Here is a 72089-nt window from a genome sequence, read left to right as displayed (position 1 = left end):
CAGGAAAGACTAGATTGATCTGTTTCATTTTGAGGCAAAATATACATTAAAATGAAAGTTATACCAACTAGTAATACAATTCTGATGTTAAGCTCACTAAAGGAAAATCCTGCTCTATAGACCTAATTATGTGAATGCTCAGTTTTGAATTAAAATTTAAAAGCAATTTACAACCAGCATTTTTTTTTCTTTGGGGAATACATAACAGATTGTTTAATCAATTTCAATTTTGAAAAAAAAAAGGGTCAGACATTTTCAAAATAGGATGTAATATGTACCCTAAAACATTTCATCAAATTTATTCTATCTGCATACTTAAAACCTGTGACACCTTTAATGTATGCTTTATATGATTTTCAGAGTGGAGTATCTCAAGCACCAAATTTATTTTCACTTTTAAGCATAATTTTTATGTTGCTCCAGTGTTTAGTCTTACTTGTATTTCCATTGAATTTATATATATGTATTTATATGTAATGTTATCTTTTGTCTAATTTGCTTCTCCCATATATGGCAGGTAAAGATTATGTTAGACCGCTAGTGCCTTTAGAACAGCACATTACACAGGTTCTTCGGGGCAAACTCTCTTTTGTTTTAGTTTTTTATTCAGTTTATGATCATGATGATTATTTTTATGATTGTTATTGTTAATTTTGATAGCTCTTATTTCCAGTCAAATGTAATTCTGTTATTCGCTAACACTCAGTGTTATCAGAGGTCTATATAAAACTTTTCTATTTCTGTGTTTATCTTTCTAACTAGCTACACATATGCACAGATAAATATATGTATATATATATGTGCATGTATACATATGTACATGCACATATATATGTATATATGTTATAGTGACATATTTAAAATTTTCAATATTTAAAATTTTTAAAATCAAAGGAATAAACATATCAAGAAGATTTAAGTGCAATAAAAAACAATGATTCTTAAAATGTAATATGAGCTACTCAAGATTATTGAAAAATATATCCACAATTTGAAAACTTCAGATATATTGTTAGCTCAGACTTATTAGTATATGAACTGTAAATCCTTACTCTGTCTTCCTTGCTGGGTTGGGAACCTGTGATCTACATTATAACAACAGATGGACCTCTTTAAGGCTTATTTTCTGATATGTGAAATATGATGTCATTAAGGGAAAATGATATTCTGGAAATCACGGTAGCAGAGGTGTTGTGCTCTTTAGAAGTAGTCATGGTAATTTTCTGTTATTCAATATCTAGATGACAAACATGAGGACAATGCTTTCTGTATATTGATTGTTGCACTAAATAGCTTCAGTATTTGATTCTCTGGCTATCTGGAAGATTCCGTAAGACACCTAAGTTCTATTAAAAAAAAAATTCCTCTTTAACTATCAAGAATGAATTTTAATACTTGCCAATATTTATTCTAGAAAAAGATAATGATTAAGGGAACTATTGAAATTAATTAATGCTAAAGAATGTGCTGATCTTTCATTGTTTATCTGATCTAGTGCAAATCCCAAACTACAGAACAGGACATTGGAAGTCAAGAGCATCCAGTGCTGAATATGATTCAAATTCGCACATTTGTTCATGTGGATCATAGTGCCTATGCAAGGCAGAATTTTGACAAACTAAAGTTTACTGCATATTGCAGCAAAGTTTTAAATGATAAAATATAGCACACTATTTTTAAATTCTTAACTCAAGACAGCCACAGTGCTGGTAATATAATAATCAAATGCATAGTCTGATTCTCAAAATTCTTGAATTATAAAATTGATTGAAGTTTTTAGATTTTCATGTCTCTTGTGTGAAATTTTGGATTAATTGGAAATAAAGGTGGCCAGAGAATTTAGGAAAAAGTTGAAAATGTGAAAGCCACAGAAAATTTCTCACTAAGAGAAGCAACTTCTCTTCTGCTTATTGAGCTTAAAGACTTTGTAGCTATTTTAGCTGAGAAAGTTGCCTAATAATGGTATGGGTGATCTCTTCATACCCTACCCCAAATACCAGTCATTATCCATAAATCCAAACTGACTTACATCCCACAAAATTAATTGAAAAAGAAAATTTGAGACAAGGAGGCTTACAAGCCAAAAGAATGAAAGTTTTTGCAATTACACCTATGAAAAAACTTAGATGTAGGTGTAAAAAATACTTTTGTGGTGCTAGAGGAATCAAAGAGAAATATATATTTTGTATATTAAATTTATAAATAAGCATTTACTTACAGAGATTTTTGAATTTCATGTTATCCCATGTATATGATAGTAACTGATTACTCAGTAAAGGTTGACAGTAACCTGACTCAATGGGGTTCCACACAAAATAAAATGGAGATGTCAGAAATTTCTTGCCAAAATGGAGAGGTAAGATTCCATGTCATTTAAAGATAGAAATGTTAGACAAGATTTATATTGCCTGCTGTGCTTATTTACCATTTATGTGTATTCTGGATAAGACCAGAACTCAATCATTTTAACAGGCTTGAGAATTTTTTTACTGAGAAGAGAGCAAGCATCTTATAAAAATATTCTTTTGAATATTTTCTAAAGATCAGAGTTAGGTGATATATGCTGTGAATAAAATGTGTTGTTGATTTCAGAATGGATGATAAGATATTGGTGTTGCAGGATTCTAGTGCTGGTACTAAACCACCAGAAGTAACCTTCATAATACCTAGGTCTTGTCTCTAATCAAAGTAGAATGATCTGCAAGATGAACTGGTAGTAATTAATTAACCATTGGTTCCTATGACAATATAATTTGGTATAAGATTTATAATTATGCAGGTAGGACTGTATAATTAAAAATATATATTCTAGGCCCTGGACAGTTTGCTCAGTGAGAGAGCATCAGCCCAGCGTGTGGAAATCTTGGGTTCAATTCTTGGCCAGGGCACACAAAAGAAGTGGCCATCTGCTTCTCCACCCTTTTCCTTCTCCTTTTTCTCTATCTCTTTCTTCCCTTTCCGCAGCCAAGGCTCCATTGGAGCAACGTTGGCCCAGGCGTTGAAGATGGTTCCATGGCCTCCGCCTAAGACGTGAGAATGGCTTCGATTGCAATGGCAGAGCATTGCCCCCTAGTGGGAATGCCAGGTGGATCTCGGTAAGGCACATGCAAGAGTTTGTCTCTCTGCCTCCCCACTTCTCACTTCAGAAAAAAAAAATTTTTTTTCTATAGGCCTTGCAAACTATGCCTTGATTTGAGTCATTATAAATTTACTACCCTTGACTCAACTTCTACCTTAAATTAATTCATACCTTATGATTGTCCATTGAATATCCTTGAATGACGAAAGGAGATTTGACTTTGAGTAATGAACACACAATGTGATATAGAGGTGATGTATCATAGAATTATACACTTGAAGCCAATATATATTTTTGTTTACCAGTGTCACCTCATTAAATTTAATTTTAAAAATAGTTTTATGGTCTGATCTCTGGCAGCACAGTTGATAAAGCCTCAACCTGGAACATTGAAGTCACCATTTTGAAAACCCAGGCTTGCCCAGTCAAGGCAAATATAAAAGTTGATGCTTCCTTCCCCCCTTCTCTCTCAATCTCTCTCTCTCTCTTTTCTCCTTCTCTAAAATAAGTAGGTAAAATCTTTGAAAAAATAGTTTTATTGTAAAAAAGAGTTAACACGAGATCTATTATCTTAATGTAGTACATATTTTAATTGTCTAAGACAATTTTGTACAGTACAATGTACAATTAATTTCACAACTTATTCATATTTCATAACTAAAATTTTATAGCCATTGATTAACAACTTTTTTATCTTTCCTCCCACCATGGATACCACAGCTCTATTCTTGGCTTTCATGAGTTTTACTTCTTTAGATAATTCATATAAGTAGAATCATGCTTCTGTGACTGGTATACTTCGCTTAGCATATTTTCTTTTAAGTTCATTCATTTATTTGCATATTTAGGATTTCCTTATTTTTTAAGGCTGAATTAATATCCCACTGAATGAATATACTTTTAATTTTTTATTTATTCACCAGTATACATTTAAGTAGTTTCTACATATTGGTCATTGTGAATTATGTGGCAAGGAACATGAGAAGGCTAACATCTCTTCCAAATCCCAATTTCAATTATACCACATTACAATGTACAAATGATGTTTTGTTGAGTTTATCTCAGATGATAATTGAAATGAGTGAATATTTATTGCTAGCTCATAAAGATCAAGGTGTGGCATATTTAAGAAAGCTAAGCCTAATTTTCTAAAAATCTTAACTGCCTTAATAATCTTTAGAAAATCTCAATTACTAATTGAGGATAATAGCCTCTTAGATATACAGGTAGGTCAAATCTGAACACAGGGCTCTTAAAAGTATAGAAACCTTCTAGGGTGTGGTCAGAAGAAAATATGACAATGAAAGAAGTTAAATTAGATAAAAATGGAAGATCAGTTAAACATATGTATGGATTTTCTTCTGGCCTCTCTAATCTTTTTTATTGGTTTGTATAGCTGTGTTCACACAGTATTATAATGTTTTATTTATTTATTTATTTATTTATTTATTTATTTATTTATTTATTTTTCTTAAGTGAGGAGGGAGGAGGAGAGAGACAGATTCCCACATGTACCCCAACCAGGATGCACCCAGCAAGCACCCTATGGGGCAATGTTGTGCCCACCTGGGGCCGTTAGTTTATTGTTCTGCAACCAAGTCATTTTAGTGCCTGAGATGAGGCCATGGAGATAGAGATAGAGAAAGAAGATGGGGAAGGGTGGAGAAGCAGACAGTCACTTTTCCTGTGTGCCCAAACTGGGAATTGAACCCGGGACATCCACACATCGGGCCAAAGCTCTACCGCCAAGCCAACTGGCTAGGACTGGCTCATAATATTTTAATAACTGTAGCATTGGAATATATTAATATATTAGGAATGTGATTTTACAGCTTTGTTTTTTCTTCATTGAATTAAAATTGGTAACTGCTTTGGCAGAAGAAAAATCTGTAACAAAATATTGAAAGTGCAACTTGAATATATTTTATAAATAAATCAAACTAATTTTCCAAGGAAAGAAAAGTGAAGTAATCAATTAAATAAAGTTTAAAATAATATAATTAAGTTTTATGGAACTATGGAAGTGAATGAAGATAGGCATGATAAATGATTTAGTGACTGACTTTGATACAATGTTTAAATATTAATAGGTCAGGAAACAGTTAAGGAAAATTGGGGAAATTAATAATGCAACAATTCTGGACTTGGAATCAAGTGAAGAATATGTTTGAAGGAGGAGTTGAACAGACCATTTCAAATGCTACTCACAGCCCATGAATTTGTCATATGGTTGTCATCCCTAACCTTAACTACAAATAATTTTGGGGTGAGGTGCAAACAAAATTCTGATTGGAGTGGTAACAAGAAAAAAATATGAGAAATACTGAAATACTGGTTCAAATGTAGATGGTGCAAACGAGTTATTTTCATTTTTTGTATATAATGATGTCTTAACCAAGTTTTTAGTCACTGACTAAAGACCCATCAATTACCCTTCTTAGTAGCTGAATAAATTCATACCCCAGAACTTCCCTTATCTCTCCCCTCTCATATTCTGGGATAACCATGCACTTACATTAATCAGCCTAAAGCTAGATGCTAGACAACAAGGGGCAACCTTTGTCCCCCAGAACTCTCAAAATTATTCAAATTAGCCAATTCACTAACCTCATCTCTTATATATATATAAGCTGTGCCTACAGCTCAGCTTACAGGGGACCTTCTCTCTGTCCTGATATGCAAACTCTTTTGTTGCCCTGAGTAACAACCTTCTCTTCCTTAAAACTGAAAGTAACAGAAAGTTTGGCTTTTTATCTATTTGATTAAAGTTAGTGTTGCTGTGCTGTCTTACCATCAATAGAATCTTCAAATTATAAAACAAGTATCTTGTTGGGGTTATAGGAAGATTTGAGAGAAAGGTATGTATTTTTTTCTTTCTCTTTACTTGGCAGACTAACATATTTGAATGCTGATTAGAATAATTTAATAAGGAGGAAAGCACTATTGGTTTTAAGAAAAGATGAGATAAGACAATTAAAGAACCAATAATTTTTTAGCAAACCATTCATACTGGTTGATTGATGTGATGATAAGAGCAAAGAAAATTTACAATAAATATGTTACTTCTAAAATAGAAACAAAAATATAAATACTTGGTGAAAGTAATATTAAGCTTAGGCCTTGATACCAATGTATACAGGCTCCTAAGAGAATACATTTCAGCAAAACACAGTTAAAACTTCAAAACATTGATGTCTTGTGTTATGGATCAAGGAGTTTCCTCTAGAGTGTGCAAATCTGGCTTCTCATTACATTAAAAAATCATGCTGCAAGAATTGCTGAGCTCTGCATTTCTCGATGGAAATTAACCAATTTAAACAAACAAAAAGCACTGAAATGTGATTCACTCACAATTAAGAATAACTCAGTATATTCAGCATCAACATACAATTTTTCTTTGGATTACCATTGTCCCCAGAGTCTTCAGTAAGGATATAAAGAGTCAAGCTTATTAAATTATTAAATTTCCTACTGGAAAGCTGCTGCTTAACCAATATCTTTTCTCAGTGATATTGCAGCAATGACAAAAGTGTGGGTGTTTGGTTTTATGCATATGTATATTCTCAGCATATCCAATTTAAAAAGCTGAATCAAAAATCTGTGCTTGACATTTATTTATAGTAAATTTTTCTTTAGTTCAATAAATGCATTATATTTCCAACCTTAGATATTGGTCTTGCACACTTTACACATCTTTATTTTAATATTATCTTTTGTTGTGAAGGTGATAAATAGGCTTTGAATTCTCTCTAATCAAATTCATTTTATTTTCTTATTTATTGTTTGTATAACAAGTACTCTAATAATAATTCTTACTGTAAAATAGAGTTAATAAATGAAGATTTGCAAAAATAAAAGAGTTTCAGGGTAAAATATTAAACTATCATTTTGTTGAGTTTATTAACAAGTGACTGAAGGAAACAAATATTTCCCCTTAAGAAGCAAATTTTAAAACATTCAGTGTATTCTCAAATATTGTGATAATCCAATTAGTTGTCTTTAATATTTATTTACATTTTGGATGTATCATTAAATGTTAATGAACTGGCTCATTATTTAATCTTTCTAACAATGTATTACAAACAAATCAAATGGATTGATCAGAATTCTTAAAACTGAGATTTTCTTTAGTTGATTATCTGTTGATTATGAAAATATCCAATATACAGTGAAAATTATGTTACTTACCTATGTGAAAATAACTTTTGTGCTAACAGTGTTAATGGTTTAATTATAATGTTACTAGAAAAAAATAGTAAAATTATGTAAAATTTTGTTTATTTTATAAGGATTCCATTTCAGATATTATTACTGAAATAATTTTCATTATAAAGTCTACTAAGTTCACTAAATAATATATACTGCTCACAAAAATTAGAGGATATTTCAAAATGAATAGGAAGTGATAAAATATCCCCTAATTTTTGTGAGCAATGTATATCAAAGTATTAGTTTTACATAATACATAAAATTCATGTAAATAGAATATATTTTATCTTTTATAACATAAGCTCTTAAAAATTTTAGCCTCTCAAATTAGACATTTATTGTAGAGTACGAGACATTTATTGTAGAGCGGCTCGATTGGTTTGAGAATCAGACCCCAGGCATTGAGGATAGCTTGGTTGTTCCAGGTGTCAGCCTAAAGAAGTGAGATATAGCTTGATTCATTCCAGCGTCAGCCCCAGACAGGGTTTGCTGGGTGGATGCTGGTTGGGTATATGTGGGAGTCTGTCTCTCCATTATGCTTCCTCTCACTTAAAATAAATAAATAAATAAATAAATAAATAAATAAATAAATAAATAATAAATAAGCAAGCGAATAAATAAATAAAGATAAAGAAACCATGGTGTGTTGTATTGCAAAACTTTTAAACTGACTCTTTTAGAGTTTAAATTAGATTACCAAACTATGTTGAAAAATGAGCTAGTGACTCATTTATATACTGCATATGTAAAGATTGTTATATGCCAATACATATTTTCTTTAAAATAATTTAATTTGGTCCCATTAATAAAACACTAAAGATATTATTATATTTCTGTTTCAATCAGGTTGAATGGTAGATAAACACAAACTTAGTAAAAAACAGATGAGAAAGCCAGATTGTTTAAATACAAGACTCAACTTGATTTACTGGCAATAAGAACCTAGATTTTCACTACAAAGATGCAACAACCTACATGTTACAGGCTTTGATTAGTTGGCATAAATGTATGTAATGTAAGTAACATATGCTTTCTTAAAGAAATTTTTTTTGTTTGTTTTTTGTTTGTTTGTTTGTTTTTATTTTTCCGAAGCTGGAAACGGGGAGAGACAGTCAGACAGATTCCCGCATGCGCCCGACCGGGATCCACCCGGCACGCCCACCAGGGGCGGACGCTCTGCCCACCAGGGGGCGATGCTCTGCCCCTCCAGGGCGTCGCTCTGCCGCAACCAGAGCTACTCTAGCGCCTGGGGCAGAGGCCAAAGAGCCATCCCCAGCGCCCGGGCCATCCTTGCTCCAATGGAGCCTTGGCTGCGGGAGGGGAAGAGAGAGACAGAGAGGAAGGAGGGTGGGGGTGGAGAAGCAAATGGGCGCTTCTCCTATGTGCCCTGGCCGGGAATCGAACCCGGGTCCCCCGCACGCCAGGCCGACGCTCTACCGCTGAGCCAACCAGCCACGGCCTTAAAGAAATGTTTTTTAATTAAACATATTCTTGCTAGAAAACTTGGGTTACTTAACAATGACACTGACTGTTGAGTGAGAATTTAGAATAATATTTCATGGGGACTTTGTGTTTGTTTGTTTCCATTGTTTCTTTAAAAGATAAAGAGCCTGACCAGGTGGTGGAGCAGTAGATAGTGCATCAGATTGGGATGAGGAGGGCCCAGGTTCGAGACCCTCGAGGTCGCCAGCTTGAGCACGGGCTCATCTGGTTTGAGCAAAGCTCACAAGCTTGGACCCAAGGTTGCTGGCTTGAGCAAAGGGTTCCTCGGTCTGCTGAAGGCCCATGGTCAAGGCATATATGAGAACGTAATCAATGAACAACTAAGGCAGCGGTTCTCAACCTGTGGGTCACATTTAAAGTTATAAATGCAAGTTCTCTTTTACAGAGACCGAGAGAGAGTCAGAGAGAGGGATAGATAGGTACAGACAGACAGGAACGGAGAGATGAAAAGCATCAATCATTAGTTTTTCATTGCACATTGCAACACCTTAATTGTTGATTGATTGCTTTCTCATACGTGCCTTGACTGTGGGCCTTCAGCAGACCGAGTAACCCCTTGCTTGAGCCAGCAAGCTTGGGCTCAAGCTGGTGAGCTTTTTGCTCAAACCAGATGAGCCATCACTCAAGCTGGCGACCTCGTGGTCTAGAACCTGGGTTTTCCACATCCCAGTCTGATGCTCTATCCCCTGCGCCATCACCTGGTCAGGCTATATACTTGTTTTATTTCTCTTTTTTTGTATTAGTCATTGTGTTGATTATATGTCTTAATACTAGTAACATTTTATAACTCTAATATTTCTATACTTTTATTTCTTGATATTAAAAGACAAAAAATTAAAATCTGCACAGAAAAATGCTGCTTAAATTTATACAAAAATGAAAGAAATTGAATTTCTATAGATGAATAAACGAATACATTTCCTAGAATATGATTTGAGATAATAATGTTAAAAAAATGTTAAAAATATTTTGTTTTATATAATCATGGGTACCGAATGGATGAAAGTTATCTTTGACCCAGATAGAAAACATTTTTGTGAAAACTTACATCTATCTATGAAATAGCATTTGAGATATTGTTTATAAGCAACAAGATTTCTAAATGCCAGACACTTACAAACAAAATTGATAAATGCAAATACAGATGGCTTAGAATGTTTTACCTAAGTGCAGAAAGAAAGGACTAGAAAAAGCCCTAGAAGTTCAGCTCCACTGTGATATTATTCTGATTTTTGTTTCTTTGGCATACTTTTATTATGAATTGAGCACATCCTACTTTTTTCTAACAAGCTTAAAATGCATTCTGCTTTACAATCTATTTACTAAATACAGAAATATGTAGAGATAGAAAGAGATCAGATTTTATACTTTTTCCTGGTAGGTGCTAAAAATTCTCTTCTGAAAATGTTCTTGATATTTTAACTCCTGATTTATGACTTTGATTTATTCTTTGAATGTAACATCATTTTTTCTGTCCCAGTGGTCTTATAAAAACATGGTTGTATTCAATGCAATGGTTATTCACAAAGTCTCAAATCAAAGAGTTATTATGCCAAGGAACAAATGGAAACAAGAAAAGCTTGCCTGTCGGATACCATAGATTATTGAGGGAAAGGTTTGTTTTCAGGAGAAGATGACAGGCTGTTCAACTAAGCTTTGGGTCAGGCTCTTCAGTGATTTAGGTCTAGAGCAGTAAGCTACAGCAGGGAAGGTCAAGCAAATCCTGTAAATCTTGACATGCAGAATGCCAAATGCTGTAGAACTCAGGTTATATACATTTCAGGACATGTAAAGTAAGTCAGAAGTAGTAGGACTGTGATATACCCATGATTCTGAACTGTGGGTATAGCAAGATGGGCCAGATCACAAAAATCAAGTTGGGATAAAAACTTGATGAGAATGATGGCTCAATTTAAGGCTTTGCAAACAAGCAATACAGTGAGTATGTCTGAGAATTTATAACAGACACCCAAAAGGATAGAAGCAAATCTGAAAATCTTGTATTGGTTCACACAAAAATACACCAGAATTTTAGTGCTTCAGTGCAACTCACATGAAATAAAAAATGTATTCAGGTCATTGAAGCTCAGGGCTGGATTTTGACATGAAGATGCATGAGGGACCTCAGCCTCAGCAGTCTAGCCATTCTGATGAGGAAATTATTTACATTGCTGTACTTACATACTATGTTGTATTCTCACTAAACATACAAATATATATTAATAAACATATAAATATTATGTATAAATATTTACAAATATAGGTATATATATATATATATATATATATATATATATATATGATAGATACAAGATCTTTGCTTGCTTTGCAGCTTTGATTCCGATCATATGTTTGCTAGGAACTAATTCAGCAATCTGTTACCACAAAGAGGTCCTTAAAAAAAAACACCTAAAACTTTAAGAATTCAAAATTATTCAGATTTCTATAAATATGTACTTAGTATCAACCAATGTAATCCATAGAAAACAATTCTTATTTCTTTATTCATTAAACTAACAAAATGTGTGCCTGTAATTGAAAAAAGTGAGCATGGAGGAAGGACAGGGAAGATATAACTTCTTTAATAGATCTTATTTTAATTCCCAAGTATGTAAATGTTTCACAGAGGATAAAAACCAAATTTTATTTAAAACATTTTACAAATCTGCTGGTGCATATTAAGTGTTCAAAGTTCTGCCACTGATGATGATAATAACGAAGATGGTTATGTATGCTAAATATTTTAACAAGCCTGGATATATCATCAAGAAAACACAAGTGATTTCTTTCTCATAAAGTGCAAGACACTAGAATACAATAAAGATGATATAGATATCAAGATTAGAAGACTGGGAAAATACATTTTAATTCTGATGATATCTCCATATGACTTTTGGTCAAACTTAGCATTTTAAACATAAACATTTAGTACACTCCTTTAAGATAAAAGACAAAATTGTATGCAGCTATTGGTATAAATGAAAAGGGACATGAGACAGAAACATTGAAGAGTGTTTAACATATTTAGAAAATATACATGTCTATGGAGGTGTTTTAGCTGATATAACAGGGTAATAAGCTTAGATGTAAGTGCTTATAGTAAGTGGTTACTTTTTGTCATAACATAACCATACAGGCTAAGATGGGTTAGGCAATAAACATAACGAAACAAAGAAAAGTAATGAATCATGCTGTAAACAAGCTAGAATATTTCACTGTAATTTAAAAAAATTTATACACATACACACATATATATACATATATATACAGAATCATAAATAGAAGAAAATAATAGATCATAAATAAAATATCAAGAATAAAAGATAAACTGCAATTCTTTATGGAAGTAAGTGTGATAACAATGCAAAACATTCTCATTCTTAGAGAAAATGTTTCTCAACATGGTATTTTAATCTAGAGATAAGTTATTCATATGTGAAAATATTTTCTAATATGTAAAATGTATCCCTTTTTTTCCCTCATACAGAAAATTATTAAAAGATGCATTTCAACAAAATGTGAGAACAAGTTAAAATTTCTGAGGACATGATAGTGTTGTACAGAGTTTACACAGTGATGATGAAATACCACTGAAGCCCTGGCCGGTTGGCTCAGTGGCAGAGCGTTGGCCTGGCGTGCAGGAGTCCCGGATTCGATTTCCAGCCAGGGTTCATAGGAGAAGCACCCATCTGCTTCTCCACCCCTCCCCCTCTCCTTCCTCTCTGTCTCTCTCTTCCCCTCCCGCAGCCAAGGCTCCATTGGAGCAAAGTTGGCCCGGGTGCTGAGGATGGCTCTATGGCCTCTGCCTCAGGTGCTAGAATGGCACTGGTCACAACAGAGCATCACCCCCTGGTGGGCATGCCGGGTAGATCCCGGTCGGGCGCATGTGGGAGTCTGTCTGACTGCCTCCCCGTTTCCAGCTTCAGAAAAATACAAAAAAAAAAAAAAAGAAATACCACTGAAGGTCAGTTGTGTACCTGGAAAAAATGAAATGATATAAAAATAAATCAATTATTATTTATTTTTTAAAAAATAAGTAAGAAAAATATAATTTTACTTTATGTTTATTGGTGATAAATATTTACATAATTATATGAATCTAAACCCTGAATGGTGATTTGATGCAAAAGCATTATTGCTTTATAGCAATAATAGTTTAGAAGATGGAACACTGAAGAGTTTGTGTGGGAAAGAAATACTCCCTGAAAGATAAATACTTATTCTACTCATTAGAAAATTCTTAAGTTATATCTAGAATTGTGAATTGAGATAGGAATATGAACATAAATATTTCTAAAATATTTATATAAAGGTTAATGCAAGAAAAAAAATGAAAATAGTTAACTCTGGGAAATGAGATTAGAGCAGTACAAAAGAACTTAAATGTTGAGTTTTTAAGCTTTTATTTTGAAATATTTAAACTGAAATTTAAACCTTTTTTCTAACTATATAGCTGTATTATTTTGGTAAATATATAAGTTTATTTTAAAATGGCTGTTGGAGAGAAAGGGAGCAAGGGGACTGAATGAAAGAAGGTGAAGGAATTAGCTAAAAAGCTTACATATGTAACATATCATGTAACACAGAAGTTCAAGACCAGTTATATCTACCCGTCTCACAGATATTCCAAAAAAAACCACAGGGAGGACCTGATGGAGCAGACATAGGTTTGATCACTCAAGTTTCAGAGGAAGCCAATGGCAGCCTGTCGGGCAAGCATGATTTAAACTGGCCACATAGGTAGTCTTGCTTGTAAAACAATAGACAATAGTGGCACAAAGCCAAAGGCAGGCAGTGTACATGCTGAGACTCTCGGAATGAAAGTCTTCTTCAAGGCCTGTTTGTTCCTTGGCAGAATATGATGCGCATTCAAGAACTGATGAGCTTGGGCCCTGGTCCATCTGCGAGGAGGTGTGAAAGGGTCATGTCCAGCATTAACCTTATACATAGATACAGACAACAGGGTGGCAATACCCAAAGGGAAGGAGAGAGCGGAGGCAGAGAGAGGAGGGCTTAGGAAGGGAATAGGTAGGGACAAAGAAAAACTTTGCTTGGGGCACAGGGAGCACAGTGTGGTATGTAGATGGTGTTATATTGAGTTGTACACGTGAAAACTATATGGTTTGGTGAACCATGTCATCCCAATGAATTAAAAAATGAATTAAAAATAAAATAAAATGAAATAAGAAAGAAAAGGAGATATATTTTTAAGATAAACATACTTAGAGTTAGTGAAAGAATAAAAGAATGCATTTAGGAAATAAAATATATCAAGGAAAATTTAGCTTTCATTGTCCTTATTACCTATTCCTCTAAAGTTATTTTAGAAATAGTAATCATAAATATAAATACAAGTTATATTTATGTTTAAAAAGGAATAAATAAAAGTCAAATCAATAAAAATGTTTAACATTTTTATAAGTGGAGTTGCCTGATCCTGACTTTGTTTCTCAGCATTGTACCAGAGTCAAGGATGGGGAATGTTCCAGGCAAAGATAAAAGAAGAAGAAATACAATGACCTACAGAAAACTAAGATTTCAGAAATAACCCTATTTCAAATTCAAATGGGATACTTAGACCCTTAATCCAAGGCAAAAATGTGGCATCTGGGTAAATGTGATCTTTTAGAAATTTTGAACTAAGAAAATTCTCAGAATGCAAATCTAGCCATGTATTTATGATCTGATGTATCTGGGAGCTTATTCCAAACAGCTTTAGAAGCAAGAACTGAATTTTATCCTTTTCCAATCACCTCCAGTCCACATTTTCAAATGCATTTGATTTAAAATTTTCCTAGATAATTTACAGTGGGTATTATGCCATAGACACTTGGTTCTTATATTTTCAAGGCCTTATTTTTCAAATATCTCTTGAATTCTGTGATGTATACAGTAACCTACATTAATGTCCATTTTACTTACATCAGTCATGGTCATTTCTGTGGTTAAAAAAAGAATACACAATGGTTATACACAAATGGCAGTAGTTACTGATATATGGAATTGGGGTAATAATGATTGATAGCCACTGGTGATTAAATAGATGAAGGAAGTGGGTAAGTACACTGAAGTTCATTCATTCACAAGCAAACATTGTTAGTTCATAACAAAGCAGATGGTCAGGCCTGTTATATTCTTCCCTATTTCTTTCAGTTTTAAGAAGTTTCAATTAAGGTGCCCTCAAACTCCAACACAGATTTGAGATTTTGATACAGATTTACAAGAAAAGTACCCAATTTCCTGAAAAAAAAAAAAATATATATATATATATATATATTTTTTTTTTTTGTGACAGAGACAGATAGGGACAGAAAGATAGGAAGGGAGAGAGATGAGAAGCATCAATTCTTTGTTGCAACACATTAGTTGTTCGTTAATTAATTTCTTATATGTGCCTTGACCAGGGAGGCTACAGCAGACCAGACTGAGTGATGCCTTGCTCAAGCCAGTGATTTTGGGCTCAAGCTGGTGAGCCTTGCTCAAACCAGATGAGTCTGTGCTCAAGCTGGTAACCTCAGGGTTTCGAACCTTTCTTCTTTGCATCCTGGTCCAATTGTCTATCTACTGCACCCCCTCCTGGTGAGGCCTGAACATATATTTTTTTATTCAAGTAATGAAATGTTATTCATGTAAACACATAAGTATTTTTAGAGTATTAATTTTAATACTGGGAGAGACCATTAGGAATTCTTTGGGATACAGTGAGCAGTTTAAGGCATCTACATATGAAGTTTCTGCCATAAATATTTTGTATCACATAAAGAGAGATTTCTGGAGACTAAAGAGCATTTAAGCAATATGAAATAATAGTAGGGAGATAGAATCAGAATGTTACTTAAACATCTGCATCTACCTTTGTCTAAGGGCAGAATACTTTATTGCTTTCATTTACATAAATCAACACATTTTTCTTTCTTTTTTTCCTTTATTCCTCACCACCCTCATTTTTGTTTGTTTGTTTGTTTTAAAATAATTTAAAGTGTGTTTGGCCACTTACAATCAAAAGATAATTGCTAAAAATCCTTATTAATACATTTCTAAAAAGGATAGAGCTGGAAAATAGAATTTAATAACCAAGCTGAGAACCTTATTATTATAGCCCTCTCAGCAGTGGAGGGATTCAAATAGTTTAACAACTGGTTCTCTTCCCTAACGACTATTTTAAATATTTTAAATATATATATATATATATATATATATATATATATATATAAATTATTCTGAAAGATAGTTTACTATTCTATGTATTTAATACTTCAACAGAACAATAAAAGAGGTACACAAAACTAGATTATATGAAAGTTTTAAAATATTAATGAAAAAATGTTAAATAATACCTGACAAAAACAATAAAACTGTTATTTAAGATATTTCCATGTTGCTTCTTGATTAGTGTCCTCACTTGCAATTTTCTTTGCTTTTATCTGAGCATCACTGGCTGTGTGATTTATCCTTAACCAGTGTAAGGCTGGTGGTTGAGGCTAGGCAGATTCACATTGAATCATTGAATTCAGGCAGACAGTAGAGAAACTGTGGAGCAGGAAAGTGTTGGGCGATAACTATTGTATTTATTGGAAACAAAGAAAGACCTGCTTTTCACAGTGGAGGGCAAGGGATCAGGAAAACCGCCAGTGAGGAAGACAGCTGTGTTAGGCTTGCGAGCACTTTGTACAATTAGTGCATGAGCACATGGCAGCACCATGCATGTATGGTCTGTAATAAGACTAAGGGTGGTGCTCTCTCAGTGGCAATTCTCCCAGATCACTCTCCTGCCACTGCAAAGTGCAATTTTCCTGCTCCTTTGCCCTTCACTGGAAAAGCAGGTTATCCCTTGTTTATTACCACTTTTCCATTTATTTATTTATTTATTTATTTATTTATTTATTTATTTATTTATTTTTGCTCACTTGTCTTTGTGAGCCTCCAAATAAATGGATCTGGCCAGATGTTTTCTGACTCCACGGTTCCTATACCTTCTGCCCAAATTCAATAAGAACGTACCTGTCCTCAACTACCAGCATTACACCACCCCTCACAGTGATGGCTAAGGGTACCAGGGAACTGCACCTTGCAGTGGCAGGAGAGTAATCTGGAAGAATTGCCCTTGAGGCAAACTACCTATGGCTTTTCTTAGAGACACACACGTGGCTTTCTGCCATGTGCTCACATATTGATTGTGCAAAGTACTTGCAGCCAGTAAGCCAGAGAGCAAGCCTAACACAGCTGTTTTCCTTACAACCATCTTAGAGTAGAATCCCATTCCTTCACCTATGCATGGAATGAACATTATTAAGGGTGCTTAAAATATGCTGTTGCACAGATGAAGAGGAAGGAATGTAAATTTGTGATTTTCACATTGGGTGGCTGCTCAAATGCCCACCTTAGAGAGTACCCAGATTACAAGTGTCATTTTAACAACCAGTTCGCTGAACTCAACAAAAAATTAAGTATTAATTTTAAGAAACCAGTGTGAATTGGCTGAATCCCTCTACTGCCTCTCAGATATTTAAGCATTTATCTCCTGTAATGAGAGAAGTAAATTTACAGCATTGACTATGTTACTATAGCACAGAAACTCATTCTTATTATGAAAAAAGCAAATGGCTGATTTATTTAGAACTTCAATCAGAAATCTGAGTTTGGAGGTATTGTACTAGCCTCTCTGGTGTTATCTTTTAGGAAGATATCTTTACAAATAACTCTTGTGAATTAATCAAAAATGGTAAGGCCTAACTCTTCTTTCCCAAGGATAATCTTCCACTCTCATTTCAGTCATCCTTGTCAAAATGCTTCATTATTTATACCTGATTTTAAGTGTTTTCAATCACTGTCTCTCCACGGGCTTTCCTCTTAAACATAAACATGCTCAGGTTTTTACATCTTAAATTATGTAGTTATCACTCAGACTGTCACTTCTGTTAGACTACTTTCTATACATTTGAGCAAAACATAGGGCTGAATTTAAATAAACATACCGTAAAACATACATGTAAATATGTCTTTTTAGTGTTAAAGTTCTGACAAGACACAGTGGACATAGTGGGACAATGTGTGATAAGAGGTTTTTTTATATAAAAAAAGTTCGTTTTATTTCAACAGTGTTGCCGTTTGTGTTCCTCATGAGTTGTAAAGAACAGAAGATGAAGTTCAGAGTCCAATAATATTAAAACCCAATAGGATCAGCAAAAATGATAAAGAACTTCAGAAAATATTGTCTAATACAAATCAACAAAAACAAAAGAGGTTGGCGAAAAATATCAGAATTAACTTTTTCAGAATTTTCAGAATTAACCAAAGATTTTTGATAATTCTGGAGAAGCTTATTCAAGAAAAGTTAAATCAATCTTCATAGAAAAAATATATTGTAAGGGTGTTTTAACTTATTTCCATCCACCACTCTGTGTATCATTAGTTGCCTTCAATCCAACAGTTGTAATTACAGTAACACTCAGCACCCTGGCAGCCACTGAGGTGACAAACAAGGCTGGAATTTTATGTTTACTCATTTCCAGAGAATATCATTATTTCATCAGCTTGATTTTTCCCACTTTCACTAGGAATATTGCCATTTTTTTACTCAAAGCTCATCCAGGGTGAAGAGTCTTTTTCCTGGGAATGTTGATCAAAACTAATGAAAAAAATTAAAATTGCAGCTGCTTAAGATAATAGATAATAGTTGTAGCTATAAATAAAAATATAGAGAATAACAAGTATTGGCAAAAATATGAAAAAATTGGAACACGAATCCATTGCTAGTAGAAGTTTTAAATGATAAAAATTTAAGCCTGACCAGGTGATGGCACAGTGGAGAGAGCATTGGACTGCGATGAGGAGGACCCAGGTTCTAAACCCTGAGGTTGTCAGTTTAAGCTTGGGCTCATCTGGTTTGAGTAAGGCTCACCAGCTTGAGACAAAGGTTGGTAGCTTGAGCAAGGAGTCACTTGGTCTGCTGTAGCCCCTGAGTTAAGGCACATATGAGAAAGCAATCAATGAACAACTAAGGTGCTTCAACAAAGAATTGATGCTTCTTATCTCTTTCCCTTCCTGTATATCTGTACCTATCTATCCATCTCTCTGTCTCTGTCTCAAAAAAAAAAAAGAAAAAAAAATGCCCTGGCCGGTTGGCTCAGCAGTAAAGCATTGGAGTCCCAGGTTCAATTCCCAGCCAGGGCACACAGGAGAAGCAGCCATCTGCTTCTCCACCCCTACCCCTCTCCTTCCTCACTATCTCTCTCTTCCTCTCCTACAGCCAAGGCTCCATTGGAGCAAAGTTTGCCTTGGAACTGAGGATGGCTCCATGGCCTCGACCTCAGACACTAGAACGCCTCCAGTTGCAACAGAGCAATGACCCAGAAGGGCAGAGCATTGCCCCCTAGTGGGCATGCCAGGTACATCCGGGTCAGGTAAATATGGCAGCCTGTCTCTCTGCCTCCCCTCATCTCACTTCAGAAAATTACAAAAAAAAAAATAATAATAATTTTAAATGCAGCCACTTGTCAATACCTCAGAAGTAGAACATACCAAATTCTACAGGAGTATAAAGTAGTATATGACTCAAAAAACAATTTTACATTGTCTGATAGTGCTAACAATGTTTGTATTTAAATTCATAACCTATTATATTAGTTTATTATATTTGCTCACATATCTACTCAGCTTTGCAAATTGTAAATACACAGCTATTTTAACACTAATGTCTTAACATTTCAAAACAACCATACTTAGTTTTAAAAAATAATTTTTTTCTTATTTATACATATTAAAATTTTATAATAAAATTATTGAAGGCTGTTGAGATTTTTTTTTTGCCTTTGAATTATGACTTAATTACATCACTGTGACTACTACGTGGAATAACTAAACCATATGGAGTATTGTAAAGTCTCTATCATATTATGTCACCATTGTTTAACAATAGAAATGTCCTTAATTTAAATTACTTCTAATAAGTGATTTTTTAAAGATAGTGTATGTATAGATACAGCGTTCTTAAAAAAATAGGTGATGGAGTGACTTTGAAATGGATTTCATGTACATTGAAAAGGAAATGTAAAAGGAAATTACAGTAAAACATTTGCTGATAATGTAGTCATTTTAAACTATTCTATAATGGTGTCATTATCTGTGAATTTTATTTAAAAAGTAAAGGTTTTTCATTGTTACATATGAACAATTTGTAGTGTCCATATTGCTACTGACAAACACGGTGTGGAACAGGTCTGTCTCTCACATACTTTTAAAAGGAAATCTTACATTTCACAAGACTGTACTATTTAATTTTCATTCAGGTATAGCATTGATCTAAAAGACCTTGCACTGAGTAGCTTCAGAGCAATTAATTTTCTGATGAATTAAAAGACTCTGTAACTGAGAATAAACATGCTATATTACTAAAGTTCTGATATTAGTCTTATTAGTAATAAAACAAAGCTAAATAAGAATGTACTAACAAAGTAAGCTCATTAAATAATTTTTGTAGCCTTACCTGTGGTGGCACAGTGGATAAAGTGTCAACCTGGAACACTGAGGTCTCCGGTTTAAAATCCTGGGCTTGCCTGGTCAAGGCACATATGGGAGTTGATGCTTCCTGCTCCTCCCCCTTCTCTCTCGTTCTCTATTCCTCTTTCCCTCTCTCTCTCTCTCCTCTCTGAAAAATTAATAAAGTCCTTAAACAAAAGTTATAAAAAATAATTTTGTAAAATTAAAATGTTAAGCTTAGTTTGTTGCTCTTATAACCAAGATTCAATTTTATTAGTAATCAGAGTCATGTTTTGTAACAAATCAATAGTTCATAATCAACCCCAGACTTTTATCTCTCTATTAGTTCTTGTTACAGTTGAAACTATTCTTCTCTGGCTGCCCCACATCAATGGTTAACATCCAAGGACAAAGAATAACTTCTCCTTACCTGCTCCACACTGAGGCTTGAAATTATGATTTTGGGTCAAGACCAAGAGGACAGCCTGACTGTGGGAATCTGTGGACATTTGTTATATGAAACAAAAAATCTTCATTTATAAGTTACTTGCTAACTTCAGTTCCTGTGTAAACAGAATGAACTCCGACCTTCAGATGTGCCGACTCTGAGAGATACTGGTACTTCATCCACTTATCTGAACAAATTGTGCTGACTCCCCTCAGCAAAAACCCTCGACCCCCTCCCTTTGATTCCTTGAATATATTTCCCATGCATATAATCTGACAAAGGATTTGTAATCAGTGTGTATAAAGAAACTTTATAACTTGATAAGACAATCAATTTAAAAAATAGCAAAAATATAAGAAAGTAAGATAATCAGAATATATATCAAAAGAAAATATAGAAATGACCAGTAAGCGCATGAAATAATGGTCATTATTATTCATGAGCAAAGAATGCAAGTTAAAAACACAGTGAAATACTGCCACACAGTCACTATAATGGACAAAATTAAAAAGATATACACCACCAAATATAGATGAGGGTGTGAAATGTGACATTGGAATAAAAGCTATAAAATATATCAATAGGCTTTAGAAATAACTTCAAAGGAACTAGTCCAGTAAACAGGTGAGCCCAGACTCCCAGGATGGCTAGGAACTGAAGAGTCCTTGAGATAGAGAAGTCGTTAGACTCCCAGAATGGTTAGGAGCTGAGGAGTCCTTGAGATAAGGAAGTCACAAGAACTCCTAAGACAGTAAATGTAACCACATCCTAGGGGATAGATAGGGATATTTCCAGCTGGGGCTTTCAACTGTATGACTGGTTACTAAGGCACGTGACTAGAATTTAATTTGGGGGAGCCAATTGCTAAATGCCAAATTTGCTTCTGTATGAACTGCTTGCTTGCTACGCTATAAAAACCCCTAGACTGTAGGCGCTCGGTGTGGCTCTTATTACTACCACTAGAGTCCACCCCTGCGCAGGTTTGTTTTGTTTTGCTTTGTTTTCTTTTTCTCTTGGCCATAAAGGTTTGTCTTAAACTCTCCAAGCGTCTCCAGTGTCTGTTTTACCCGGCGAGTGCTACATTTTATGGGGGCGCGCCCGGGATTGCCCATTACGGGTATCTTGACTGGAGACAGGCGGAACAGCTGTTTAAGCTGGTGAGTATTTTGTTGTAGAATTTCTTGGTTTTGTATTCTGGCTCCGGAGCTCTTACAGTCTGTGGTGGCAGACAGGACGCTGTCAGTGACCCGCCCAGACACTCGGGCCAAAGGGCAGGACGCTGCCGGCCGAAGTTTCTGTTTCTGTCTGAAATCGATCGATCGTTTCAAAGTAGTGAGCTCACTCGCGCTGCGCCGCGCTGCTGTCTGGTTGTCTGTTTAGCCTGAATGACTGTGTGGGAAATTTTGTGTATTGCCCTCCTGGGATTTGCTGCATTGTTGTGTTTAGTGTTAATTTGTTTGCCAGTACAGTGTGATCAGCGCTCATCTATTTGGATCACCCTGCTTATAGGGTGGGGAATCCTGTGTGTTGTCTTTGTAGGACTAGAAGCATACCTGGCTGAGAAGAACAAGCACCGCGAGATGGGACAGCAAGAATCTACTCTTAAGTCCCTTCTTGATTGCATTTTAAGTAACTTCTCTGATTTTCAGAAGAGGGCTCAGGGTTATGGGGGACCTCCACCCGATCGAGAAACTCTCCGGACCTTAAGCCAAGTAGAGTGGCCATCTCTTAAGGTTGGATGGCCATCTGAAGGAACTTTTGATCTGCCCATAGTTTTTGCAGTAAGAGCTATTATATATCAGGTACCTCACCCAGACCAATATGTGTATATAGATGTTTGGATAGATATAGCTACAGATAAACCTGGGTACATTAAGAGGTGCATAAAAGCAAATCAAAAGGTTAAGAGAGCTATTTGTGTGAGCGCTGTGGACATTAAGCCTCGCCCTCCCTCCGCTCCACCTGCACCTGAAAAAGAGCATCCCAAATCATATCCGGTCCTTTCTGATGTTACTAAGGATATAGCAGACCCTGTAAATTATCCTCCTCCTTATCAGAAGCCCAGGGAGCCAGATTCAACTGTGCCCGAGAATGTCCAGAGTCCTCCCCACACCCGGGGGGGAACTCCTTATGCTCAACCTTCCTTTGCCGGAGGTGCCCCAATGTTACCTCTTAGGGAGGTGTTGCCCCCACTAGATGAAGGATTACATGCACCGTCCCGAATGATTTATATTCCTTTTTCTACTAGTGACATTTATAATTGGAAACATCAGACCCCGCCATTTTCAGAGAAACCTCAGGGGTTAATTTCTTTGCTTGAGACTGTTTTCAGGACCCATCAACCAACTTGGGATGATTGTCAGCAGCTTTTGCACACTTTGTTTACAACGGAAGAAAGAACCCGTATCAGCCAAGAAGCTGAAAAAGTATTTAGGGAAGAAGGGGGCACTGAAAAGGACCTAGAGAGGACTCTCCCCAGGAGCCCCCCCAGTTGGGATCCAAACAATGACAGGGATAGGGAATCGCTTACCCAATATCGCCAGGCTCTATTATGGGGAATAAGGGCAGCTGCTAAGAAACCAACCAACTTTAGTAAGGTAGGTGAGGTAACTCAGGGGAGGGATGAGTCCCCTGCTGCATATTTAGAGCGGCTAATGGAGGCCTACCGGGTTTATACCCCTATTGATCCTGAGGCAGAGGAAAATCGCAAGCTAATAAACATAACCTTCATCACTCAGGCAGCCCCAGACATTAGAAAGAAGCTCCAGAAATTAGAAAAATTTAAGGAAAAGAATAGGAGTAAATTATTAAAAATAGCACAGAGAGTCTATGTCAATCGTGATGACCCTGAGTTAGGGAGAGCAGCCGTAAAACTACTTTTGGCACAGCAATCAAAAGGGAAACAGCAGCCCTTTAAGGGAAAGAAGGGAACTTTCCCACAGAAGCAACTAGATAAAGCAGGAAATGTTTGCCTTTGAGTGGAATGATCCCGAGAATGGACTTTCAGGCCAATACACTTGGACCAGTCTCCCCCAGGGTTTTAAGAATTCACTAACCATATTTAATGAGGCTTTGTGCAAAGACTTACAGGAGTTTCAAGCCAGCCACTCTTCAATTGTACTACTGCAGTATGTGGACAATCTCCTTATCGCAGCCCCAAACCAGGAGAGTTGCCAGGAAGCTACGTTAGAACTACTCCAAGAATTGCAACGGATGGGCTACCAAGTATCTGCTAAGAAGGCCCAAATTGTCACCCAAACCGTGAGTTACTTGGGGTATGACTTGAGGGGAGGACAACGTAGTTTGTCTAGCCAAAGAATTCAGACCATATTACAGATTCCTGAGCCTGTCAGTAAAAGACAAGTGCGAGAATTTTTAGGTGCTGTGGGATATTGCAGACTTTGGATACTGGGATTTGCAGAACTGGCCAAACCTTTGCATGAGTTAACACGGGGAAAAGAGGAACAATTTGTATGGACAGAGGAGGCACAAGAGTCTTTTCAAAAACTTAAGGAAGCCCTAGTTGCAGCCCCGGCATTAACTCTGCCAGACTTGTCTAAGTCCTTTCAACTATTTGTGACTGAGAAAAAGGGCATTACTCTAGGGGTCCTCTGTCAAGAACTGGGACCTTAGAAGAGACCAATAGCCTATCTGTCCAGAGGACTAGATCCCGTGTCATCAGGATGGCCCAATTGTTTGAGAGCACTTTGCTGATCGAGCGGCACGGAATGCAGCAGAAGAGGAGGAACACGTTAACCAACTGCTACTCATCCCACCCCCTACTTTGCAAATAGAACCGAGGTATGAGCCTAAAGAAGAAGAGAAAGGTGAGCAACTAGGGGGTAAGAAAAGTAAACAGGAATGAATAGAATCACCAGACAACAGAATATACCTACCACAAGGAGTGTTAAGACAAATAATTCAAGAAATACATAGCAGCTCCCACTTAGGACAACAAAAACTAGAACATCTAGTAAGAAAATATTATAAGGGAGCAGAAATCAGAGATATCATACACTCTGTTGTGTCTAGGTGTCAAGCCTGTGCCAAAGTAAATGCTGTCAATAAGAAATTACCTCCTTTCATCAGGCACCGAGGAAAAGCTCCTGGAGAGCTGTAGGAAGTAGACTTTACCGAAATGACTCCAGGGAAATTAGGCTACAAATATTTGCTTGTTCTAATAGACACCTTTACTGGATGGACTGAGGCTTTTCCTACAAAAGGAGAGACTGCTTCAACAGTTTGTAAAATACTTTTAAGAGAAATCATTTCACGATATGGCATTCCCATTGCTGTAGGGTCAGATAATAGACCTGCCTTTGTGTCCAAAGTATCACAAGAATTGGCAAAAAGATTAGGGATCAATTAGAAATTACACTGCATTTATCAGCCTCAAAGTTCAGGGCAAGTCGAGAGAATGAATAGGACCCTTAAAGAGACTATAATTAAGTTAAGAGAGAAGACTGGCGAAAACTGGGTAGAGCTACTCCCTTTTGCATTATATAGGGTTTGAAACACACCTTATACAGGAAAATAGACTCCTTATGAGTTAATGTATGGGCAACCAACTCCTTTGGTTCCACAAATAACAAGAGAAGAAATTGAGGGTTCTAATCAAAGTTTTCTAAAGTCCTTACAGGCATTACAACTGATACGTGCAGAAGTACGGGCGCTTAGAGACCAGCAGAAGGACCAACTCAAAGGACTTCCACTGCCAACTCCACCGGAGCCAGGACAATGGGTATGGATTCTTAACCACCGTCGCGGGAACCTTGACGCTCGGTGGCAAGGACCGTTCCAGGTACTGTTCAGCACGCCCACGGCTGTGAGAATAGCTGAAAAACCTTACTGGATTCATCTATCACATGTAAAGTTAGCTCAAGAACCGAGCTTGAAGGAAGCAAAATGGAAAGTCGAAGCGGATCCCCACAATCCCTTAAAAGTGCGGTTCTTACCCGAATTGTAGCAATAGTTTTCTTTTGTATGTTGTTCAGTATTAAACCAGTGCCTGCTTTCCAGGAAAACCCTGAATCATCCAGAGAATTTATGGGTGGCTTTAGCACGCACCCTAAATGTCTCATCATTTTGCCTTGAACAGGATAGTCATACTCATTTCATGCTAGGAAAATGTCTACGCCCGGTATGTAAACCGGCAGCTGATAGTTAAGGATTTAACTAGGACAAAGAAGAGGAGGAAATGTGACATTGGAATAAAATCTATAAAATATATCAATAGGCTTTAGAAATAACTTCAAAGGAACTAGTCCAGTAAACAGGTGAGCCCAGACTCCCAGGATGGCTAGGAACTGAAGAGTCCTTGAGATAGAGAAGTCGTTAGACTCCCAGAATGGTTAGGAGCTGAGGAGTCCTTGAGATAAGGAAGTCACAAGAACTCCTAAGACAGTAAATGTAACCACATCCTAGGGGATAGATAGGGATATTTCCAGCTGGGGCTTTCAACTGTATGACTGGTTACTAAGGCACGTGACTAGAATTTAATTTGGGGGAGCCAATTGCTAAATGCCAAATTTGCTTCTGTATGAACTGCTTGCTTGCTACGCTATAAAAACCCCTAGACTGTAGGCGCTCGGTGTGGCTCTTATTACTACCACTAGAGTCCACCCCTGCGCAGGTTTGTTTTGTTTTGCTTTGTTTTCTTTTTCTCTTGGCCATAAAGGTTTGTCTTAAACTCTCCAAGCGTCTCCAGTGTCTGTTTTACCCGGCGAGTGCTACATGAAACATATTTTTAGTGGGAGTATAAAAGGTTACAATTGCTTTGGAAAAAGTTAAGACTATTTTTTAAAATTTCAGTATGCACTTACCCTACAAGCTAAAAATTCAACAAGTAGGTATTTATGCATCAGTAAAGTTTACTTATTTATTTATTTTTAGTTACAAGAAAGACTGGCAATACCAAGTGCTGCCAGATGTGGAGCAACCAGAACTGTAAAATACACAACCACTTTTTGTGATTTCTTACAAAGTTATCACCCCACAATCAATTCATAAGGATTTACTCCAAGATTATTGAAAGTAGATATTTATACAAACACTTGGACACAAATGCTCTTGATGGCTTTATTTTTTTTAATTTTATTTTTCAATTACAGTTGACATTCAGTATTGTTTTGTATTAGTTTCAGGTGTACTGCATATTGGTTAGACAGTCACATATTTACCTGGTAGGGAAAACAAGATAATGATATTGGTTTATTTTTTATTCTTTGTGTGTGTGTATGTGTGTGTGTGTGTGTGTGTGTGTGTGTGTGTGATGGTTTATTCCTAATAGTCTTTAAATGAAATCCAAATTTTCAACAATAGACAAATGGATAGTGGTGTATCCTAATACTCTGCTAATACTCAGCAATTAAAAGTGACAAACTATGATGCCTACAACATAAAAAACTCAAAAATTTTTTGCTGAGCAAAGCAAGCCAGATGCAAAAGAGTATGTACTGTGTAACTTTGTAATTTGAAACTACAGTAAAAACAAAACTAAATTATGGTGATAGAAAGCAGAACACGTTATTTGGGGTTAGAAACAGGAGTTAGACATTGCGAAGAAGCACAAGGAAATTTTTTCTGGTGATATGAATGTTCTATTTCTGGATTGTTGTGGTAGGTACATAAATGTATAAATTCATTAAAACTCATTAAAATGTACATGATTTTATTGTGCATAACTTGCCTCCATAAATCTATTTTAAAAGCAAAATAAGTAAATAAATAATAAAAGAATGATTGTACTAAAGCAGGTAACAAATCCTCTGAAGTCTAGTATTTTTTTAGTCAATGGCAGAGGACAAAAAGCTCTTATAAAAAATGAGAACAAATCGACAGGGGAAATCACATGCTAAAAAACATATATTTCTATTAGGACAAATATTGTAATACCTTATTTACATTTAAATTGTTTTAATTAGTTTTAGAAGCACAATGTTGACATTATCATTAATATATACTTACCTTTATAATTAAGTTAAAACTAATGAAAAATTGCTGATAAGTAGGTCTACAACTTTAAGCACTGTAATATAAATCACAAAGTTAATGATGCCATTTATTTCTTAAATTCTGTTGTGGACCATAAATGGCTAAAAGCTTTTGTAAATTCAAGGCTTAGCAAAAGGCTAAGTTCTCCCCCCTCCACCTCCATATTGGCTATGATGCTAAGTATTTGCACCCACTTCACTTGCTTAGTTAAGTTGTTGAAAGCAATTTACATGCCCTTCCTCTTACTCTTTTGTTCAGATGTTGGTTGATTTCACTTATGCATGGTATGGGGATTCCTGTTTACGCCTGGGGAGAGTTCCTGTTTTAACCTCAGATGTGTAACTTTGTATCAAGGTCTTCCTTGATTTGCATATGGCTATATAATAAAGCAAACTGGGGCTATGGGGCACTCGGATATTAACATCAGCATTGAAGAGTCCTCCCAATCCCATCCATTTTTCTTAGTAAATCTGTTTTCTTAATTCCACACCATTCTCACTGAAAACCCAGAATTAGGAGCCGCACTGGTCCACGGCAAAATTTAATAATATTATTATTTCAATTATTTTTTTCTAACTAGTTTTAACTAACAACAAAAATACACCTTTCTTTCCTCAAACTACAATAGTCATCCATCTATAAAAAATTATAGAGTAATAATATACTAGAATGTTTTATACTTACAAGAACTTGAAAAATAATGTATGTTTCTGTGTGTATTTTATATGTATATTGCTCCAGAGAAATTTTAGCACTCCTAAAATTTACAGACATTCTTGTCAGTGGCAGCTGTTTAAAATAAACAGTCTTGCTTCAATGATGTTAAAATCGCTCTCCTCCTCATCCAGTGATAATTCTCTCATTTAAAAAATATTTTGTTTCTTTTAACCCCCAGAGAATATATATTTATGCACTACTTTCACATTTTATATTTCTGAATAAAATACAAAATAAAAAAGGCACACCTATGGCATTTACTCGTGCCCCGCTCAGAGTTATGTTTATAAAAATACCAGTAACACTTAAAATAAAAATAAAAATTTAAAGATGGTGTTTCACAGAGGTCATTTGCTCAGCTAAATTTAAATTATCTAAATTTAAGCAATATAATTAATCCTTAACACAATGCAGATTATTTTAGTTAGTTATTGATATACCAGAATTACTTTCTAAAAGTTATTGAGGCATAGCATACATATCATAAAATTAAACTATTTAAAGTGAACAGTTTAAAGGTTTTGAGAAAAGTTGTTATTTTATAAAACAAAACTCAATTTTATCACATTTTTATCACTTTACTCAAATCTCTCATACCAATTTACTCTTTGTTGCCACAACTACCTCAAACAACCAATAATTTATTTTCTATTTCTATAGATTAGCCTTTTTCAGGACATTTTACACACAAAAAAATTATATATTATGTTGTATATTGAGCTTCTTTTATTTTAACCACCCTCAAGCTAGCACATAACCTACTGACTGTCTTGTAATCCAATCACAATTTAACTTTCTCCAGCCTCCATGTAATCATTCTTATCTTCCTTTCTTAATTCCAAATGCATAATGGAAACTGTCAAACTGCCATTCTTGAAAGCATTTGAGATCTTGCTTCCTGGCATTGTTATCAGTTTGACTAAAATAAGATTTTATAAAAATTCTTTACAGGTTTGGATGTCCTTATGTTGGCACAAAGTAATGAAAATATTTTTAGTAACAATGAAAACATATATTAAAAAGGCTAAATTATAAAAATTTATTAAAATTATGTTATGGAAGTATCTTAAGTAGTGTATTTTGTCTTCATCATGTTGCTTATATATAAACATCTTAACAAATGATTTCATGGATAACAAGTTATCAGGGTATCAACTGGAATAGAATTTGTGCTTTGAGATACCTCTTGGATTATATAAAGCACAAAGACTCTGATCAAACTATTAGTATATATCAGGGGTCCCCAAACTACGGCCCGTGGGCCACATGCGGCCCCCTGAGGCCATTTATCCGGCCCCCGCCGCACTTCTGGAAGGGCACCTCTTTCATTGGTGGTCAGTGAGAGGAGCATAGTTCCCATTGAAATATTGGTCAGTTTGTTGATTTAAATTTATTTGTTCTTTATTTTAAATATTGTATTTGTTCCCATTTTGTTTTTTTACTTTAAAATAAGATATGTGCAATGTGCATAGGTGTAGAGCCAGGAGCCAAGGCCAGGGCCACTATCAGAGCAGCCCGGCTCATGCAGGTTCTCATTGGATTTGGACAGTCGGTAAAGAAACAACAGAGCCACAAACTGGTGGGCCATAGTCTTTAATCCTAGCTTGCACCTGGCGGGCAAGTAAAAATACACACTGGGCTCCAAAACCCACTCACATTCAGTGCTCACAAAGCCACTGACTTATCCGAGTTTCCTAGAATCAAAGGTTTCTAGCTCACCAGCCTTATTCACCTCTGTTCCCCATCTCCTTCCTTCTCCAGCGTCAAACTGCACAAACTGGCTTCTCACTCAGCACTCCGCCATCTTGGCTGCTTCTCCTGGCCACAGGGCCTCTTTCTGCTCTCTGCTCTGCTCCCTCTGCTCTCTCATGCTAATCATCCCAGGAACCAAGAGCTCAAACTCTCCTTCTGCCCCCATTTTATATTGTAGCTTCACAACCTCTAATCCAATATACAAAACAGGGAAGTCTCCAATACAAAGTCACTTCTCTGAGGCATGACTGGATTGTACCACCCCACATCAAAAAGGGTGGGAAAGGTTTAATCCCAAAACCAAGCCCCAGGCTACAAGGATTCTCAATACACATTAATATCACCTGGGCGACGGCCTCATGTGGGCAGCGCCATTTTTAACAAAGTGAGCATAATACATTTTATCTGCCCAACAATAGGGATTTGTTCATAGTTTTTTTTTTTATAGTCTGGCCCTCCAACGGTCTGAGGGACAGTGAACTGGCCCCTTGTGTAAAAATGTTTGGGGACCCCTGGTATATATAAAGCTAAGCTTATATTTGTTAGGGCTAAATGTATCCTCAGGGATCAAAACTGGCTCCTCCCAACCCTTCCTCAGTCAGTATGTGATTGACTATATGTACTTAACCTTTAAGATGATCAAACAGGAGCCTATTACAAAGGAGCCTGTTACCAACAAAGGCAGGAGAGGAAATAGCAGAAGCAGCCTATAACCAATGCAGGCAGAAACTGAAAGCACAGAAGAATACCACAAACCCAGGCTGAATACCTGGTAACCAAACCATAATCAACAGAAACTACCAGAAGGAGGCAGCAGAGTATAAACTAACCTTCTCACTCCTGCTACTGGCTGACTCCCTTATTGGACTCAGTCTGCTTGCATACAGGTGCTTACAATAAATTATCTTTTCTACACTTTGGGTTCTGCATTATTGATGTGATTCCTGCCAGGTCTGAGACCTTTCAATATTAATATTAATGGTAAGTACTACCAGAATTACAGAGTAAGAAATTCCATGTCCCCATCAAAATAAGAACAATGGCAAAAATTTCCAAAAATAAAAAGAACTTGGGATATCAACCAAAATTTTGAAACAATTTGAAAAGGGTTAAAAAAAATGGATTGTTGGGCAGATAAAATATATTATTCACACTATGTTAAAGATGGTGCTGCCCACATGGAAGCCCGTCGCCCAGGTGATAATATTAGTTGCCCTTCATGCTTGGGATGGGTTTGATTATGTTAATATGTGTTGGAAGAGGGCTTTTGCACCAAATGGATTTAAAAGGAAAAGAGAACACATTATTCCGAAGGAAGAGTGATTACGTTCTAGGAGGAGCCCATGCTGTAGGAAAGCAGAGTAAGGCCACATGGAGGAGGACAGGAGAAGCAGCCAAGATGGTGGAGTGCTGAGAGGGAAGCCAGTTTGTGCAGAGTTTGCAGAGAGAAAGAGATGGGGAACAGAGGTAAATAAAGCTGATGAGCTAGAAACTTTTGATTCTAGGAAACTTGGATAAGTCAGTGGCTTTGGGAGCCCTGAATGGAAAGAGAAGTGTTTTCCCACTGTGTGTATTTCTTGCCTGCTGAGTGTGAGCTAGGATTAAAGCTAATGGCCCACCAGTTCTTGGCTCCATTGTTTCATTATTGTCTGTCCGAATCCTATGCCAACCTGCATGGGCCAGGCTGCTGTGATGCTGGCCGTGGCTACTGGCTTTACATAGATGAATCTCAGTAAGAACAGCATGTTTTGTAGCATTTTGATATGCTTGATCTCCATACCTTCTTACTTTAGTCTCATAATACAGTAGCTGTACTAGAAGCAACTTGAGCAGAACGCAGAACTAGTTTGGGGTTACCCAAATATGCCATCCTAGAGAATTATCATTATTTCAAATATCCCATCGATAAAGCCAGTTCCCATTTGATTCATACAGATGGTAAAGAAACAACGGAGACAAGAACTGGTGAGTCATTACCTTTAATACTAGCTCACACCCGGCAGGCAAGAAATACACACAGTGGGAAAACACTGCTCTTTCTGTTCAGGGCTCCCAAGCCACTGACTCATCCGAGTATTCCTAGAATCAAAGGTCTCTAGCTCACTAGCCTTATTCATATCTGTTCCCCATCTCCTTCTCTCTGCACAAACTAGGTTCTCCTTTAGCAGTCCGCTTTCTTAGCTGCCTCTCCTCTGCAATGCTGATGGCAGGATCTGAGCAAGAGAGCCGCAGGTCTGCCCCATTTTATAGTGTAGAAATTAAAGTCTTTAAGCCAATATACAAATAAGGAAGTCTCTAATACAAAGCCACTTATCTGAGGCATAAATGTGATTCCTCATAAGAGTGCACCACCCCACATCATGCAAGAGTCAAGGATGTGGAGAAAAGCTTAGTGTTGAAAATGTCTTAGTATTTAAAGAGTGGGAAAGGCTTAGTCATAAAACTAAGCCTTAGGCCAGTGGTTCTCAAACTTTTTGAAGTCGGGGCACATTTAAAATCTTACAAATAATTGTAGGTGCACTATATACAAATTTCTTAGAAATATGTCATAATAATTAAGTCAAATATTAAAGAAAAAAATATAAAGTCTAAGCATGCTTTTATGGTAAACAAAATAAATATGACAATTAAATATACTCTGACATTAAAAAACATTTTTATGTTACATTTCTTGAGTTATGCTTTTTAGAATTTGTAAAAAGGAGGGGTTAAAAAATAAAAAAAAACAACAAAAATTATTATATATATATATATATATATATATATATATATATATATAGATAGATACATTCTTAGTAAATTTAGTAAATTCTAAATTTAGTAGATTCAGCAGGTCTTGGCACAAATGTGTTAAGTTTTTTCATACTTGTTTTTATGAGAAACATGAGCCTGATGTGTCCTAGCAATTTCTTCAATGTTTGGGCATATATTTGAAAGGCAAACTCTCATTCCCTCATCAATACATTGAAGAATTCCTCTCTTTTTTCTCTTAATTGTGTTGAGGGTAGAAAATCCTAACTCATGTAAATAGGATGTTGAAAATTGTAGTAAAATGTTCAAAGCTTTTTTAGATATTGCCACATATTCTTCTTTTATAGAAATCCAAAAGGCTCACCTGACCAGGTGGTGGTTCAGTGGATAGAGCATCAGACTGGGATGCAGAGGACCCAGGTTCAAGACCCTGAGGTCGCCAGCTTGAGCACAGGCTCATCTGGTTTGAGCAAAGCTCACCAGCTTGAGCTTTAGGTCACTGGCTCGAGCAAGGGATTACTCGGTCTGCTGAAGGCCCACGGTCAATGCACATATGAGAAAGCAATCAATGAACAACTAAGGTGTTGCAATGAAAAACTGATGAATGATCCTTCTCATCTCTCTCCGTTCTTGCCTGTCTGTACCTATCTATCCCTCTCTCTGTCTCTGTAAAAAAAACAAAAAACAAAAAAAAAAAACACAAAAAAACCCAAAAGGTTTCAAGAGACAATTTTTTTATGTTTAATCACCAATCCACAATCAGTGGATTTAGCTGCCAGTTCCTCTTTTGTTAATGTTAAACCGAAATTACTTGAAGCTTCCATGAATGGTTTTTTAATCCAATCGTATTGTTCATTGTTAAGTGATGGAAAATGGTATAAATTAAATTCTACCTGTCAGCCTTCAAGTACTATTTTATTAACACTTAACTTCTGCTCACTTCCAGAATCAGATTCTTCAATATCACGCTTCTTTTCGAGAAATCTATCCATTTTATTTGGGTGCATTTATCGAAAAATCATATAATAATGTGTTAATAACAAATATAATGATGTGTGAACAAAAAGAGCAGTATTTCTGTAATGAAATGGTATAATAGAGTAACTATATTTATTTTTATATCTGTGCACATGCCATAAATCAGTGCAGCTAGTAATTCCACGTCTCAAGTGGGAATGGTGCAGATTTAAGAAAATACACAGAATTAAGGGAATACGGGGTCAGGAGGGCCCTGTAATTGCTGCTGGCAAGAACAAAGCACAGCCAAATACCACATTTTGCTTTATTTATAGGGCAAAGTGAGGCCATTAGCAAACCTTAACTATACACCAAAAAAAGAATAGAAAAAACTTGCCTCCAGTCTTTCTGGGGAACATGGGGGGTAGTGTAAACAATCCAGCACCACAGCTTAACAGCCTTTTGCAACCTAATCAGTTAAGTGAGGTGGGAGGTTGGGCAGACTGTCAGTTTACAGCCAATTCCCAACACCTCTGACCCCCAAAAATTTAAACTCCAAAAATGCTGTTGGATTTTTGGTCCCCAACAGGCACATATTTCTCTGTAATACCATAGGGTGCACCTGGAGATCTTCTAGGACACACCATGCTCCCTGGCAAACACTTTGAGAACCACTGCCTCAGGCTATAAGGACCTTGCCAACTTAAAGCCTGTCTCCCACACCCAATGCAAACTATAAATGAGCCAACATATATATCATATTTGCAAACATATTTGACCTATACCATCCTAGAAAATTATCATTATTTTACCTGTTCAGAAGCTCCCTGTGAAGTTTATTCTCAGGGTTTATGTTTAACCTGATACAAATGATTGTCTGTGTAAACATACCTACCTCTAGGGCAATAGTCATAAACTATCAGTGGTAAGAATTTAAGAAATGAGATGAATGGGATAATAAAACCTATTAAGTGTAGCAAGAGGTTGTTAAAAATATAAATAAAGGAAAAACAGGGTTATACAATATTTATAGCAGAATTTAAATCTCGTTGTAGGAGTTTGGAATGAGTCACCTTAAAATATGCCTTTGAGGTTTGTAGATTTTTTGAGCTATAGGCAATGAAGAACTGCAGACTCAAAATAAACTTCTGATACCCTTAACTACCCAGAATAATTTTTTTAAGTAAGGGGAGGGAAGACAGTAAGGCAGACACCTGCATGCACCCCAATGAGATCCACCTGGCAACACCATCTGGGCTGATGCTCAAATACCAAGCTATTTTTAGCACCTGAAGTTGACAGGCTTGCCTCAACCAAGCTATCCTCAGCACCCAGGGCCACACTTGAAACAAATGAGCCACTGGCTATGGGAGAAACAGATGGAAAGAAGGGGATGAGGGTGGTGGGAAGAAGCAGATGGTTGCTTCTCCACTGAGCCCTGATAGGGAATCAAATTCAGGACGTCCATATGCCAGCTCAGTGCTCTATCCACTGATCCACTGGCCAGGGCCAAGAATTTAAGAATTATTCAGGGCCTTGTCCATAATAAGAATAATAAAAATTACCAAATAAACTTATTTATTCGTATTTTTTTATTGATTTCAGTGAGAGGAAGAGAGCGAGAAAGAGGCAGAAACATCGAGTTGTTCCTGTATTTGCCTTGATTGGGGATTGAATTGGGAACCTCTGAACTTTTTTACAATGCTCTAACCAACCAAGCTATCTGACCAGGGCCAAAATAACATTTTTTAAAACCTATTTATAGGGCAGGGCAAACTTCTAATGACTAAACATCTGTTCTTTTTGTTCTGAAATAACCTTCTTCTCCTCTGAAGCCCCAAGGTAATTCTTAGCATAGAATGTCATATATACCTCATTTTTCCTTTCTGTCTCTGAACCTCATATGTGTGTATGGTTTCTGACTCTCATGTATGCATGGTACTTATTATACATATGTATGTAATTAAATTTGGTCATTTTCTCTTGTTAATCTATATCATATATATTTGCTTATTAGAATAGCTTGAAGAACTGTGAGTGTAGAGATAAATTTCTTTCTCACCCACATCTTTAACTTATTCTGGAGAATCTATAAAGACACCCTGATGATCAAAGATGTTCATATACCAAGAAAAAAAAAAAACAGAGAAGACCATAATCTCTAACTTCTGGCTGACTTTGCAACCTCCCTTAGCAGAAAATGAAGTCTAAAATAAAAATTAACAAAATCAGGAATGAAACAGGACATAAATCTGAACTTAAAAAATAAAAAATAATATTTACTGAGTAATATAAAGAAATTACACCAAAACATTTAGTAAACCTAGATAAAATGGACATATTTTTTTAAAGATACAAACTATCAATACTGATTCAGAAAGACATAAAAATATGACTAGCACTATAAAAAAGGAAGAAGGTGAAGAAAAAAAAAAATGAAACAAAAACTGAAGCCTGGATGACATAACTCATAAACTCTACCAAACATTTAAAAAATTAACACCAATTTTTTCTGAACATCAAACTATAAAAAAGGAAATCACATTTTTCTACTCATTCTATAATTACAGTCTAAGAAGTTCCAACAGGAATTAAAACATATGAGAAAAAAAAACAAACTACAGAGCAATAGCCCATATAAAAGATGGAAAAATCCTCAACAAAATGGTAGCAACTGGATTTAGCAACCTTTGTATAAAAAAAAAATCATATACAAATTTCAATTGAGATGTATCTGAGGGATGCAATGTTGGTTTAATATGCAAAAAAAAATTAATGTAACTTGCCATGTTAGTAAAGAGAATGGACACCACATGATTTCCTGAATAAATGCAAAAATAATATTTAAAATAATCAAACATCCTTTTATAATCAAAATATTCATACTCTTCAGAATATAAATAAACTTTCTCAACCTAATAATGGGCATCTATGAAGAACCAAATGTGAATCATATCTCAAAATAATGTTGCCCTGGCCAGTTGGCTCAGTGGTAGAGCGTCAGCCTGGCGTGCAGAAGTCCCAGGTTCAATTCCCGGCCAGGGCACACAGGAGAAGCGCCCATCTGCTTCTCCACCCCTCCCCCTCTCCTTCCCGTCTGTCTCTCTCTTCCCCTCCCGCAGCGAGGCTCCATTGGAGCAAAAGATGGCCCGGGCACTGGGGATGGCTCTTTGGCCTCTGCCCCAGGCACTAGAGTGGCTCTGGTCGCAACAGAGCGATGCCCCAGGGGGGCAGAGCATCGCCCCCTGGTGGGCAGAGCGTCGCCCCATAGTGGGCGTGCCGGGTGGATCCCGGTCGGGCGCATGCGGGAGTCTGTCTGTCTCTCCCCATTTCCAGCTTCAGAAAAAAAAATAATAATAATGTTATAAGAAGAAAGCAAAGCCCTGCCTCAATAGCTCGGCTGGTTAAAGCATCACCCCAAAGCTCAGGTTGTTGCTAGTTAATCCCTGGTCAGGGCACAGACAGGAAGAGATTGATGTTCCTGTCTCTCTCTCTTTCCCCTCTATTCTCTCTAAAATCAGTAAAATAAATATTAAAAAAATAAGAAAGTAAAATTTCTCAAAAATAAAGAGCAAGGTGTAAAGTATTCTCTGTGCAATTTGTATTTATATATCATTTGATTTGCTTATCTATGGAGAAGAATAAAAATAATAAACATCCAGCATGTTTGTATTTACTCTGTGTAATCAGGCATATCTATAAAATATAAAATGAAGCATTCATTATAGACATCTGAATATTCTGGTATACCTGTGCACTAGCACAGAGGTTTAATGTCACAAGAATTTTTATTTATATATTTTTTATTTTATTATTTTATTTTTTACTAATTGAGAGGAGGGAAGGCAAAGACATACTCCCACATGTGCCCCAACCAGGCTCCACCCAGGAAGTCCACTATAGGATGATGCTTTGCCTATATGGGGCATCAGTTCATTGCTCAGCAACTGAGCTCTTCTCAGCACCTGAGGCAGAGGCCATGGAACCATTCTCAGTGCCCAGGGCCAGCTTGTTCCAATCAAGCCATAGCTGCAGGAGGATAAGAGAGAGAAAGAGAAAAGTGAGAGCAGGAAGGATAGAGAAGCAGATGGGCACTTCCCCTGTGCCTTCCTGGGAATCAAACCCAGGATATCCATCCGTATGCCGGGCCGACACGCTACCACTGAGCCAACGGCCAGGGCCTGAAGTAACTATGAATGAAGAAAATATAGATATGGTATCAGAAAAACAACACCATATGTTATTTCTTATTATTGGATTAGTGTATATCATTAATTTTAGGAACCAAGGAATCTCAAAATATCCAAAACTTTGGTGATTTCACTTCTTATCCCAATAGTATAAATTATTTTGTAATCTTGCACATGACATAATTTGGACAGCATAATTGTACAGTGAGAAAATTATGGGAGCATGAGTATGTTTGTATACTCCTAGCTACGTTTGGTAAGAGATGTAAAATTAGAGAAAGAAAAAATAGGTAATGTTATTTTTGACATGGTAATGGTAATATATGACTATTTATTATGATAAAAATATGTAAGTCAGATATTTATTATAATAAAAATGATCACTTCCACCCTATATCAATTAGATTCCTTAATTTTTTTTTCAGGGACAGAGAGAGAGTCAAAGAGAGGGATAGATAGGGACAGACAGACAGGAACGGAGAGAGAGATGAGAAGCATCAATCATCAGTTTTTCGTTGCGACACCTTAGTTGTTCATTGATTGCTTTCTCATATGTGCCTTGACCATGGGCCTTCAGTAGACTGAGTAACCCCTTGCTTGAGCCAGTGACCTTGGGTCCAAGCTGGTGAGCTTCTTTGCTCAAGCCAGATGAGCCCGCTCTCAAGCTGGCAACCTCGGGGGTCTCAAACCTGGGTCCTCCGCATCTCAGTCTGACGCTCTATCCACTGCGCCACCACCTGGTCAGGCATTCCCTTAAAGGGGTCACTTAACAAAAACAAAAACAGAACCAAAAACAACAAAAACAAAAACAAAAAATGACCAGCATGATGTCCTTTTACTTTACCTGCCATGTTTTCTTTTAATTATAAAAATTATTATTCTCTTGGTATATTCTAGTATAAATAAAAAAATGAGAAAACATTAAATAAGAAATTGAGACTGCTTTAAAAGTATAGACTCTTTTTAATAGACTACATTATATAAAAGAACTGTATTTCTAAAAGAACACATGAAAAACGGGAATACTAAGAAAAAATATTGATGAGACAAATCTGATTATAGAAGAAAGATAAAGAAAGTGATTTTAGTTATAGAAATCAAAGCAGCTGACAAAAAATTTAAAATAAATTTTATTTTAATCTGTTCTTTTCAAGAAAGGAGACAAATCGAAAGACATTATGCAAGCAGAATTAGTATGTTATATATTTTAAACAATTGTGGTGCCAGCAAAAGAAGAATAGCAAAAAATTGAATATCTTGATTATGTAGCTTTTCTTCATATACTCTTCTTCCAAACATACTGATAACAAGATTATCACTTTAAGGTAATTTGTATTTTTTTTTCATAAAACCCACCTGACCATAAGACACACCTAGGATTTTAAGGAGGAAAATAAGAAAAAAAATATTGGTGTGTTAAAATATTTAATAAGGCCCTGGCCGGGTTGGCTCAGCGGTAGAGCGTCGGCCTAGCGTGCAGAGGACCCGGGTTCGATTCCCGGCCAGGGCACACAGGAGAAGCGCCCATTTGCTTCTCCACCCCTCCGCTGCGCTTTCCTCTCTGTCTCTCTCTTCCCCTCCCGCAGCCAAGGCTCCATTGGAGCAAAGATGGCCCGGGTGCTGGGGATGGCTCTGTGGCCTCTGCCCCAGGGGCTACAGTGGCTCTGGTCGCAACATGGCGACGCCCAGGGTGGGCAGAGCATCGCCCCCTGGTGGGCAGAGCGTCGCCCCTGGTGGGCGTGCCGGGTGGATCTCGGTCGGGCGCATGCGGGAGTCTGTCTGACTGTCTCTCCCTGTTTCCAGCTTCAGAAAAATGAAAAGAAAAAAAATATATATTTAATAAAATATGGCATTTTTAATCCATAAGACACATGGACAAAATTTCCCCTCCTCTTTTTTGGAGAAAAAAGTGTGTATTATGGAGTGAAAAATACAGTAACTCATGCAAAAGTGGTAATAGTAATTAGGAATTAGTATCAATTTTCAGAGGACAGTTGAAACTGTTTTTATACAATTTAAATTTTACCTCTGAAAGGGTTGACTCACAATTTAAGGCAGTGGTTTTCAAAGTGTGCACCAGGGCACATTGGTGCACCCTAAAAGATTTCCAGGTGCACTCAAAGAAATATGTGCCTGTTGGGGACCAAAAAACCAACAGGGATTTTGGAGTTTAGATTTTTGGGGAACAGAGGTGTGGGGAATTGGCTGTAAGCTGACAGTCTACCTAACTCCCCACCTCAGTTGCTTGATTAGTTTGCAAAAGGCTGTTAAGCTGTGGTGCTTGATTGTTTCCACTACCCACCACGTTTCCTGGAAACACTAGAGGCAAGTTTCTTCTATTCTTTGTTTGGTGTAAAGTTAGATGATATATATGCTGGGGGTTTTCTGCACTCAACACAATTAAGAGTAAAAAGAGAAAAAATCTTTAATGTATTGATGAGGAAATGAGAGCTTGCTTTTCAAATATTGCCCAAACATTGAAGAATTCACTAGAATACATCAGGCTCATGTTTCGCATAAACACAAGAATGAATAAACTTAACACATTTGCAACAGGACCTGCCGAATTTACTAAATCTTACTAAGAATGTATCTATATATATAAAAGATAAATTTTTGTCTTTTTTATTTTTTAATTCCTCTTTTTTATAAATTCTAAAAAGCATAACTCAAAAAATGTAACATAACAATGTTTTTAAAGTCAGAATAAGTTTAATTTTGTCATATTTTATTTGTTTAATTACCATAGAAGCACGCTTGGACTTTATATTTTTTTCTTTAATATTTGACTTAATTATTATAACACATTTCTCAGAAATTTGTATATAGTGCACCTACAATTATTTGTAGGATTTTAAATGTACCCTGACTTCAAAAAGTTTGAGAAACACTGGTCTAAGGAGAAGCTGAGGACTGGTTTGTTTCACAAATGCAATGTCGTAAAGGGTAAATCTATAATGCATTAGAAAGGATTAACTTGAGCTGGCCTGCTGAAAACGTAGCTCCCAGGAAGAGAAAAATGTTCCCTCCCCTTTTGGCATTAGTTGTAAGTAATAAATCCATTAGTTATTTACCCAAGTTGGCTTGGCTATTCTAGTTCAGTGTAACTCCATACAATGAAAGGAAACTATACATTACAGTATTGCTAAATCATCATTCTCCTTATGCTGTATGTTGAGATGCAGAGCCATCTAGCAGCCTTTTGTTTCGATAGCTATGCTTGCAAATCCATTATTTACACAGATGCAGTAGTAAGAATGTGATCAACATTTTTATTGATATAAATAAGATAAATATTTATACATAGCTATAATTTATATATATGACTATGAAGATATTCTTACTCTCTAGTTTTATATTCGTTATTTTTACAAATAAAAAATGATATGAAATGTTTTTAATAAATTGTTAGCATTGTTTAAATGAGATGACATTGAAAGGAACATATTTATTTTTATGTCTCATGTTATTAAAGTAAACATTTTTATTTAAGAACTTTTGCTGAATCAATTGTAATTAATAGACTTACTTTATTTTTATGTCTCATTTTAAAGCTAAACATTTTTATTTAATAATTTTGTTGAGTCAATTGTAGGTAATAGAAATTAGCTTTTTCCTTTCTTCCACTTGTTGGGTTATGTGTCACTGAGAGAATAATTAGTTAATGAAGAAAACTAATGGCTGATACGGTTTTCTAAAACAGGAATACTGCATAAAAATGTAACAGAAAAATCAAATAAGCGATGTGGTGATGAATAATCCCAGTTTAAACAAGCATTACCTTCGATGCTTACTTTGGTGCCTAAACTGTTCGAAAGTTTAAAAAATACAAATAACTTCATATGCTTACATTTTCCAAGGGAGTAATATACTTATTTACAATGTATTTATTTAATAAAATTTTATGGTATAAAATAATTTATCTGTAAATTCATATGTCTTATGATCACACAATAGCAGAGGCTTTATATGCCTCTCTGCTTCTCACTTCAGAAAAATTTAAAAATAAATAAATAAAATTTTCAGGAATCAAATGTACAAATTGGTGTTATTTTAAACACCTGAAAAAAATATTAAACTTTATGCCATACTTTTTATTACTCTTCTTTCCCTATTGCTCTGACCAAGAAAGATTGGTAGGTAAAATCGGATTGGTAATTTTTTAAATTGATAGTATATCACATTAATTAATAAGTCCTGAATCTTCTGTTTTTCTATTTCCTGTATTAAAATTGTCACAAGAATTTGTTAGAAATGTTTCTTGAAAAGGTAAAAGTTGTCTTGTGAATGCCTAGCTTTTTATTTTTTTATTAAATATAATAAAACATTTTTATTATATTAACTAACATATTTTATATATTATGCATTTTAATTGTTAGTTATTTTATTCAAAACTATATACCATTTTTATCTTACAGTACTATGCAAAAATATTTTGTTTTCGATTTTAATAGTTCATTACAAAACAAATACAAGCTCACAAACCAAGTAAAACGATTAAACTTCATAACTTCACTATGCAATTATTGTTCACTATTGCTTCAGAATTAGAATGCTTTTGTGTTTAATACACTGTCTAGATACTCAATAACCAGTGTCTGTTCTGTTTTCAAATTGACTTAGTCACTCCTCCAATTATATACATATATATATTTTTTCAAAAGCAAAATATTTTTAAATGCTTAATGTATTCTTACATAGAATTTGTTGAGAGGTTATTTTAAGTAATCCTGTGGTAGCTGATAAATTTTCTATAAAATTTAGCTAATTACACTTAGTGTCTTCTATCTTCTTTTATAATTTTAGTCATGTAACTATAGTAACAGCATTTCCTTGTGCTGTGTTCAGCTTGTTTTTAAACTACTCACAATTCATTTAAAAAAAATGCCTTCCCCATTCCTTTATATGACATTATGCCTTGTTGCCTAAATTCCCGAGGGGTTCATAGCAAAGACTATAAGAATAAACACTACAACTTCAGTAACTGTAACATTTTATAGCCTTTTATTTATCCTTAAGGCTCAACATAGTTATTACCTATCAATTTAATATTTTGAATTTCTATTAGTTAAACAATCCAATGTAATAAGTCAGCTTATCATTTAGGATTATTTAAAAAAATAGTTTGTCTCTCTTTTTTTCTATAGCTAGCAGATAAACCAAGGCAGTTAATGACTTGGATGTTTTCCAGCTGGTGTTAGCCTTTAGGGTACCATGCAGGGTTTAGGTCTGCAGAGCAACAACAACAACAACAACAACAAAACACCCAGAAAGTTTTTTATAAATCAAAACTTGATAAAAAGAAATGATTTTGTGACATATATACTGACCTAGTATGCTCAGATTTGTTAAGTAACTTTTCTGATATCTTATTTTAAATTATTAACCAAATGAAATTAAAATCTTGAACTGATTTCAAAATTCACAACATACTAATTGAATATCTTTTTGCTAGACACAGAAACTATGTCTTTAATTGACCTATTCTTTTTAAGGCTTATTTTATTTTATTTTTTTTTGCATTTTTCTGAAGCTGGAAACAGGGAGAGACAAGTCAGACAGACTCCCGCATGTGCCTGACCGGGATCCACCTGACACGCCCACCAGGGGGCGACGCTCTGCCCACCAGGGGGCGATGCTCTGCCCATCCTGGGCGTCGCCATGTTGCGACCCTCCTGGGTGTCGCCATGTTGCGACCAGAGCCACTCTAGCGCCTGGGGCAGAGGCCACAGAGCCATCCCCAGCGCCCGGGCCATCTTTGCTCCAATGGAGCCTTGGCTGCGGGAGGGGAAGAGAGAGACAGAGAGGAAGGCGCGGCGGAGGGGTGGAGAAGCAAATGGGCGCTTCTCCTGTGTGCCCTGGCCGGGAATCGAACCCGGGTCCTCCACACGCTAGGCCGACGCTCTACCGCTGAGCCAACCGGCCAGGGCCTAAGGCTTATTTTTAAAGACTCAGAATGCTTTAAAATTCACCCTCAACTAACTTTTTTGCATGGCCTTTAGGGAATAATTATTCATTGGTCCTGAAACGTCCATTACTAATTATGTCGGTATGAATTTCATTGGCAATAGTTTGGTCTGGCAATTATCTACAAAGCATAATATAGAGAACAGACTAACAACTGTCCTGGGAGATAAAGGTTGGGGTTGGATGAAAAAGGTGAAGGGATTAAGCAAAGAAAAACCTTATAGTTACAGATACCAAAATTATGATTATAAAAGAGAAGGGGGGGAAGTAGAAGAGGAGAAAGGGGGATTAAATGGTGATAGAAAGAGACTTCACTTGGAGTAGTGAACACACAGTGTAATGTACAGATGAAGTATTACAGAATTATATAACTAAATCCTATATAAGTTTATTAACCAATGTCACCCCAATAAATCCAATTATAAATTATTTTTTAAAGAAATCATAATCTAGTCAGATTTTTATTAGAAACATTCAACATAATCCATATCTTACAATCTTCAAATAAATCAGTCATTCAATTACCAATCATATTTTTGGAAAAGTTATGAATCAGGCCTATGGTAGCTGGTAAGTCTTTTCTAAAGTAAATTTTACTTAATGCCTGATATCTTCTTTATTTTAGGAATGTTTCTTCTGCTTTTATATATTTTTTTCTTTGCGCTTGTTTTGTTCGGCCATTAACTAGTGTCCCATTTTACGTTAGCACAGGGAGCCAGAGAGACAGACTCTGCACACGCCCCAATCGGTATCCACCTGATGAACCCCCTATGGGCCAGTGCTCTACCCATTTGGGGCCATCACTCTGTTGGTCAGCAACCAAGCTATTTTAGAGCCTGAGTTGAGGCCATGAAGCCATTCTCAGCTCCCAGGGCCAACTTGCTCCTATTTAGCCATGGTTGCGGGAAGGGAAGAGAGATAGTGAGAGAGAAGGGAGTGGTGGAGAGATGGAGAAGCAGATGACTGTTTATCCTGTGTTCTCTGACTGGGAATTGAACCCAGGACATCCACACACTGGGCCAACACTCTACCACTGAACCAAACAGCCAGGGCCCTGCTTTTACATTTTAAAGGCATACAGCATTAATAATTCCACGTGTTTTTTATTCACATAGTTTGAAAGCTACTTTTAATACTTTCATATAAAATACCTTCCACATTCTTCACAAAACACAAATATAGAACATTTTAAAAATTAAAATATTATATAAGAATTTACATTATCATCAAAACAGAAAAAATTAAATTGTATTAAACATTCTGAATTTTCAAGACTAATCTCTTTATCTTCATGTGTTCTATTTAAATATTAGACATTTTAAAAAGTAAATATAAAATATGAATTTTACACACAAGATGTAACCCATCCTGTTCCCAAAGCCAATGTCCCATATAAGTTAAGTAATAGATTGTACTTCCCCAGACAAGTCTTAACAATTTTATTTTACTTTTACATTTAATCAAACTGAAATTCTTTCTTGGACTAACATATCCCACCATGTTACCAAATGAGCCCACACTCTACTGCTTTCATGAAGAGGTTTCAAATCATTATAGTACTTAGCATTATTATTTGATATTTGCTTACATAAATTGTATATTAAAAGTAAAACTACTTTTTATTCTTTCTCATGTTTACATATATTAATTTGATAAATTATTTAAATAAATAAAAATTTATTCTTAGTTATTTGAAAATAAATTGTTTCAAATTTGTATCCTGTCAAGTATGAGAAATGAGACAGGTTGACTTGGTATAATACAGTCGTCAATACTGTACAAAAATTAATTTTATTTTTTTCTTTAAATTTTATGATTTAAATTATTTGGAGTGTTTTGAGAGAAAAATGTGAATATTAAAATTGTTTATAAATGATTATTGCAATCTATTTTTAGTAGAAGATATCTGAGATTTGTTTATATTAAATTGTTGAAATATATTTATATTAAGTTCTAAGTGTGTCTTAACACAGTAGCCACATAGGGGAGCTCTAACCTAACAAAAAGTGTAAATCATCTCTTAAAATGAGAAACCATAACAATTTTTCCTTTTTTACAATAAAATTCATGAAAATTTTTAGTCATTTGTACATTATTCCAATTAAAGCTATTTTTGCCTCTCAGAAATATTTGCTTGAAGTTTATGTAATCGTATTTAAAGATTTACAGCAAAAGGCAGATTTTTTTGGGTTTTGGTTTTTGAGTTTCTTTGCACTTGTTTAGCTTGACCATTAACTAATGTCCCATTTTACATTAGCACAAAATTACATTGAAATTGCTGGAGATTGTACTTCAAAACAATTGTATTTGAGTAAAATGACTGGGAATTCAAGAAGCTGCATTGGTAGCTTACAGTAATTAAGGGGAAAAAAAGTGCCTGGAAATTTATGTAAAGATGACAGTAACACAACCTATCTTAATACTACATATTTAATTGCCTTGGTAAGATGGCTTAATTTTTTTAACTCTGTCTTATATGGAGTATATATTTCAACATTCCTTGCCTATGTAACAATTTAAAGTAAATTAGAATATATTTTTATTATAAAATAAAACAAAGTGACAGATTTAACATCACATATGTAAAATATATGTTATTTTAATTTTCCCATTGACTTGATAGAGAGAGGAAGGAAGGGGGGAGGGCGAAGCATCAGCTAGTTGTTCTACTTAGTTGTGTACTCATTGGTTTTGTCTCATATGTGCCCTAACCATGGATGGACCTACAATCTCAGCCCACTGTGATGATGTTTATCAATTGAACCACCTGACCATGGCCTAAAATATGTTATTTAAAATGAATGAAAATCATCTTTAAATAGCACAGAACTCTTAATATTTGCTATTTTTAACTCATTTTAGTTCATGAACATTTCTATATTATTTCAGCAAAAAATAGAGAAAGGTAAGCTATTAGAGATTACTTTCTGAATGGCAGTGTGAGAAACTCCACATACCTACTCCAAAAGAAATCAACCATAACTGGTAAATATTATTAAAAATAAATGAATGAATGAATGAATGAAATGCTTTTGGAATTGTCTTAAAAGCATGCAACAAATGAAGAAACATTTATTCAAACAATTATAATAAATTTGATAAGAACAGTAAGAGGCCCTTGCCATTTGACTTAGCAGTAAAGTGTCAGCCCAGCTTGTGTATGTCCCGAGTTCAATTCCCAGTCAGGGCACACAGGAGAAGAGTCCTTTTGGTTCTCCACCCCTTTCCCCTAACTTCTGTGTGTGTGTGTGTGTGTGTCTCCCTCTCTCTCTGCCTCCTGCAGCCATTGCTCAATTGAAGAGAATAGACCCTGTGGACTGAGGATGGCTCCATAGCTTCCACCTCAGGTGCTAAGAAGAGTTTAGTTGCTGAGCAATGGAGCAACACCCCAGATGGGCAGAGCATCGCTCCTTAGCAGGCTTGCTGGGTTGATGACTGTTGGGGCTCATATGGGGTTTGCCTCTCTGCCTCCCTTCCTCTCACTGAATAAAAATATAAATAAATAAATAAACAAACAAACAGTAAGAGTCTGTGGCATTAAGCTATGGCTCATAGTTATTCTCAGACAGACATGAATAAAACTCCATTCAGGCTAGATGTGGCTAAGAAAACATGGCTTATCTCCCTGCCTTATTATAGTCAAGGGTTATAGTATTTAAATGAGCAGAGGAGAGAGCACCATGATTTCTCATAACCTCAATTCTATGTTTCAGAAGCTAATTCCAGGAGGTTGCACCCAAGAGGTTGGTGGCTTTCTTCTACCCAATTCCAATTTGTAGGGACAAGGCTCTTGCTAAGGTGTAGTATTGTTGCCTTAATTTTTATTGTCTCTATTCACTCAAAATGCAGATACTCAATGCCAAAAGAGAAAATTCAAGAAGACAGTGGCTACAGATAACTAAGAGAATGACAACAAAAAGCCTCAGAAAGAGTGGAGATCAGTATTTAGATTTGATATATTACTTAACTTTTCTAATTTTAAGCACCACCACCAACAATAATTATGTGACCTGCAAAGAAAGGAAAGTGACCATTGACATGAAAAAACAGGAAAAAGAAAAATAACCTATGTTAGGGTTGATATGCAGAAATTAGAAGACTATAGTTTGAAAAAATCTATATTGATAATTTCAAAGAAGCAAAGAAATTTATGCATTAAAAAAATGAAAAAATGACATAAAAAAGTAAAGAATACAATTAAATCAGTATTCACAGAGTAATTTATAATTTTAAATGTCTGTATTAAGAAAAAAGATGTGCTTATGATTAATTATATGGAATTATATACTTGAAATTTACTGAGAGTAAATCTTAAAAGTTCTCACTACATACACACAAAAAAAGACAACTATGTGAGATGATGGATGTATTAATTAACTTGGTTTTGGTAATCATTTCACAATATATACAAATATCATATATATCATATAATAACTTAAACCACTTTATACTATTTTAATATATAATATATACATATATATAATTTATGAATCTAATCTTTTATAAAAATATGGGGTCATTCATTTGCTTCCACTTGGCTCTGCTTACACAGTTGCGTGTGCTATGTATGGAGGAGGCTGGCACCTTAAAAAAAAAACAGATTTTAGTGCCAATTGGAGTCATAAGTTTCAACTAATGGGAAGACCTGTAAAGAATGTTAAACATCAGAGAAGGGGAAAAGCCAGGCATTTCTCATTTTGTTTTTTCTTAGAATTGCTGTTCCAGCAGCAGAAGACATATACGGGCTACAACCTCATAAACAACTTCAGAACCTGTGTTGTGCAGCCACTTTCTAAGAATCAGTAGCAGAACCCTTGTCCCAATTCTACTGTGCAACCCCCAAGTGCTGTTTTCAGCAGTAGCAGCAAGGTAGCCACTCTGGATTTCTATCATTCCCTTTTCTGAGATTCCAGCCAAGCCTCAGCCACCTCCTCTTGACATTAACAGAGCCTATGTGGTATAAATAGGAAAGTTCCTGAACTTTTATACACAAAATTCTTTTTTGTGTCCCTAGAACCAAAGCTATAACTGCTTCTTGTGGTTATGAAAATCTAGTTACCTTATGTTCCTTTCTTTGCTCTTTCAGCTCAGGGGATACTAGGCCAATACAAGATTCTCTGTGCTGAATTGCTTCTGTTTGGCATACTTAGACTGTATGCTTTGATTTTCCATGACTTGATGCAGGACTAAAATTTGACAGGCCATTTTATAAGTAATAATGATTAGAAAAGCACAAAATATCTCTTTTTTGATATATAATTTTTAAGAGAATCAGGTACAGAACAATAAGTACTTGATATAAAATTGATAATTGATATTCAGAAATATGAACATGTTAAATTTTTATGATTTATGTGGATTTTCTTGATTTGGCAGGTTTTTAATGCTTGCTATAAAGCTTTTATAGTATGTATACTTATTAAGATTACATTGGTTACATTTAGAATGACAGGGCTACATATAAAAATATATTGAATATAATTGTAATTAAAAATACAATTTAAAAATATATTTATTAATATTTGCCTTAGTGTGCAAGTTATTTTAAAATTTAAAATAATTCAATTTAATCTATTAATATTTGAATAATGTGTAAATCAGAGTAATATTATTTTTGTAAATCTTTTAAACGCATCTGTACATTAGAATATATACTCAAACATGTTCATATTTATAACAATATATATATTTTAAAGATTTTATTTATTCCATTTTTAGAGAGGAGAGAGAGAAAGAGAGAGAGGAGGAAATATCAACTGCATAAGTGCCTTGACCAGGCAAGCCCAAGGTTTCGAGCCGGCAACCTCAGCATTCCAGGTTGACGCTTTATCCCATTGAGCCACCACAGGTCAGGCAATATATAATATATTTTTAACTGACAATTATAAACAGAATTATTGTCTATCAACAATAATCTCTGTCAATATAGTGGTGATTAAACATGCATAATTTTCTATCTCTCAAATAATATATAAATATCTTAATAGTTTGTAATATTAATTTATCCATCTATTTATGTTTCTAGAATGATGATTAAACAAAGAAGGGATATTATTCACATTAATATTTATAGTTCAGTACTGTTTGTTGAGCCAAAGTTAGTTGATCTTACCAAGATAACTTAGAAAACGATGTTAAAAATGTAAGCAATAAAGGGTTTTAGAAGTAGCTTAATTATGGTTTCCAGTGGGAAATTGTGTTACTCGGGGTGTTAAATTACATATTAAAATGGATTAAATAAAATGGATCTTACTTTTTGGGGGCCAGTCATTGAAAATAATACACTATTTAGTCTATTTCTAAGATATAAATATTCTTTCCTAAGAACTGTAACAAACCTTTATAGTCAAGAGAAAGTTATTTCTTTGCTACTGTTCTTCATGGAATCGAATCACATTTGATGGAGATCAGTGTTCTATTGGTACTATTAAACCATATTCTCCTCATGTGAAGAAATTGAACACTGGATTTGCTAAGGTACTTAATGTATCAAGAAAAACTTTTATCTACACTGTTTTATGAGTCACAGACTCTATCAGTCTCACAAGACAGAAAATCACTGAAACAAAAATGCTTACTATCCTGCAATAGCAATAAAATGCACATTTAACCTGAACCAATACATCCATTGTCTTGTAACCTTAGGGAATGTAAGAGAGAGATAAATTGAGACTGCAAGACTCCTCACCCTAAGTTATTGGTTTAGTATTTTCCAGTGATATAATTTAAAATTGACAAAGATAAAGATATTTTAACCTTGTTATTCATCATTCTAGAATTGTTTATTCAAAATTTTCTTTGAGCTCAAATAAAAGATAAATTATATTCTATATGCCACATTGTTTGGCATATATATATTATAATTTAAATATCAATAAAAATTTAAAAATTGTATTTTCAATATATAAGGAAATACAAATGTTTATTCAAAAACAATATTGGTAGCATAATATATGAGATAACAGTTTTGTAAAAATAAATGTAGTCTTCATAATAAATTTAAATTTTTAGTTAGAATATCAGCATGGTGTTTTCATAGACCAAGAATAGATTCAAATTAGCTTAAGTTACAGTAGCCAAATTCTGCTTTTGATTCAGTTCTAGCTGCAATCTGGGAAGAAACCTTCATGTTTAATATTTTAAAGTACTATCAATTGATATATAAATGCATATCTCTTGTTGCAAGTAAACTTTGATAATTATCAAGAGCACTAGTAGTTTTATGATTAAAATATTAAGAACTTCCAATAGCTACATAAGTATGAAAAAAGACTGTTCCTTTTACTTCTGCCACTTCAAACTGTGCACCTGCAAGAAGATAATGGAATTATTAATCTACACCTTGTTTGTTAGACATTTCTTCCCACACACCAAGGTTAACTGCCTTTTAGTTCTAATAAGTATTTCTATCTGAGCATATATCTGTGTTTTCAATGAAGTCCCTAAGACAGAAATTAGTATTTGATTTATTTGATCTAATAAATATTTATAACATTTACATAATAGTGGGAAGCATCAACTTGTAGTAGTTGCTTTTTGTATGTGCCTAGACAGGGCAAGCCCAGGGTTTTGAACAGGGGACCTCAGTGTGTTCTAGGCCGATGCCTTATCTACTGCGCCACCATAAGCCAGGATGACTCATGTTTTCTAATTTATTCTTTCATGTCTTTCTATTTTCATAACATTTTATTTTTATTAAGTGAGAGGCAGGGAGGCAGGCAGACAGACAGACTCCCGCATGTGCTCGGACCCAGGACCTACTCTGCCCGTCTGGGGCCAGTGCTCTTTTGCTCTGGTGACTGAGCTATTTTAGTGCTTCAAGTAAGGCCATAGAGCCATCCTCAGCCAGCTTGCTTGAACCATTTGAGCCATGGCTGCGGGAGCGGAAGACAGAGAGAGGGGGGAGGGGGAGGATTGGAGAATCTTTTCCTGTGTGCCCTGACCAGGAATTGAACCTGGGTCTTCAACACATCAAGCTGACATTCTACCACTGAGCCTACCAGCCAGGGCTTACCAATCTGTCTTTCAATAGTGTGTTTAAACCACATGTATTTAGGATAATTATGGATAGATTTGGGCTAAATTTGTTAGTTTATTTTTCATTTTGTATTCTCTCTGGTTTTCATATTTTTACTTAATTCTACATAAATGTGGGTTAATTGAACATTTCTATCATTGTATTTTAATATACATATATGGATTATACAAATATTACATTATAGATTTTAGAGGTTATTCTAGGTATTACATTATACTAATTTGAGAAAAGTATAGAAACTTTATATCTCTTTATGTCCCTTTAACTCCCCACATTTATGATATCCTTGTTTTTTATTTTTCTCCTGATATTTAAACCTATATAAGAAAATGTTATAATTTTGTTTTCAGCCATCAAGTATAATTGAGAAAATTCAATAGAATAAAGAAAATGGATTTGACTCAAACACATGTTTATTTTTTATATTGCTTTTCTTTCCCAATAGTCTTATTCTTTTATAATTTCCTTTAGTTTCATAAAAATTATTATTTGAACAATTTCTTTTAGTTTTCCTTTTTTGTATTTGGTTTTGTAAACTGTTTCTTCCTGATCTACATCAGTATACTTAAAATTTACATTTTAAAGAGAAAGATTTATTGCTTTTAAACTTAAAAAAAACATATATTAGTATACATTCATAATTCTTTGGTATTTTAAATAAAATTACTATGTTTTTATTTAGCCAGAATCTAGGATGCCCCTAATGGTTCTAGGACTCTAATATTTATACTTTTATCTATTCTTTTCCCACACAAAATAGGGCTGTCCTCATGTAATGAATAGAATTTCAAAAAAGTGACAATATATGTGATCACTTAGACTGCATCTTAAAAAACATTATAATTTCCAAGTTGGTCTCTTGGATCATTTGTTCTGAAAATAGTTAGCCACTATATTGTTATATCACTTTTTGTTAGAATAAATTAACAAAAAGATAAATATCCCAAGAGAAAGATGTAAATCTAGAAGTACTAAGACCACTAGCCCACAATACACACTAGTTTGCAGCTATGAGGAATAAATCCTCTAGTTCCCATTCAAGCCTTCAGATGACTGTGGTCCCAGCTGTTATCTAACTACGAATTCACGACAGACCCAAAACAAGAATCATAATTATATAACTGATGTATGAAGAAAAACATTTATTAAGCTCTTTATTGAGCAATAATATATGCCGAGTCTCCTTTAGGGAGAAGACACTTCTATTCTGAAAGTTTAAGATTAATTGTTAATTTATCATATGCCATCTTCTGTAATAATGCTAATTAGTTTCTTAGTGGCTGTACAATTATCCTCAGAGCTGTCTTCTTATCAGTTGACAAAAATATTGTGATATTTTAATGTTTTTTTAGTGCAACACTACAGAAGACATAGTAAAGAGAAAGACCGCGAAATGGCAATTAGCAATGATGAACCCAAAATTTTTCTTCTGTTCCATTAAAATCCTTGATATACTTATCTATAAAAAAATATTTTGTAATTAGAAGTTAGATTAAGGCATAGACATATAAGAGCAAGTAGTACAATCATTTGAAATAAATAATTAGCAATTTTATGTAGTTTATAGCTATATTTATAACATAATTATTACTATGAACTAAGTGGAATACATACTAAATTAAAATCTAATATATTTAGTGTTTGATGGGAATCCATATACTGAGCTAGACACATAATAATTACTCTATTTTCTAACATTAAGTCCTTCCATATATATATATACACATATATATATACATATATATATATATATATATATATATACTTTATTTATTTTTTGGTGGCAGAGACAGAGAGATACAGAGGGACAGACAGACAGGAAGAGAGAGAGACAAGACGCATCAATTCTTTTTTGTAGCATCTTAGTTGTTCATTGGTTCCTTTCTCATATATGCCTTGATTGTGGGGCTAATGCAGACTAAGTGACTCCTTGCTCAAGCCAGTGACCTTGGGCTCAATCAAGCTGGTTAGCCTTGCTCAAATCAGATGAACCCGTGCTCAAGCTTGCTACCTTGGGGTTTCGAACCTGGGTCATCTGCATCCCAATCTGATGTTCTATCCACTGAGCCATAGCCTGGTCAAGCAAATCTTTCCATATATATTTAAGTACATATGTTATTTTATTTTAAGTCATCCATCTATATATTTATGTCCATATAATTCAATTATTGTCTTAAAAAATATTTTTCACTTGGTATATTTTATACATGCACACAAACATATACTGAACCTAAATTTTTATATTCTATAATATTATAAGAGAGAGAAATTAAAAGATTTAATTATCAGAATAATATTAACTTAGTAATGTCTACATTCCTATAAATGAATTGATAGATTTTAAATTTAAGTACTTTTTCCTAAACACTGAATAAAATATATAATTTATTGTTTATTTCCAAATAAATTTATTTTTTAATAAATTCTGCTGAAGTGAGCACTAAACCACTTTTTTAATATTTGGTAATTGAATATATTGAATTATGTAGAATAATAACCTTCAAATGTACTAAGTTTATATTTGTGACCTCTACCTACCTCTGTTTATTTCTTTTATTAAATATGTGATTGTTCTTTATTTATGTAAATGATAAATAATGTTTGCTTTTAAAATTCCTATGACAGAGAGAAAGGGGATGAGTATATGGGATCAGAGAAGGGAAAGAGATTGGTGAAATTATATATACATAACGTAGTGTTATAGAGAGCAGAAAAGCAAATCCTGGAGGGAAGGGAAGAGGGCGTTGGGGGGAAGAAGGCAAGGGGGATGTTGAGGGGAACATGGGGGTGAGGGGATGTATACAGTGGGACACTTGAATCTATGTAAACACAATAAATTAAAATCAATAAAGTATGCAATTAAAAAAATCCTATGAATGAATAACATTTGTTATTTTATTGCTATTATGGAAGGTAGGCTTCCCCCTCGCTCCTCTAAGGGAGGATTCAGTCTCTTCCAGCCCTACTCGAGCCACCTGTGACCTAACCTTGCCCAGAATGCTGGGGTTTGCCACTGACCGCTGAAGGTGCCCAGGGCCGTCGGCCCCATCTACGACACTGTGGACGAGCCTAGGGTATTTCTTCCAAGAAGCAGGTAAACTGATCTCATTTGCACAAGGGCCACTTAACTATGTCTTGCCTGAATAGTCAGGGTTTTTTTTCTTCCCTCGAAGATCTTTGTTGTGGGTGTTGATAGTACTATTTTCTGCTGCTTTGTTTAATATATAGTGTTTCCCTTTTTTCCTCCTAGCTCAATGTTCCTCATATTTCAGGCTGGGACCTACTCCTAATTAGAGCTCTCTTTCCCCCTTTTGCCAACTTCTATTATGAATCTACCTTTGCCACCCAGCTTAGTGTATCCCAAGGTTCTCTTTACCAAGCCACAGTTGCAGAGCTCCAGGGAAAAGCAACCCGGTCTCATCTCTCCAGGCAGAGAACAGAAGCTCCATCTCCACACATGCTGCAGATGGCTTTTCCAGTCTCCCTGAATCATTACCAGCTAGAAGCAGTGGTCATTGGGACTTGGACGTGAGCTGCAAAGTATAGAATTTTGACAATAATTCCAGTGCCATGTGGACTTTTCCTGGATGTGGACTTTTCCTGGACTCCTGCTCCTTGGGACAGCTCCTAACAGACTGAACTGGGGTTGGATTGCATTTATTAGGGACTTGGCATGGTGTTGGGGCCAACTTGGACTTGGTGAACTTGTTAAGGACATTACTCTTTTATGGATTCTTGCTGTATTAGCCAAGAGTTTGCTTAAAGGCTTTAATCACTGTAAAAAAAAATAGAAGACTGGATAAAGAAGATGGGGCACATATATACCATGGTATACTATTCAGCCATAAGAAATGATGACATCGGATCACTTACAACAAAATGGTGGGATCTTGATAACATTATACGGAGTGAAATAAGTAAATCAGAAAAAACTAAGAACTGCAGGATTCCACACATTGGTGGGATATAAAAACAAGACTAAGAGACATGGACAAGAGTGTGGTGGTTACAGGGGACAGGGGGAAGGAAGGAGGGAGAGGGGGAGAGGGAGTGGCACAAAGAAAACTAGATAGAAGGTGACGGAGGACAATCTGACTTTGGGTGATGGGTATGCAATATAATTGAATGACAAGATAACCTGGACATGTTTTCTTTGAATATATGTACCCTGATTTATTGATGTCACCCCATTAAAATTAATAAAAATTTATTTATTAAAAAAATACCAAGGTATCCAACACAGATATAACACTCTTGACATAGTTTATTTACAACATTTGCATATAATTACATAAAAAATACATTTATTAATTATAACAGTTATATATAAATTTTAAAGGAATTACCTTTACACAGTTATAAAAATTGATTAGTCTTTGCTCTAATGCCATTGCCTTTGTGTCAGATATTAGAGCTTTAAGTGCGCAGGCAGTAAGGAGAGAAAGAGAAATAGATGCTATGATGAGGAAAAGCAAAAAACTGAAGCTCACAAGCAGAAGTCTAAACCCGTGAGGATAAACTAAAACCTACATCAATTCTTGTGTTCCTGACATCAACAAAATAAGTATTCTGCAGAAGCAAGGACTTTGTCATGGAAGTGAAACACATGTACTTGACCCCAGTGTAGAGGTCAAGAATAAGCTAAGAAAAGATAGAACAGTTAGAGGCCCAGTGTAGACCAAAGAGGTAAGCCTGAAATTAAAGGGCAATATGTTTAAAATACAAAGTGGCCCCTCTTTTAATTATTGTTCTATGTCCTAAAAAAATGATCTTAGTGATTATCCCAACCATTTATATAATACTAACTAGTTACTGCATATAGCATATTCAAGCTATGATAACTTAATCAGTAGTGCATATAGCACTGAATACCTAATTTTTATGAAACATGGTCACTATCTATTTCTTTCATATAAGCATATAAACTTTTATGTGAGAAACATCTATTTATGTGGTAAATTGAAAACTCAGAAAATTTGAAAATATTGAATTTTAGAACTGATAAAGATTGTTTGAATTTTACACTAGATAAGATTAAAATAATGTGTCAAAATTCCATGAAGGATGGTCCAGACAGAATATACACACCTGAGAATCTCTTAAGTTTTGTTTTTCTATATTTCACAAATTCAAGTCATTTTCCTACAATTATTTTTATTGGGGTATAATTTACATTCATTAAAATTTACCAATTTTTTTAGGTTTTATAAATATATACAGTTGTATACACCATAAAATCATTCTGTAGATTTCCATATCCCTACCAAGTTCTCTCAAGTCTCTTGGCAGTCAATTTCATCTTGCCATCCACCCGCAAGAAGCATCCACTGATTTGCTTACATTCACAATATTTCTACTATTTTAAAATTTAATGTATATCCTACATTATGTAAATTCAACAGTATGTAATCTTTTTTGTCAAACTTTTTTATTATATATAATGCATTTGAGATATATTTATTCTGAAATTTTTATACCTATGGGTTTAAAATTTTCATTAACTTAGAAATAATTTAGCTAATTTTTTAAATTCAGTGGATGTGTAAAAATATCATAGAAATTCTTTATTGTGTTTTCAGTCTTATATGTGTGTTTTATTTTCAAATTTACTGATTATTTTTCTAAATAATCAGTTATTTTCTAAATAATAGTTATTTAGTTATTTTCTAAATAAGAAATTATTATTTTCTAAATAATAAGTTAATGCATTAACTAATGTGGTATTTATTTCATCTATTATTTTTTTATTTTAAACATTTTATTTTTTATTTATCTCTAGAATTTTAATTTGAGAATATTGCATATATTTATTTTTATCAAGCCTATTTTAAAATGTATTAAACATATAAAGTATAATTGTAATACATGCTTTAATATCTTTTTTTTCTATTTCCATTACTACTGCCACTTTTGTGTTTCTAATATATTTATTTGTATAGGTCATATTATCTAATGTGTCACATTATCTTGTTGCTTTATGTGCCTGATAGTTCTACATTACATGCTAGGGATTGTCTATTTTAAATTGTCAGATGCTAAATTTTGTTATATTCCTTTAAATAATGTCACACATTTTATATTATACATAGTTATTTGAACGATTTTTTCATGATTTCCTTTTAGGATTCATTACTGTGAAGTCTTAAAAATCTTAGCTTGCGGGATTTTAGTCCCATATCCTAGCTGAGACACATTGGAATCCTTACCATACTCTCTGTGTGTTGCATGGTCTTGAATTTTAAAATCACCATCTCTTACAAGACCTACAAAATTTCTTACTGGTTTCCATTGATTTTTGTGCCTGACTTCCTGAAGTTTCCTCTTACACATGCATATATATACACACATCTACCTTGGCTTTTCTGATACCTATCCCGTCCCTTCGATTCAGTGGCACTGACAACTCTTTCCTTGCACTGTAGCCTTGAACATATATTGCTAGACTTGAGCAAACATAGAGATAATTTAATTTGCTTTTTTCTCTCTCATGGATTATTGTCATGTGTTGCTTGGCATACAATATGTAATGACATTGATTTATAATTTTTCCTGCTACAGGAAAAGAAGTTAAGGCAAGAGATGAAATCTTACCTCATTTATTCTATGATGGCTGGATGTGGAAATCAAAATAATACATATTAAACATGTATTTGTTTTCTAATTGTATGGTTCAATAATTCAAATACAGTATATTTTTATGAGTGTAATATTCTATCAGAATAAGAAATGTTATATTCTGGCACATGATATTATTGATTATCTTAATCTGGTTTCTAAAAATCAATGTGATCTTTAAATGAGACTATTTTAAATTTTTTTCAAGTCTTGCTGAATGAAAACCATCCCTTTACTAATTCTAATTTGAGACAGCAACATGATTTTCTGACTTAGAAACTGAGATAGCAGTTGTGTAACCTGAAAATAAAGCGGGACTGTGGCTACCCTTGATCCCTTTTGCCAATTAAAAGAGAGATGAGGACCAAGTAGGTAAAAGGTGTGTCTTTATCAAAGAAACTAATAGCCATGAGAAGGCAGGAGAATTCTGAACATGAAGCTGCTTTAACATGCTCCTGGTGCTACCAGATTTTATAGGGTTCAGGGGCTGTTAGCAATGGTGTAGGGGCAAAAGAAAAAAAAAGTCTGTGCAGTTATCCTTGTATCAATATACAGGAAATGGGAGTTCAGCTGCAGGAATGTTTCCTCTGCAAAATTTTTGTTTTTTATGTAACACAGGAACACTCAGCATGGTTCTATCTGCTGTACTTGGTAAATCTTCAAGGCAATGGAGACAGGTGTCTCCCAAGAACAGCAGGGATCTGGCACCTCTGAATTGTCTTTGAAAAAAGTCCCTGCTTTCTTAGCATACAAATAAAAAGATTAAAGATTGGTGAACTAAATTTCTAATTAATCTATAGGTCTTGACTTTTCACAGTATATCTTGTGTCCAGGATTTTATAAAAAACTATTGTGACTTAAACTGGTCTAATTATCAGTTTCCTCCCAATGTAAGCTTTCTCCAATATTTTTTCAAAGGTAAACTTTTTGTTACATTTCAAAATAAGGGCCACAAAGTCATTAAGAAAGAATGGCAAGCAGATTAACGATTTTCTAACCCTTACATATTTTCTATCCATTACAAATAAAAGTTACTATAACTGAAGGCAAATTTCTAATATTTGGGCTCCCTTATCAGTTGCTTACTACTTTTTGCATCTCTATCATTTTCCAAAAATATCTAAAATTTAACTTGATAGTGTGCCAACACTATTTAAAAATACATTAATTATCTTGTAGAAATATTTTCTGCAATTGAAGAATGACTGTTTCAATTTACTAACTTTCTAAGAGTTTGCTATCTTTCCAACTGGTTCATATGCATAGTAACACTTTTATAATTCATGCTTATGATTATCGACATATGATTTAATAAGCTTTCTGTATTATAGTCATTTGGACCATCTCTTTATGTTACTGCAGCCTTTTTAGAGTTCACCATCTGTGACTTGAATATTTGCATTCCTACTGAATGTCCTGAATTATCCAATTTAATTTTTATTATTCTTATATATTAGATTATCATTTCTATTGTCAGTATTTTTATTTATTATTTTATTATTCATTCCAATCACTCATGTTTCCAGTTTTAATAATATTTTATTCAATTTTAAAATAATACTGTATAATGTACAATTCTTTTTTTTCATTTTTATTTCATTGGTATATATTGTTTTATTCAGTTTATTACTTTTTATTTTTATCCTCTCAATTTTCTTTTAAGTTTCCCCTTGTGAACTCATTTTGATTTGTTTATTGGTTTCCATAATAAAGCTAATGATACCTTTCTATAGCTACATGGAAAGAGAAAAATCTAAGTTAGCCCCCCAAACATGTTTCTCACATAAGTGAAGGGGGTTTTAAATTCAGGATGGTAATATAAATCCTGTCATTCCATTGAATCCAGGCCTCAGGTTATCTCCAAGACAACACAAATCAGTTGTAAATCGTTTTCTTGTTTTTAAGTGCAACTATCCTCTTAATCAGGGGTCCCCAAAATACGGCCCGTGGGCCGCATGCGGCCCCCTGAGGCCATTTATCCGGCCCCCGCCGCACTTCCGGAAGGGGCACCTCTTTCATTGGTGGTCAGCGAGAGGAGCATAGTTCCCATTGAAATACTGGTCAGTTTGTTGATTTAAATTTACTTGTTCTTTATTTTAAATATTGTATTTGTTTCCGTTTTGGTTTTTTACTTTAAAATAAGATATGTGCAGTGTGCATAGGGATTTGTTCATAGTTTTTTTTATAGTCTGGCCCTCCAACAGTCTGAGGGACAGTGAACTGGCCCCCTGTGAAAAAAGTTTGGGGACCTCTGCTCTTAATAATTGTCTATAACAAGGCTATAGTAAAAGAGAGCTCAGAGGTCTGCAGTCTAGCCACCTGCAAGCTCTTGGCCGCTCAACCTAGTACGAGACCAACATCCACTTAATATTATCTTCTTACCTTTTGGTTCTACTGCTTTTCTGCTTTCTTGACATAAATGAAACTAAGAAGATTCTAGGATTACAAGATTGGACTGGTGGTACATAATAATGAAATACACTCTTATTCATTATATTATTTTATAAAGTTTGTGGGCAACATAACATACTTACTGGCTTAAAAATGTGAACTATGCCTGACCAGGTGGTGGCGCAGTGGATAGAGTGTCGGACTGGGATGCAGAGGACCCAGGTTCGAGACTCCAAGGTCCCAGCTTGAGCACAGGCTCATCTGGTTTGAGCAAAAGCCCACCAGCTTGAACCCAAGGTCGCTGGCTCAAGCAAGGGGTTACTTGGTCTGCTGAAGGCCCGCAGTCAAGGCACATATGAGGAAGCAATCAATGAACAACTAAGGTGTTGCAATGCGCAATGAAAAACTGATGATTGATGCTTCTCATCTCTCTCCGTTCCTGTCTGTCTGTCCCTGTCTATCCCTCTCTCTGACTCACTCTCTGTCTCTATGTAAAAAAAAAAAAAATGTGAACTAACATTTCTGAGAACAACTGCAACAATTATCCAGCTTTGACTTCATTATTATTTTGTCATATTTCTAGTTTCAGGGTTTTAGAGTCACAAACATGAAGGACAAAAAAGAAAAAGTCTAGACTTTTCTTCCTCAGACTATTCCTAGCAATCGATTTCCTAGCAGTTTCCAGCCATGAGATTCCATTTCTTCCAGTTGTGACCTAGATATTCTTTGATTGTACAGGGTTGTTTTTTGTTTGTTTGTTTTTTATGTTCATCAGAGTGCATATATATATATATATATATATATATATATATATATATATATATTTCAAGGGCTTTACTCAGCAATTAGAGTCACTAAATATTTTTATGTGCTATTGCTTTTATTACAATAAACATTTCAATTCTCATATAATTAAGGAATAACTCAGCCCATGCAAAGAATTAAATCGCATTCTAGGGGATTCCAATATGGTGACTGAGTAGGTGGACACTGCAACTGCCAATTCCTAGGACCAAATTGGCTTACAACTTAAGAACAATCATCTTGAAAACCCAACTCTGGACTAAACAAAGAGGACTCTATAAACAAGGATCACAGAAAAAGCCACACTGAGACTGGTAGGAAGGGCAGAAATATGGAAAGGGCTGCCCCACTCCCAGGATTAGTGTTGCCCTAAGAGGTGTGATTGCTCATCCCCCAGGCTTGGAGCCTCAGAGCCTAGAACAGGCATCTAGACAGACTTTGGTGATGAAACAAGCCAGGATTCTGTCTGTGAGAAAGAGATAGCTTTCTGAGACACAGACTCCATCATAAAGGACCCGTGCAGAAAATCTCATTCACATCCACTTACCCAGGGCTCCGGGGGAGGGAGCGCTGACAGGACTGGAGTTGCATGAGGAGAGTATAAATTTGGAGGCCCAGGGAGACACAGTAGGGGATGACCACCAGAACCCCAGGGCTGAGTCATTTTCCAGTACCACAGTTGCTATCTTTTTTGGGTGGAGCAATCCCCTTTGAATGGCATCAGGCTGAGGAAAAGAAAATGATCTGCCCTTGGGAGTCTGTCCTGCTCCAGTCATGGAGAAGGGTCATTCTGAGAGTCCAGGAAGCAGGGGGTGTGTCAGTGTCTCAATTTTCTGATGCTGAGGCCAGGGTTACCCCCACCATGCTTCTGAGTCTAAGATTAGTGCTTCCATCTCATGGGAGATTCAATTGAAACTGTGGACACACCTCTGGATTTCAGGAAGATCACACCTCTGGATCTCAGGGTCCTCACCCACCACACTCCTGTGGCCACACCCTACTGAGGTACATGAAAAAACTCTGGAAAAACTGACATCTGGGGCCAAGCGGCAGAGCCACCCACCACCCTTCCTAATCCCTAAATATCTGAAGGATCTAGACTTTAGCAGAGATTTATTCAGTAGCTGAGACCAACAAGCAACCAGCAAACAAAGGTCACAGAAGAATGTACTCAAGGAATCTTGGACTTTTAAACAGACTTTCCTCCAGGCCCAGTGTGGGTAAAAGCCAGCATAGGTTTGTAGTTGGTATTTTCATGTGCACCTGGGCCCAGAAGAGGTAGCTACAAACTCTGAATTGCTTATAGCTCCATAAAGGTTGCTGAGGGCTAGTCACAGGCAGTATCTCCCAATGGTCTGTGCCAGGTTTCTGCCAGGGAGGTTGAGAGCTGCCACATCTAGTGGCCAACTGACAACAGAGAGCATTGGTTCAAGACCAAACAACCCTTGTTAGAGTGGTATCCTAGGGAAAGGCTCTTCACACCTGGTCCAGCTGAGGTAAGTTCCACTCTCTGTGATCAGCACCAGCACAGGGTCGAACTTCACAGTCAACCAGCCTCAGTGCTGGATACCCTACTCTGCTGGGATATACTTCAGAGGGGGGAAGAAGAGAAACATGGAACATGGACATTCAAAGTGTGAGTCCCTGTGAGCCTATTGTTGGATCTGGTTGAGGGGTTTAGACACTTTTTTGTGACTCTCTCCAGTCAGCCCCAGGAGAGAACTCTCACAATCTTCCTCCTTGAAACCAGTGTCTCACCAGCTGTAAAAACTTCCACAGTGCAGATGATCTGAACCTGCTGTTCACCTTGTTAGAGAGCAATAAAATTTGAGTATCCAGCAGTGGCTGAGGGTTTAGGCTCTGCAGTAGGAGCAACAATCCCTATACTGAGTTGCTGCCCAAGAGACCCTTGAAGTAGAGGTCCCACTAATGTTGTATTCCTAATGTCAGCTGCCCTAACACAAAAATCTTGCAACATATAGAGGGATCAGTTGGATGAAGCCAGTTTGGGCCCACACTACAGTCTTTCTACAGAGGACTCTGAGAAGAGTTGCAAGAGGAAGTGGAGCAACTGAAAAATGGAGTCAAATCTTATGGATATTTGGGTTTTTACAAAGCTGCTGTCAGCTCTAAGCAGGAGGAAGCTGATTCTTATACACAAGTTGGCCCCTTCCACACTACCCAGGCACAGAAAACTCAGACACAAACAGCAAAAAGTGCAGTAGCTGCAGACAAGTAGCCCACAGCAGGTTACAAACAACAGCTGACACCAAGCTAAGAAGATCTAGAACCAACACAACTAGTAGCTAGTGGCAAACAACACCAATGCTAGACTCAGTGAGCTACACAAGCAGCATGCCCAAAGGAGGCATCTATACACAGGCAAAATGGGTAGACAAAGAAATATGACCAAAATGAATCAACAAGTGAAATCCCTAGAAAAAGAACTAAATGAAATGCAAGTAAACAAACTACCAGATGTAATATTTAAATAATGATTTTAAGGATGCTCAAGTATCTCAGAGAAAAAATAGATGGACATAATGAGCACCTAAATAAAGAGAGAGCAAGTATCAAAAAGGACATTGAAATCATAAAAAAAAAAAAAAAAAACAGTCAGAAATGACAAAAGCAATATCAGAAATGAAGACTGCACTGGAAGGAATCAACAGCAGGCTGAATCAAGCAGAGGATCAAATCAGCGATTTAGAGGACAAGATAAACATAAGCACAGAAGTAGAGCACCAAAATAAAAAGAGGTTCAAAAAGACTGAGGAAACTCTAAGACACCTCTGTGACAACATGAAGAGAAATAATGTCTGCATCATAGGGATTCCTGAAGAAGAAGAGAATGAACAAGGGATACAGAACCTGTTTGAAAAAATCATAGCTGAAAATTTCCCTAAATTGATGGAAAAAAAAGTCACACAACCTCAAGAAGCACAGAGAGTACCATTAAAGAGAAAACCAAGGAGACCTACACCAATACACATCATAATTAATGTGTCAAAGTTAAGAGACAAAGAAAGAATATTAAAAGCTGCAAGAGAAAATCAGTTAATTATATACAGAGAAGCTCCCATAAGGATGACATCTGACTTCTCAACAGAAACACTTGAGGCCAGAGGGATTGGCAAGAAATATTCAAAGTGATGCAAAACAAAAGCCTACAACCATGACTTCTTTATCCAAAAAGTTTCCCAGATAAAAAATGGACTCAAGAAATTCATTAAGACCAAACCAGTGCTGTAAGTAATGTTAAGGGGCCTGCTGTAAAGAGGACAAAGAAAAAAAAAAAAGATAAGAAATCTTCAAAAAGAGAACCAGATTTAAAGAATAAAATGGCAATAAATAAGTACATGTCAGTAATAACCTTAAATGTTAATGGATTAAATGCTCCAGTCAAAAGACATAGGGTAGCTGAATGGATAAGAAAACAGGACCCATACATATGCTGTCTACAAATAACGCACTTCAGAAAAAAAGATACACATAGACTGAAAATGAAAGGATGGAAAAGAGTTTTTCACGCAATGAAAATGAAAAAAGGCTGTGGTAGCAATACTTATATCTAAGAAAATCTACTTTAAAACAAAGGCTATAGTAAGGAATAAAGAAGATCACTACACAATGATAAAGGGAGAAATCCAAAAGGAGACTATAACCACTGTAAATATTTATGCACCTAATATAGGAGCACCTAATATATAAAGCAAATTTTGATGGACATAAAGAGTGAGATTGACAGCAATACTATAATAGTAGGGGATTTTAATACCCCACTAACACCAATGAATAGATCTTCCAGACAGAAAATTAACAAAGAATCGCCGGTCTTAAATGACACATTAGATCAATTTGATTGAATTGGTATCTTTCAGAACATTTTACCCCAAAGCAGCAGAATACACATTCTTTTCAAGTACTCCTGGTACATTCTCTAGGATAGACAACATGTTAGGGCACAAAAAGAGTCTCAATAAATTTAAAAAGATTAATATCATACCAAGCATCTTCTCTGATCACAAGGCATAAAACTAGAAATGAAATACAATAAAAAAAATTGAGGCCCTGGCTGGTTGGCTCAGTGGTAGAGCATTGGCCTGGTGTGCAGGAGTCCCAGGTTCGATTTCCAGCCAGGGCACACAGGAGATATGCCCATCTGCTTCTCCACCCCTCCCCCTCTCCTTCCTCTCTGTCTCTCTCTTCCCCTCCCGCAGCCAAGGCTCCATTGGAGAAAAGATGGCCCGGGCACTGAGGATGGCTCTATGGCCTCTGCCTCAGGCACTAGGATGGCTCTGGATGCAACAGATCGACGGCCCAGAGGGGCAGAGCACCACCCCCTGGTGGGCATGCCAGGTGGATCCCGGTCGGGCGCATGCGGGAGTCTGTCTGACTGCCTCTCCATTTCCAGCTTCGGAAAAATGCAAAGAAAAAAATTGAAAAGCATTCAATTATTTGGAGGCTAAATCACATATTATTAAAAACCAAATGGGTTAACAACAAGATCAAGGAAGAAATAAAAATTTCCTTAAAACAAATAGAATTGAATATACAATAACACAAAATTTATGGGACAAAGCAAAAGCAATCTTGAGAAGGAAGTTTTTAGCATCATAAGCATACCTTAAGAAGCAAGGAAAAGCTCAAATAAACAACTTAACCCTGCATCTAAAAGAACTAGAAAAAGAAAAATAAATAAAGCCCACAGGAAGTAAAAGGAAGAAAATAATAAAGATCAGAGTGGAAATAAATGACATAGAGGCCCTCAGGCTCTAGTTGCAACAGAGAAATACCCCAGATGAACAGTGCATGGCCCCCTGGTTGGCATACCAGGTGGATCTCGGTTGGGTGCATGCGGGAATCTGTCTGACTTGCCTCCCTGCTTCTCACCTCAGAAAAATACTAAAAATAAAAAAATAATTAAAAAACAATACAAACAATAATGAAACCAAGAACTAATTCTTTGATAAAGTAAACAAGATTGATGAACCTTTAACCAGACTCATCAAGAAAAAAAGATAGAGATCTCAAATAAATAAAATTAGAAATGAAAGTGTAGAAATAAAAACTGACACTGCAGAAGTACAAAAAATTGTAAAAAAACACTACAAAAATTTCTATGCTAAAAAATTGGACAACCTAGCTGAAATGGATAAATTCCTAGAAACACACAATCTTCCAAAACTCAATCTAGAAGAATCAAAAAACCTAAAGAGATGGATTACAACAAATGAAATTGAAACAGTTATCAAAGAACTCCCAGCAAACAAAAGTCCTGAACCAGATGGGTTCTCAGGCAAATTTTACCAAATATTCAAAGAAAACTAATATGTGTCCTTCTCAAGCTATTTCAAAAACCCAAGAGGAGGGCAGACTTCCAAGCTCCTTTTATGAGGTAAGCATTATCCTCATTCCAAACCCATGTAAAGACACTACAAAGAAAGAAAGCTCTAGGCCAGTGGTTCTCAACCTGTGGGTCGTGAACCCGGCGGGGGTGGACCGACCAAAACACAGGGTCGCCTAAAGCCATCAGAAATATAATAAATATGTATTTTTCGATGGCTTTAGGCGACCCCTGTGTTTTGGTCATTCCACCCCTACCGGGGTCGCGACCCACAGGTTGAGAACCACTGCTCTAGGCAAATATCCCTGATGAACTTAGATGCTAAAATACTGAACAAAATATTAGCAAACTGGATCTATAATACCTTAAAAAAATCATACATCATGATCAAGTGGGATTTATTCTGTGAGGTAAGGTTGGTACAATATTTGCAAATCAATCAATGTAATTCATCACATAAACAAAAGGAAGGATAAAAATTGCATGATTATATCAATAGATATGGAAAAAGCATTTGATAAAATCCAGCACCCATTTATAATAATAAAAAAAAACCTCTCAGCAAAGTGGGAAAATAAGAAACATACCTCAATATAATAAAGGCCATTTAGAACAAACCAACAGCCAACATTATACTCAATGGGTAAAAATTAAAAGCGATCTCACTTAAGATCAGGCACAAAGCAAGGGTGCCCCTTTTCAACAGTCTTATTCAACATAGTTCTGGAAGTCTTAGTCACAGCAATCAGACAAAAAAGAAAATAAAAGGCATCTAAATTGGAAAAGAAGAAGTAAAGCTATCATTATTTGCTGAAAACATGATACTGTACATCAAAAACCCTAAAGTTTCAGTCAAAAAACTACTAGATCTGATAAATGAATTTGACAAGATGGCAGGATATAAAAATATTCAGAAATCATTGGCATTTTTATGCACCAACAATAAATTGTCTGAAAGAGAAGTTAAGGAAACAACCCCCTTCATTATTCCAACAAAAAAAATAAGGTACCTAGGAATAAATTTAACCAAGGCACATGTACACAATGAAATACTACACAGCTTTGAAAAAGAAGGAAATCTTACCTTTTGCAAGGTCATGAATGGACCTGGAGACAATTATGCTAAGTGAAATAAGCCAGGCAGAAAAAGACAAATATCATATGATCTAACTTATATATGGATTCTAAGAAACAAATTGAACTGAGAAATGAAATAGAGGCAGAGGCGGGGTCACAGGAACCAGAGGGACAGCTGTCACAAGGAAGTGAGATGAGGGGATGGGATCAGAGAAGGTGGAGAGATTAGTTAAATTATATATTCATAACACAGAGATATAGATCACAGGACAGCAAATCCTAGAGGGAAGGGGGTGGGAGTTAATGTGAGGGGTAAAAGGGGTGCAAATAGGAACACAAGTGAAAAGGTGAGGGTGTTATATTCAGTGGGACACTTGAATCCATGTTAACACAATAAATTAAAATTAATAAAAAATTAACTAATTAATTAAAAAAGAATAAATAAATCACACTCTAAAAATGTATATCAATCATGCTTAATATATCATTATATTTTACACCAGTGTATTTTCTTCCACTAAAACTCAGTAACTGATGGCCTCTGGAGCTGTCATGCACTATCAGGTCCTGCTTAAATTTTCTCTGAGACAAATTTTTCACATTTTTTCTTCTATCTTAATTAAATGTGTATGATTGAATTTCTCATCCTTATTCTTATTTTTTCTTTTATTACCTACCCCTTCTTAAAAGGTATTTCACTGAGAATAATGTTTTTACCTCTAAGACAAATGGATGGAGTCTTATGGAATATATTTATATTATTCATTTATGAAGTTCAAAAAAATAATAAGGCCCATACCTGTTATATTGTTCACTTGGTTCCAAACTGTTAATATTCTTCAACATATTGATCTAATTTTTAGTCTAAGATTGGGTAGATGTCTTTCTAAGAATTATTTGTTCATTAAAATAAATTTATGTTGCTCTTAGTAATTTTTATGGTTTTTTGGATTAATGTAATTTAAGTAGAACTGACCTACTTCATGGATTTCATGGAAGAAGAACAAGAGAAAATAAATATGTGTAAGTCATGATACTAAAGGAATATCAGTATCGAGAATAATAAGTTAAATAAAAGTTGATTAGAACACCCTGGCCAGTTGGCTCAGTGGTAGAGCGTCAGCCTGGCGTGCAAGGGGTCCCGAGTTCGATTCCCGGCCAGGGCACACAGGGGAAGTGCCCATCTGCTTCTCCACCCCTCCCCCTCTCCTTCCTCTCTGTCTCTCTCTTCCCTTCCCACAGCCGAGGCTCCATTGGAGCAAAGATGGCCCGGGTGCTGGGGATGGCTCCTTGGCCTCTGCCCCAGGCGCTAGAGTGGCTCTGGTCACGATAGAGTGACCCCCCGGAGGGGCAGAGCATCGCCCCCTGGTGGGCAAAGCGTCGCCCCCTGGTGGGTGTGCCGGGTGGATCCTGGTCCCGTGCATGCAGGAGTCTGTCTGACTGTCTCTCCCCGTTTCCAGCTTCGGAAAAATACAAAAAAAAAAAAAAAGTTGATTAGAACAGTGGAAAATGATGTTTATATATTAGTGATGTCTATACATTAAAACAACTAAAATTTACAATGAACCTTATGTGATTTAACATTAACCTGTGAACCTAGGACTTTTGGGTTGACATAATGTCCATCAATGTGTTGCAGCTTTCAAAAATTTATTTGATTTTTCATCTTCACTCAATGTGTATAATGAGGAAGCTTATGATTCAACTTTAGTTTGTTCCATTCTGTGTAGTATTCTTATAAAGCATATTGTTTCATAGGTAGTGAAGATCAAAGGCTCTGTCTGAAAGTAGAAAATTGGAATAAATGAAATTTAGCACAGAGAAGGAAAATCATGTAAAAATAGTGCTTTTTTAAAAATACATAAAATACCATTTGGTAACAATGATTTTTGATTCTTCAGAGGAAATAATTAGCTTACAATATGTGAAAATAAATATCAACATTAGACGAGATTCTGGAAAAGAAATAACCAAATCAGGTGATCAAACTTAGGAAATGAGATAACAAGGGAAGACATATTTAGAAATCAGGCATAGACATTTTCATGATAAAATAAATCAGTAGCCCAGATACTACCTTTGATAAGGACAAATAAAAATATATATATAAATGTATGAATCTATTGGTTATTAATGGGCATTGCTTTCAGCAGTCAAAATTTGGAAGTTTTAAATTTAATTTGTGTCACCAAAAAGGAAAAATAATCTGAGACATGTGGGTCATGAATATAGGAAAACAGACTTAAGATCTATGTAAATGATGCTTTATTTCTTCATTACAGCAGTCAGGAAATTTCATTGATCATCTTAGATGTTTGTGAATTCTTCATGCCTTGGTGGTGGGGAAGCAAGGAGAACAAGATTTTCAGCACTACTCTGCTTCAGATCTTCACGCCTTTAGACACCAAGAGAGCGCAGTCTGCCATAGAAACTTCTGTAATATACTGCCTTTTTTTTTTTTTTTTTGTATTTTGCCAAAGCTGGAAACGGGGGAGGAAGTCAGACAGACTCCCGCATGCACCCAGCCGGGATCCACCCAGCATGCCCACCAGGGGGCGATGCTCTGCTCATCTGGGACGTTGCTCTGTTGCAACCAGAGCCATTCTAGCGCCTGAGGCAGAGGCCATGGAGCCATCCTCAGCGCCCGGGCCAACTTTGCTCCAATGGAGCCTTGGCTGCCAGAGGGGAAGAGAGAGACAGAGAGGAAGGAAAGGGGGAGGGGTGGAGAAGCAGATGGGCGCTTCTCCTGTGTGCCCTAGCCGGGAATCGAACCGGGGACTCCTGCACGCCAGGCTGACACTCTACCACTGAGCCAACCAGCCAGGGCCTATACTGCTTTTTGTTTTTGTTTTGTTTTTTAAATATAAGTGAGGGAAATGATAAGAAACTAAAAACAAGTATTGATTTTAAGGCTATTATTAAAAGCAAACTGACAACTATTAGAGGGAAAAGGGGACTAGAAAGCTGGGTAAGAAAAGATAAGAGACTAAACTAAGAAAAAATAACAAAAAATAAAAAACAAGAAAACCCCAGAAAAATCCCATAGACACAGACAACATATGATGATTATCAGAGGAAAAATGGGTAGGGGAAATAGAAGAGGGTAAAGGGATGACAAATGGTGATAGAAGAAGTCTTGACTTGGGGTGGTGAACACAGAGTACAATATACAGATGATGTTTTATAAAATTTTGCACCTGAAGCCTACATAATTTTATTGACCAACATTACTCCAATAAATTCAATAACAATAAAATAAAACACTCTGTAAAATTGAAACATTTTTGTAGTGACAATAATCTATTAGCTCTATCACACTTATGGTTACTTCTCCAAAAAAAATTAGTTTGGGCTCCTGAATGACACTTTTATTATAATTGATTAACTTGTCATTATCCTTTATGATGTCAAGAATTGAAGTTATCCTATTAAACATGGTTCCACAAATTCTTAAGATATTTTTGCAACAATTTCACTCTATTTTACTTTAATTTCATATCCCATTGCCACCCCAATATATTGTCATTACAGAAATATACAACCTCTGAAATCTTAAACTGCAATACAATATTCTACTTGGTTTAATAGTAATCTTTTCTCACTCAAGATTTTATATTTTTTCCTTTACTATACTTACTTTATGTTTTTAGTAATAATAATTTAAAGTGTAATAACAAACTCAAGCACATAAGAAGTAGCATGTATGTATGTTTTATCTCTAGCATTTTATATGTGCATATATATCTTGTATAAATGTATTTTATATATTTAAT

The sequence above is a fragment of the Saccopteryx bilineata genome, chromosome 6 (genome assembly GCF_036850765.1).
Source record: "Saccopteryx bilineata isolate mSacBil1 chromosome 6, mSacBil1_pri_phased_curated, whole genome shotgun sequence".
Taxonomy (NCBI): domain Eukaryota; kingdom Metazoa; phylum Chordata; class Mammalia; order Chiroptera; family Emballonuridae; genus Saccopteryx; species Saccopteryx bilineata.
The sequence above is the reverse complement of the archived record's forward strand: the minus strand, read 5'-3'. Positions refer to the sequence as shown.